Source organism: Ctenocephalides felis, unplaced genomic scaffold, assembly GCF_003426905.1.
Source record: "Ctenocephalides felis isolate EL2017-DRISC unplaced genomic scaffold, ASM342690v1 CF-g0.4_SCAFFOLD_03571, whole genome shotgun sequence".
NCBI lineage: Eukaryota > Metazoa > Arthropoda > Insecta > Siphonaptera > Pulicidae > Ctenocephalides > Ctenocephalides felis.
In genome coordinates, this window is record NW_020539725.1 from 67,975,248 (window position 1) to 68,047,336 (window position 72,089).

The 72,089-nt window shown below is 32.0% G+C and overlaps 5 protein-coding genes across 5 annotated transcripts in view; 3 read left to right on the forward strand and 2 right to left on the reverse strand.

Annotated features, from left to right (window-relative positions):
- LOC113386601 overlaps positions 1-2,841 on the forward strand; it is a 6,939-nt gene extending 4,098 nt beyond the window's left edge. Inside the window, exons 10-11 of the mRNA XM_026624372.1 lie at positions 1,398-1,430; positions 2,585-2,841. Coding sequence (XP_026480157.1) covers positions 1,398-1,430; positions 2,585-2,841 — 290 coding nt within the window. The remainder of the gene's footprint in view (positions 1-1,397; positions 1,431-2,584) is intronic.
- Positions 2,842-21,260: 18,419 nt separating this feature from the next.
- On the forward strand, positions 21,261-30,932 carry LOC113386602 (Fanconi anemia group M protein). Its single transcript, XM_026624373.1, has 14 exons — positions 21,261-21,503; positions 21,571-21,754; positions 21,833-22,095; positions 22,202-22,310; positions 22,412-22,577; positions 22,686-22,798; positions 22,864-22,985; positions 24,210-24,455; positions 24,524-24,733; positions 24,803-25,030; positions 26,352-28,319; positions 28,391-28,590; positions 28,669-28,777; positions 30,402-30,932. Exons 1-14 carry the CDS (start codon positions 21,261-21,263, stop codon positions 30,930-30,932), a joined length of 4,692 nt encoding a protein of 1,563 aa, XP_026480158.1.
- A 2,133-nt stretch (positions 30,933-33,065) lies between these two features.
- LOC113386759 (arrestin domain-containing protein 17-like) lies at positions 33,066-43,194 on the reverse strand. Its single transcript, XM_026624515.1, has 8 exons — positions 43,165-43,194; positions 40,222-40,347; positions 39,583-39,744; positions 37,720-37,931; positions 36,427-36,606; positions 34,694-34,882; positions 34,496-34,631; positions 33,066-33,256 (listed from the first exon to the last, which is right to left on the reverse strand). Exons 2-8 carry the CDS (start codon positions 40,337-40,339, stop codon positions 33,135-33,137), a joined length of 1,119 nt encoding a protein of 372 aa, XP_026480300.1. The 5' UTR covers positions 40,340-40,347; positions 43,165-43,194; the 3' UTR covers positions 33,066-33,134.
- Positions 43,195-53,583: 10,389 nt separating this feature from the next.
- LOC113386603 lies at positions 53,584-68,413 on the forward strand. The gene is made up of 29 exons (XM_026624374.1): positions 53,584-53,610; positions 55,929-56,240; positions 56,298-56,405; positions 56,494-56,610; positions 56,888-57,054; positions 57,134-57,367; positions 57,503-57,599; positions 57,737-57,949; positions 58,012-58,237; positions 58,363-58,532; positions 58,595-58,876; positions 58,956-59,134; positions 59,201-59,305; positions 59,635-59,736; positions 59,797-60,017; positions 61,268-61,403; positions 61,517-61,840; positions 61,900-62,147; positions 62,412-62,523; positions 62,610-62,854; positions 64,666-64,770; positions 64,835-64,954; positions 66,245-66,445; positions 66,513-66,753; positions 66,952-67,102; positions 67,159-67,627; positions 67,686-67,884; positions 68,081-68,197; positions 68,284-68,413. Exons 1-29 carry the CDS (start codon positions 53,584-53,586, stop codon positions 68,411-68,413), a joined length of 5,358 nt encoding a protein of 1,785 aa, XP_026480159.1.
- Positions 68,414-70,994: 2,581 nt separating this feature from the next.
- Positions 70,995-72,089, reverse strand: part of LOC113386858 — a 1,314-nt gene continuing 219 nt past the window's right edge. Inside the window, exons 2-5 of the mRNA XM_026624618.1 lie at positions 71,608-71,683; positions 71,435-71,542; positions 71,227-71,336; positions 70,995-71,164 (exon numbers count right to left, since the gene is read on the reverse strand). Of these exons, the coding sequence (XP_026480403.1) occupies positions 71,039-71,164; positions 71,227-71,336; positions 71,435-71,542; positions 71,608-71,683 (420 nt within the window). The 3' untranslated portion in view covers positions 70,995-71,038. The remainder of the gene's footprint in view (positions 71,165-71,226; positions 71,337-71,434; positions 71,543-71,607; positions 71,684-72,089) is intronic.

The window sequence follows — 72,089 nt, forward strand, 5'->3', positions numbered from 1 at the left end:
TGTTTCAGGTGAATATTATTTAATTATGATTAAATTGTAGTAAGTAGTTATATTTATACACAAAAATGTTATTCAACGGGCCGCAAGTGTTACTAGAAACTCAAAATATCAACTTTTGAAATGTTAATATGAAAATTCAGTTTTTGGCGTTGTAGCATTTTTTTGCAAATCATATTTTTCTCAAACAACTCTGTAAGAACTCATTTGTATAATAATATACTTTTTGGTATTTATAAAACATTTTCTAGATTATATTTTTTTATTTATGAACCGAAATTTGGGATCGAGCGAAGGGACATTTTGTCAAATAACATTTTTCCAGTTATAGTTTCTCCGGAATATATCGAAAAATAGATAATAATATATGAAGGTCCGGGGTTAAAAAGTTTCACCACCGATGTGTCAAAAACCAGTAAAGTCAAGCATTGTTTAACAACAATATTTGAAAGTAGAGACTGATTCTTATGACTTTGCTATCGGGAGATAAATGGTAATCTTTGAAAATCCAAAATAAAAGTGTTTTCTTCCGTTGGTATTTTTATTATATGGCATTAGTTAAAAATGTAATTATTTTGTAAAATACCTTCAAAATTAAAGTAAGACATTTAACCAGTTTGCCACCTGGCCGTTCCAAGTGTCCTCGCCTATAGAGTAAAAAGGTCTAGATAACAAATTTTTGAAAGACGTCAAAAAAGCACATTTCTACAATGATGAAGTAGCTGGCAGTTTTACTGAACGTAGTCAGATAATTGTTCGTTTGAAATGTGTTATTTCTTGTGATATAATTGGTTTGATTTTTATAATATAATTAATATTTGCTCAAAGTCAAATTGGACCTATGTGTCTCGGCCTGCTCTACATATATACTTTTTATTAAATTTACTTCAATTTATGGAATGTTATTTGAAACTTTTCAAAAAGCAGGTCAAAGAAGAAATACTTAATTCATTTTCTATCTGTTCTTGCACAAATTTGAAAAGTTTGTATAAGCTCAGTAGTATTATTTACAATCTGACTGATCACACAAAATCCAGAATCTGAAAGACTTGAGACGTAATCAATAAGTCGCAAGACCAAAAAATACTTGGATTGGATTATATCATGTTTTCTATAGAAAGTGTATAAAAATTCCAGTTTGATTGTATTGACAAATATAGACAAACTAATGGGGTTTATAATACCTCATATAGTTTTCAAACAACACATCCTTATACACTTAAAGTATTGTAATTTTTTTGATTATCTAGAAAATGTTTAGAAATACTTTACTTAGCAAAACAACGTTTGCCGGGTCATCTAGTTTATAATATTATATAAATTCATTGTTTGTCATTATTTATAATATAAAAAAGTGCAACCCTATAATTTCTTACAACTGTAAATTTTGTATGTTCCAGATATTGGTGGACAAAAACAGCAGTTACATCATCGTAAGTTGGAACAAAAAACACTATCTTATAGATAAAATTACTTTTGACCAAAGGACCGTTAAAAGAAGACTCCATATTTTATTTGCCCCTTCTCGTTCACTCTGTTTATACTTTTCATTTCTCAAACTTCTGTTTCCATAAATCCATACCTTGTGCCTTGTCTGCTAAAACCTAAAATTTTACTAATGTTTAACTTCCCGTAGGGTAAGTTATAGTAATCGCAAAAAAATCGAAAATGAAATTTTTTATATATCTTCACGTTTTAGAGGTTTTTGAATATTTTGGCATACCTTAGAAAAAGTGTATGTATGTGTGTGTGTATGTATGTGTGTGTTTGTGCGTGTATGTATGTGTGTGCGGATACAAATTTTCGTCGACGATTTCGGGAACACAGATGAAGCAATTTGAATATTTTAAAAAACATTCGATTCGTATTGATATGGAGACGTGCTGATTAGTTTTTGGCGGAGGTAGGTCTAGCCGTTCCGAAGATATGGGGCAAAAAGTGCCAAAAACGGTACCTCAGCTTTTAAGAGAACGGAGCGTTCGATTTTAATAATTCAAAAAACATTTAACTTGTATTGACAAGATGAAAAATTGACAAAATTTTCATAAGGGCACATCTAACGGTTTCGGAGATCTAACGAAAAAAGTAAAAAAAATGCCATTTGGCCGTCAAAAATGATCATTAGACATATGCACATCAAATTATTAGATATTTTATATAGATTTTAACAATAAGTATAAATTTTGTTTACATTCCTATTGGTTCCGTACCAATGTTTACCCGTTAAACAGCGACGCGGCGCTTACGCGCTTTATATTTTATCTCTGTGCAGTTGAAGCAGAACGATTGCTTTGAAAAAAAGTTCAGATCTTCTAAAATATGTCAAAATAAAGAAAAAAAAAATTTTCAAAAAAAAAATTTAAAAAAAATATTTTTTTTTCAAAAAAAAGTAATTTTTTGTCAAATTTATAGTTCCTCAAAAATTTTATTTTTTCGAAGTTAATTTTTTTTCAAAAATGTTAATCGTTTTTAAAAAAATAATGATTTTTGGTACGGGAAGTTCCAGCAACTTGCCTTAAGACACGATGTGCTAATTGCCTTAAGACAGAATTCCACTTACAGCTAATTCATTTTTCTTTTTCCTAAGCTGCCAAATGTCTGGGTGCCTTCGAGGTCTACAGCCACTGCCTCGGCCATTGCGACCGAACCTGCGACGGAAGTGACAGGATGCCGACACCGTGCAGTGCTGACATCTGTATTGCAGGATGCAACTGCATTTCTGGGTACTCTAGAGACGAGGACGGACATTGCATAGAGACCGGCAAGTGCAAGAAAAATGAAGACAAAGAGGGAAAGGGGCCTACCAAAATTGTTGTGGCTGTTATGAAGAAAGATAGAAGTTGAATGAAATAAATGTAATAAAATAAATAATAAATTTGTTGCAATGGAAAGCAGTAATAGATAGTTGTGTGTCCGAAGGCAGGGTTAAGGTGTGAGAGTACTATAAATCAATGATTTTTTCACCCTCCTTATTATTTATTATTTTTATTACCATTTATGCATTTTTTGTTTACGAGACATTTGCTTCCATGCTTTATGATCCTATGTTTCCATTAGCTGTTTCCTCTATCGATCATCTGTATTCCTTTTCCTTACTAATCATGTAGGTCTTTCTATATCAGTCAAGCCTAATAGAAACTAGTGGTGTATGGCATCGTGCCTTAAGGCAAATTGCTGGAACTTCCAGTACCATAATAAAATATTCGAAAAATTTTATACGTTTTCAAATATATTATTACAAATACTGTAACTTTCATTATTTTTGCTATCTTGTTACATCTGAGCAAATCAAATGTAAATCATAAATCAATTTATCTCCAGAACATTAACAATCGTCATTTCATTTCGAATTCAATTTCAAAAAAATAGTTGTCTAATTTGCACAAAATTGAAAAAGTGCTCAGTCTAAACGCATTTACAAATAATTCTGTGCGACATTTTCACTTATACTGTGCTCAGCTTGGCGGCATTTTCACATTTTTCAATAGTTTTCACAAAATTGGAAAAGTGCTCCAATACATATATACAGTCTAAACGCACTTCGGTAAACATTTGTACCAGAGGGGCGCTTAGACTATGCTTAGCCTGGGCAATTTTTTGAATTTTTAATCCAAAATTACACAAATATTTTATGAAAAATAAAAAAAGATGTAATAATTTTTTGTCATCAAAAGCAATCGTTTTGTCAATACAAGCAGAAAGTTTTTTATAAAATTCAAATCGGACGCTTAGTTCACTCAAAAACTGACATTTTTGGCACATTTAGCTCTGTATCTTTGAAATGGCGGGACCTGCCTTTGCCAAAAACTAATTACCTTTTCTCTCAATCATAACAAATTGAATGTTTTTTAGATCATTCCAATCCGATACTCCGTTCTCTCAAAAACTCGATTTCTATTTTCTGCACTCTTTGCTCCGTATCTCCGTAACGGCTGGGCCTGCCTTTGCCAAAAACCAATCAACACATCTCCCTATCAATAGAGATCGAATGTTTTTTAAACCATTCAAATCGGTTGATCCGTGCGCCTGAAAACGTGGACGAAAAAATGCGGACATACAAAACACACACACATCATTTTTTTCTGAGGTGTGCCAAAATGTTCAGAAACCTTCAAAACGTCGAGAAATGCAAAAAAAAATATTTTTGATTTGTGTCCCATTACTATAACTACCCTACGGGAAGTTAAAAAAAACCCTGATGATAATCCTTAAAGTTTTAGAAATATTTCTTAGATCAAAATTTTTCTTGTTCTGAACTACGAACATATTAACTTTTTAGCAAAGTTCTTAGTTTACAAAATTTTTATGTTATCAAACATCAAAATGTTTTAGAATAATTTAACCAATTAATTGCATCCAAATACACTGCGTCCAAATCAGAATAAAATATAATCGATTTATTTTAAGGAATGTGAACATTAATTAAAGCACCAATTTACAATATATTATTATCACCAATTACAATTTTGCTATAAATCAAAATTATATACTCGATAACAATTTTACGACTTTATCGCCAATATAAATTGGAGGCAATCATCCACTAAGTAGACTTGCAAAGTATATTTGTTAAATACAAAATAAAATATTTTACGATGCAAAAATTATTGGTGGCTTTTGTGTGTTTGCAAATCTTTGGATTTGCAGTTGGACGCCAATTGCAGTTCATGGACCACAATTCGGTGCATGAAGGAGTTTTTGGAAAAGGTAATAAACTAAACTTAATCGAAATTAATAAATAATATTTTAGTAATAAATTTTGTTTCATTTTTCAGGTGATGGTGATAGGTTCCAGAAGGCTTCTCATGATGGAATGGATTTGTCGCAGATTATTAATACAGGTAAATAAAATTGGGCACCAAAGGCAATCTTATCTTATATATAAAAATGAATTGCAAAATGTGTTGGTAAGCGCATAACTCAACAACACCTGGACCAATTTGGCCAATTTTTTTTTTTTAAATATTCGTTGATATCCAAATATCGTTCTTACGGCGAGAAAAATTCGAATAATTTCCGGAAAAACTCTAAAAACAGCCTTTTTCTTTTTCTCTTACAAACGCTGCGCTTTCTAACTAAAACGTAGAATCAATTTGAGCTTTATTGCTATTATATAACGTTCATATTAAATTACAAGCAATCACTGTATACTCCTTCTAAACGATTATGCGGATTTTGATAAATCTTTCTGAAGTTTGTTAATGAAATTTTCTAGAATGCATTTGATTATAAAGTACTAGGATGTATGTGCAATATTGTAGAAATAAATGAAAAAAAAATATAAAAAACGACATGTCATTATTTGCATTGAAAACGAATGAAAACTATCATCTGCTGAAAAATTTCAATTTACTTATGAACCTAGACAATATTAGAATATGTATAATAAATTAATGATTATGAATAAGAAAATGAAAAGTGCCAGAAATTAAAATAATATATAATACAGTATATGTATGGCAGATTGAATGATACACATATGAACAGGATATGACAAATTAATTCACTTGAAATATGAAATTAAGTATTTAATGACCGGTCCGACCTTTAATGCGATGCATGCGAAAAATACGAGCGCACGCCTTAGGGGGCGCCAACAGAAGATTCGGATATTAAATTTTTAATATAGTTTTTTTTCTCAATATATAATTTTTTTGTATCTTTGACTAATCTTTCTACAATATTTTTAAAATTCGTTAAAATTTCACTTTATAACAACAAAGGGGAAAGTAAAGATGAATACATACAATTCGGCCCTCACGATATCGATTAGGAGAAGTTTAAGATGCAATTTTGGATATTTTAAATAATAATAAATTAAATAAATTTAATCCAACATAAAGTACCAGTGTTATGTTATGGTTATGGTTATGTTATATCGTTTAAAAGACTTTAATTTCCAATATAGTGTGGGAATTGAGACTCATCATTTTATTTAAAGCAGCTTTACATTTAACATCACTCATATTATAAATGTGTATGCATTTTGGCGTGAAGAGTAATTTAAAAAACAATAATTATTATTTTTAGGTAAACGATAAATATTAGTATATTATATTAAAAAATTGTAGACACGAGTACAGCACAACTTCTGTCGGGTCATCTATGGTTTATGTATTTTGTGCAACTAATTTGCAAGTTTTTATCTTTTGCAGCCTTATCAGTTATCCAATCTATGAGATCTTCGCCAGATGATGAAGTTCGCCCAACATCTACTCCATCACCACATAAGGGTAAGTGACCATGGTAATAGACATATACCAATCTTCTTTATCTTTATCAATGTATCAAAACTAACTCCAACTACTTGTTGCACTTTGATCACTAATTTTTTTCTCAGACAAAATTTTTAACCTAATTTTATTCTTTTACCAGCTGGAAAATGCAAGGGCCCAAACGAACAATACAGTCATTGTGATGGCCATTGTGACCTAATGTGTGATGGTAGTGAAAAAATGGAAGGATTATCATGTTCTTCCGAATTGACCAACGTCTGCATCCCTGGATGCAACTGCAAACGTGGATTTGCCAGAAATTCACAAGGAGAATGTGTCAAGTTTATGAACTGTAAACAGGATTCTGTGATTGTGATGACCCAGAAAAAGTAGGAGATAAATCAGCAATATAATATTGTTTGATAGAGAATTTCATCTAATTATGTAATGGACTTGTTGATGCATAATTTTGGGGCGACTAGTAGAATATTGAATGAGGGATTTTAACCAAAACTGGGTCAACATATACTTGTGTATTTTTTGCAATGTACAATGAAAATATTTAATAAAATACTTTGATCATCTGTATTCAATTATTATAAGTAGTATCTTTGTCTTTTATTCAGTTGTAATTAGGGTTCATACAAAAATCAACATTTTAAAAAACTGTTTTTCGAATTTTTCACAGGACTGGTATGAACCAGATTTTAATTTTGATGAAAAATATTTTTCTCGAGTATTCTGTAATTTTAACGGAAAATTTTATCAGTAAATTTAGTGATTGAAAGAAGTTTTTGAATAAAATTATTTACTTTTCAATTTTATTGATAGTTAATTTTGAAGCAAATTAGTACAACAAAAGAACTAGTAGTGTATGGCATCGTGCCTTAAGGCAAATTGCTAGAACTTCCTGTACCATAACGAAATGTTCGAGAAATATTAAATGTTTCAAATAGATTGTTATAAATACTGTAACATTGTCTAATATTTATAAGAATTATATAAACTGAATTACAAAGTTAAAATTACTTATTTAAAGTATTTAAGTGAGCTTTAGAACTTTAGCCAGAATTTAAATTAAAATCTGAATTATTTTCGACACACAAAAAAAAATTGAGAAAAAAAATTGAAAAAGATTTTGAAGTAATTTATTTTCCAAAAGCAATTATTTTGTCAAAACAAGCAGAATATTTTTTGAACCATTCAAATCGGATGCTTAAGTCTCTTAAAAACTGCCATATTTTGCACTTTCAGCTCGGTATCTCCGAAACGACTGGACCTGCCTTTGCCAAAATCTAATCACCTTTTCCCCGTCATTACAAATTGAATGTTTTTTAGATAATTCAAATCGGATTCACCGTTCTCTCAAAAACTCGATTTCTATTTTCTGCACTTTTTCTAATCAGCACATCTCCTTATCAATAGGAATCGAATGTTTTTTGAACCATTCAAATCGGTTAATTCGTGCGCCCGAAAATCTTGTAAAGTAAAATTATTGTTGAATTATTAAAATCGGACGCTCCGTTTTCTCAAAAATTGAGTCACAGTTTTTGGCACTTTTTGTTCCGTATCTTCGAAACGGCTACACCTGCCTTTGCCAAAAAGTAATCAGCACGTCTCTTTATCAATGGAAATCGAATTTTTTTGAATCATTGAAATCCGTTAAACTGTGTTCTCGAAATCGTCGACGAAAATTTGTATCCGAACACATACATCCATTTTTTCTAAGGTATGCCTGAAACATCTGAAACGTAAAGATATATAAAAAAAATTATTTTTGATTTTTTTGCGATTACTATAACTTACCCTACGGCAAATTAAAAAAATAAATGAGGTTTAAATAAAATTGACGCACATAATTGGACTATAAAATTTATTTAATGTATAAAACAATAAAGCTTATAGTTATTAATTTGCTTTTGGAATATATCATATCATATCATAAAATTTTATCATACCAATTATTAGACTAATGGCGAGTTAATTATCTTAAAATTAAAATAGATTTTTTAGTATGATTTATTTGAATGTCATAAATTTTATTAATAAATTTGCGTCACGTAATAAAATTTACCAAGTATATAAAGTCCACATCCAAAACCAGTAACATTAGTTTATTTTGCAGGCGGTTGCTAAATTTTTTGAACCAAAAATGTTCAAAATTATTTTCCTGGTTGTGTGTCTGCAACTTGTGATATATGCCAACGGATCTCCTGATCCTTATGGTGAATATATTAGAGAAGATAATATTTATTTCGGACTACTAAATTCTGATCCTTTTGTATTTATTTGCAGGCAAAGGGGAAATTCAAGGAGTCATCATAAAGTTACACCCAAAACCAGTACATAATGGTAAAAAATGCATCTAGTTAATAAGTGACAAAATTGTTTATTTATATATCTTAAATTTATTCAATAATTATAAAAACAATTCAAACAATTTTATTCGGTTGCAACATTTGTATATCGAAAATTATTCAAATTTTAATTTTAATTCAGGCTGAAGATCTAAAGCTCACTTACATACTTTTATTAAATAATTTTAAGTTTGTAATTCGGTTTGTATAATTCTCATAAACTAGCAAACCCGACGAACTCCGTTTCGCCACAAGATGGTTTCGTGAGAAAAATGAAGAAATTTTTTGTTTGTTTTATATTTGAAAAGGAAAAATTTGATTTTATTATACAACAGTAATGAATTTATTTCGATTACAAAAATAAAGTATTTTTAGTTGAACTTCTCTAAGTAAATGAAAGTGAATCCGCAAATTATCCGTTTCATTGAAGTGTTCTTTGGTAAACCACATTTTTTGTTTTTTGGTCTGACGTTAACACAAACAAAGCGGATGGTTTTTCAACTCGTGAACAGGCAACGTATAACTGCCCATGTCAAAAACAATGATTTTCTAAATAATCTATTTGAAATTTATCCCGCAAACACTAAGCGATTGGCCTTGCGACTTGTTATTGGGAATGCAAGGCGAACCGAAAATTACAATCGTTTGAAGTCAAACGGAAGACCAGTCGGAATTATTGGTATATCACCAAATCACCAGCAATTTTTGATTGAATGGTGAAATTCAGTGCGTGTACATTATTATTCTTTGCAGCAAGAATTGCTCGTTGACTTAACCAAGCATAATTCTGATAATTCTCACTAATGTCATTACTCGAATTTTTAATTACGGTGCGTGAAGTTCCAGCAGTTTGCATTAAGGCACGATGCCATGCACAACTAATTTTCTTAGCTATAGACCTTGCGGAGCCCGAGACCTTTCCAACGAATGCGAAATTGTCATTCATCAGGAAGGAAAACCCGACTTATTTTTATATACGAGTATATCGAAGATATTAGACAATGTAACATTATATATAATAATCTAATTGATAACATTTAATATTCCTCGAACATTTCGTTACGCTGCGGGAAGTTCCAGCAATTTGCTTCAAAGCACAATGCCATACACCACTAGTTAGTAAATTTATTTGAAATTCTGCAATCGTCTTGAAGGCATATTCACTGTACTTTTCTATATATTTTCGATGCACTTAAGTCTTACGAGTCTTACCCACTGGTTTCAATCTATTAAAATTTTAAATCTCCACTTTCAGATGGCGCTGTTGGTGGTAATGCAAAAGAGCGCGCTCGTTGTATACCATACTGTGATGATTCTTTTAAAAGCTCAGGTCACGATACAGGTTCTGCTCATCAAGGTGATTTGTTTTGTTGGACGACATAAATATATTCCTAAAATTTTGAAATAATTGATAAAGTAGTTTTTATAATATAAATTCTCAAAATTCACCTTTATTTTGGGCGGTTACACTAGTTGCGCCCCTTAACTACATTAATCAAATTATTAAAATTTCGAACAATTACGTACCATTGATTTCGATCTATTGAAATTTTAAATCTCTAAATGATTCTGGTTTTTAATTATTCGGTTGTTTATCCAGGTGGCTCTCCAGTCAATTCTAAACATGTACTATACCCTGATGGAATTATAGTTCCTGGCCTCTGAACGATTACTAATATAGAAGATAAATTAGTGACAACGAATTAGATCATTATTAGTAAATGTTCCTTGTTACATTTTTGTGCATGCAATAAATAAAATTGGCAATGGCGATGGTTTATGATTTATTTTTGTGCAATATATAGATGAAAAGTCTGCATGAAAATTTATAAATTTATTGCTTTCATTTTTTTTTCAGGATTTAATAACAACCATATTTTTAGTTATCAATATGTTTATCCTAATCAATAGAGCTCAGATTTTTTTAATATGTGTTTTTTAATAAAACACAACATCATAAAAGGGAACAAGCATAAGGAAATTAGGTTTTAACGTCCCATAGGATGAGTTACAGTAATCGCAAAAAAATCGAAAATGAAAATTTTTATATATCTTCACGTTCCAAAAGTTTCTGAACATTTTGGCATACCTTAGAAAAAAATGGATGTATGCATAAGTGTGTGTGTGTGCGTGTGTATGTGTGTGCGGATACAAATTTTCGTCGACGATTTCGGGAACACAGATCAACCGATTTGAATAGCTTAAAAAGCTTTCGATTTGTATTAATAAGGAGACGTGCTGATTACTTTTTGGCGAAGGCAGATCTAGCCGTTCCGAAGATACGGGACAAAAAGTGCCAAAAACGATAACTCAGTTTTCAAGAGAACGGAGCGTTCGATTTTAATAATTCAAAAAACATTTTACTTGTATTGACAAGAAAGAACTGATAAAACTTTTGGGAAGGCAGGTCCAGCGGTTATGGACTCTCAATAAAAATAAGTTAAAAAAATGTCATTTGGCGGTCTAAAATGTTTATTGGACATATGCACATCAAATTATCAGGTATTTTATAGAGATTTTAATAATGTGTACACATTTTGTGTAATTTTTTTCTGGGTTTTGTACCAAGATTTTTAATTACGGTACGGGAAGTTCTAGCAATTTACCTTTAAGGCACTATGCCATGCACCCCTCTATTAACATTTGATTAGTATTAATTTTAATACACTAGTATGTCACTCATTGATTCGATTAAAATTTTTAAATTACTCTCGCAATCATAAAATTTATGATTCCAATTATTAATAAATAAAAATAACTTGAACTAATGACTAATTAAAATAAAATAAAACTAGATTCATTAGTAAAATTTATATACGTGTTATAAAATTTGCGTCACGTAATAAAAATTATCAAGTATATAAAGTATAAATTCAAAACCAGTTTATTTTTAGTTGGTTGCTCAATTTTTCTGACCAAAAATGTTTAAAGTTATATTCCTGGCTGTGTGTTTGCAATTTGTTATATATGCCAACGGATATCCTAGTCCTAATGGTAAATATATTAGAGAAGATAATATTTCTGATCCTTCTATTTTTATTTTCAGGTGAAGCCGAAATTCAAGGAATCATCATAAAGTTGCACCCACATAAAGTACAGAATGGTAATAAATTCAAGATTTTAAAACTTTGTATTAAAAATTTTAATTTTAATTAACCAATTTGAATTATTCAAAAACATTCGATTCCTTTTGATGGGGAGACGTGCTGATTAGTTTTTGGCAAAGGCAGGCCCAGCCGTTTCGGAGACACTTGGCAAAAAAGCAAAAAATTAAAATTCAGTTTTTGTGAAATTAGAATAATTCAGAAAATATTTTACGCGTTGACGAAATGATGAATTGATTACATTTTTGGAACGGCAGGTCTAGAAATTTTAGGAAACGCAATTTCAAGGTCAAAAATGATTTTGACAAATCATTAATATTAATTTATTTATATAAACTAGTGGTGCATGGTGAATTGCTTAAACTTCCCGTACCGGAAATTATTATTTTTTTTTTAAACTTTAAATTTCTTCTAAAAACTTTGAAAAAATCAGATTTGTGAGAATTGTGAAATTGGCGAAAAAAAGTTGGGAAAATTACTTTTTTGATATTTTTTAATTTTTTTTAAATGTTTTGTGAATCATTGAAATTGGTCCAGTCCATCGATCATTTTTGATCAGGTCTCTCAAAAAATGAATTGCCATTTTTGCCACTTGTTGCTCTGTATCTCCGCAACCGATAGACCTGCCCTTGCCAAAATCAATCAGCACGTCTCTCCATCAATAGAAATCGAATGTTTTTTGAATCTTTCAAATAGGTTGATTCGTATTCTTAAAATCGGCGACAAAAAATTGTATCCGCACACATGTACACACACACGCTCACTAACACACACAAACACACACATCAATTTTTTCTTTGAAACGTAAAGTACTATACAATAATTTACCCCACGGAAAATTTTTCAATATTTCACATTTATCCCAAAGAAACGGTCTGGCAGATCTTCAACAAAAACTGATCGACGCAATTCCCGACCGATATATTTCGAATAATTATTTTAATTTTTAAAATCGCTTCCAGATTGTGAGCTAAATCGTAGACAACAAATTTTACATTTTTCTCATAATTGCAAAAAAAACTGCTCGGCTGATCATCTCACAAAATTGACAAACACTAGTCTTTGCATGGAATGGCTTTTACAACTGTTTTTGATACATCGACGACAAAAGGTCAAAAATATTCAAAACTCGGCTCAAAAATCGGTCAAAAAAATTAGCATAATTCGTATCAGAAAGACTTGAAACGACTAGAAAACATAAAATTAGCAAATCGGATTTTTCAGCCAAAATATGGACATAGCCGACGAAAGGTGAATAATCGGCTCACATACAAACACACATATTTTCCCCAAATTTGGCATCCTTCGATTCAGAATGACTTGAAATATCAAGAAAACATAAAATTAGCAAATCGGATTTTTCAGCCCGAACCTAAACTTCACCTTCGGAAAGTTAATAATTATAAATTCTATTCGATCCATTAAAATTCTACTTCCACTTCCAGCTAGCCCTCGTAAACTAGCACGTCGTATATTAGCAGCAAATAACAACAGGCCTCATCACTTCGATAAGGATTCCGATGATCATTTTCGATCACAGGACGAACCACAACTGACCAAGGGCTTTCAACATGATGTGTCATTCGAACCAGATGCAAATTATCATGCTGATCTGAAGGAACACTTTATGAAAGCACTACAAAATAATTACTTTCAATTCGGTGATTATGAGTGAATGTACTTTATTATATTATAATATTTTTTGTGCATGCAATAAATAATATTGACAACTGATGGTGGTGATTTATTTTTGAGCAATCAGTGGATGGAAGACTTGGTTTAAACTTTAATAGCAACATTTTTAACTTCCCGTAGGGTAAGTTATTGTAATGGGTCGAAAATCGGAATTGAAAATTTTTACATTTCTCGACGTTTTGAAGGTTTCTGAACGTTTTGGCATACCTCAGAAAAAATGGATGTGTGTGTGTGTGTGTGTGTATATGTATGTATGGATACAAATTTTCGCCCACGTTTTCGGGCGTAGGGATCAACCGATTTGAATGGTTCAAAGAACATTCGATTCCTATTGATAGGGAAAAGAGCTGATTAGTTTTTGGCAAAGGCAGGTCCAGCCGTTTCGGAGATACGGAGCGAAAAGTGCAGAAAATACAAATCGAGTTTTTGAGAGAACGAAGTATCCGATTTGAATGATCTAAAAAACATTCAATTAGTAATGATTGGGAGAAGTGTTTATTAGTTTTTGGCAAAGGCAGGCCCAGCCATTTTGAAGATACGGAGCTAAATATGTAAAAAATGGCAATTTTTGAGAGAACTAAGCGACCGATTTAAATGATTCAAAGAACTTTCTGCTTGTCTTAACAAAATAATTGATTTTGGAAAAAAAAATTTTGTCCAATTTTTTTTTTTTTTTAGTGTTTTGTATATCGAAAATATTTCAGATTTTATTTTTAATTCTGCCTATAGCTCTAATATACTTTACAAATAATTTCAACTCTGCAATTCAGTTTATATAATATTTATAAATATTAGACAATGTTACAATATTTATAATAATCTATTTGACAACATTCAGTATTCCACGAACATTTCATTACGGTACGGGAAGTTTCAGCAATTTGCCTTAAGGCACGATGCCATAATTGCCTCAAGACAGAATTCCACTTACAGCTAGTTAACTTTCCGTAATGGGCCAAAAAACGAAAATGAAAATTTTTGCATATATTCACGTTTTGAAGATTTCTCAACATTGGCATACCTCAGAAAAAATGGATGTTTGTTTGGTTTGATTGATTTCCTGAAGGACCAACGATTAGTAAAACACTTTAATTATAATATTATATGCTCATTTTAAATTAACTGCAATTGTATTTGTATTTAAAATATTTTCAAAGTTTAATTGTATTGTATTGATTACTTTAATTTTATGTATAAATTTTTTATTATATTTTGTTTTTATATCAATGTGTGTGTATGTGTAGAGACAATTTTTCATCGACAAATTTGGGCGTATGGATGAACCGATTTAAAAAATTAGGGGGATTGGCTGATTAGTTTCTGGCAAAGGCAGGTCCAACCTTTTCGAAGATACGACAAGAATACGAAAGAGTGCTAAAAATGACAGTTTTTAAGAGGGATCAACCGATTTGGATGACCTAAAAAACATTCAATTCGTAATAATAGGGAGAAGTAGCGATTAGTTTTTGGCAAAGGCAGATTCAGCCGTTTCGGAGAACCAGAGCTAAATGTGCAAAAAATTGCAATTTTTGGGAGAGCTAAGCATCCGATTTGAATAATTCAAAAAACTTTCTGCGTGTTGAAAAAACGATTGATTTTGAGTAAAAATTTTTTATTTATTTAATAATTCAGATTTCAAATCTAATTCTAGCGTAATGATGAATATTTAAGATTCATCGAAATAAAATTATTTTCAAATAGGAAAATTATTAGATAAATGTATAAAAGAATAATAATATAAAAAAATGACAAAAAAGGCCCACGTTTTTATAATTATACTTCTAAACGTATGATACATAGTTTTCGAGATATTGTTTGAAACATTTTTTTCACAATTATCAGATACATGAAAAAATATTATCTAAACGTTTTTCCCAAAAATCCTGAACCAATTATGAAATTCTAAATTAAGAAACTAGTCTATTTATATTATTGGAAATCGTACTATAAGTACAATAATGAAACTAGTAAAAAAATTATTTTACTACTATCGTAAAAAATCAAGATTTTTTTTATTGTTATATTTATTTGGCCTATTTTTTACTTTTTCGTTGAGTTGATAATTTGGATATATTATTCGAACCATTTTTTTTACAAATGTAGTCATAAGTCCTTAACAAACAAAGAGATTATAGAAGATATAAGAGTTCTGATTGCCGTTCAAACAATATAAAAAAAGTAAATAAAATATTTTTTTTTACAAATAGCAGATATATAAAACAAAATTATCTAAACGTTTTCGACAAAAATCTTGAACCAATTATGAAAATTAGGAAACTGTTCTATTTATATCAGTTGGAAATTGTACTGGAGAGATAGTAAAAGTAGTAAAACAGATTACTTTACTATGTACTATCATAAATAGTTCAAAATTTTATCATTTTATTTATTTTATCATCATTTCGAAAATTGCTAAACTTAAATTGTTATCGGTTGAGTTGATTATATACACATATCTGGAATGTAATGCAACTTGCCTTAAGGAGTAATGCAACTTACACCCAGTTCGAAAAAAATAAAAATCCATTTTTTAGGAGGTTTAAAAATTTCAAATTACGGTACCGAAAGTTCCAGCAAATATATTATATACTAGCTGGCCCGGCAAACGTTGTTTAGCCATAAAAAATAACTAACTGATTATGATACTAAAAAACAACAAAGTAAAAATAAATAACAAACCAACAAAGTTTGTACGCGGTTTTGAAATCATATCTCATTTTTCTCACAACCTCTGAATTGGCACATATTTTTCAAGACTAAGACAGGCTAAATCGGTTTAGTCGTTTTCGAGTTTTAGCGAATATAATATAATATCGAGCTTTATTTTTATATATAAAAAGGTAGATAATCGAATTTTGGTTTTAGCTGAAAGATTGTATATATAATCTGATTGTTGAAATATACTGTAAATAATGAAAAAAAATGATATAATATTTTATCAAAGTACTTAGCATCGACAGCAGAGTATCAATACTTACTCAGTACCTACTCGATGCTTAATACTTAATACTAAATGTATAGGCACAAAGTAATATTTAATCCTCTTACCTTGATTTACTTCTCAAGCTTGTGTTTTTTGCTTCAGCATTTTATCTTTTCACATAAGTCGTCTATCGTCCAAATAACATTGGAAGTTCCTCTTAACATTGGCACAACCTTTGCTAAATCTTTTGACAAAGACTCTTAAGAAGAGCTTAAAAATAATAATGATAAAACAATAAGAACAACTTCTACCATACTTGTCTGAGTAAAATGAAATTTTGGGTTCTATATCAGATCCAGGAGCAGTTTAGAAAGAAGCATGGGCTCTGGAAGGATTAATCCTAAAACTAATATTGATAAAATATAAAACTGGCCAAAGCCGATTCTTTAGTTAATTTAACAATAGGCTTACCTTAGTATTTCTCTTATTACAGTTGATGCTGTCAAAAATTGTGGAATCTTTAACAAAGCTACTACACCTACTAAAATGGATCACCAAATAAAATCTTATAACGACCATCTAGTCGAGTCTGCGCAATGTTTACAAATCTGTAGACAAAACAAGAAATTGACTAATGGCACAAATTGGATACAATATTAATGAGTATGATTTATTCATATCATAAAAATTATTCACAAATTCTAGTCTAAACAAGTAATAAAAATTGACTAATATATAAAGTGGAACATCCAGGACCAGTGATAATAGTGCATTAGTGCTGCTAAAATTTGTGTAAATATGTTGAAAATTATTTTCCTGGTCATTTGTTTGCAGCTGGCGATGGTTGCCGGCGGTCATCGTAAATATATTAACAAAGATAATAATTTTGTGGATGTTTAGATTTTGATCACTTAATTTTTATTTGCAGGTGAAGACAATGTGCAAGGAGTCATCATAAAGTTTCATCCAAAAGCCGAACAAAATGGTATAATTTATAAAAGAAAATATTGAGTTTACTATTTTTTATTAGTTTGAGTTTAACAAATTACATTTCATTTATTTTTCAAATTAAAAAATATGACTTAAAAGGTCTTTGTTTGCTTTCAGATCGCGATGGACGTGCTTTTATTGGCTTCGGGAAATTCGATAAACCTTGGATGCATAGACGTCTCACACGTGACGATCCAGGTTTCTTTTATTTATTTCAAAAACTGGTTTCTTGTTTTAACTACTTTTTTAAACTAAAATAACAAATCTATTCCCATTATGTATTTCTCAGCACTTTAAATTTTTCCATAAATTTACTATTATTTAATACACCACTAGTTAACTTCCCGTAAGGTAGTTATAGTAATTGACCGAAAATCAAAAATGAAAATTTTTGTATTTCTCGACGTTTTGAAGGTTTCTGAACATTTTGGCATACCTCAGAAAAAATGGATGTGCGTGTGTGTGTGTGTATGTGTGTGTGTATGTGCGTGTGTATGTGCGTGTGTATGTGCGTGTGTGTCCGCATTGTTTCGTCCACGTTTTCGGGCGCACGGGTCAAACGATTTGGATGGTTAAAAAAACATTCGATCCCAATTGATAGGGAAATGTGCTGATTAGTTTTTGGCAAAGGCAGGTATGGCCGTTATGGAGATACGGAGCAAAGAGAGCAGAAAATACAAATCGAGTTTTTGAGAGAACGGAGTATCGGATTTAAATGATCTAAAAAACATTCAATTTGTAATTATTGGGAGAAGAGGTGATTAGTTTTTGGCAAAGACAGGTCCCGCCATTTCGAAGATACAGAGCTAAATGTGCAAAAATAGCAGTTTTTGAGTGAACTAAGCGTCCGATTTGAATGATCTAATAAACTTTCTGCTTGTATTGACAAAACAATTGCTTTTGAGGATAAAAAATTATTATATCTTTTTTTATTTTTCATAAAATATTTTTGTAATTTTGGATTAAAAATTTAAAAAATTAACCAGGCTAAGCACAGTCTAAGCGCCACTCTGGTACAAATGTTTGCCCAAGTGCATTTTTCCAATTTTGTGAAAAACTATTGAAAAATGTGAAGATGCCGCCAAGCTAAGCACAGTATAAGTGAAAATGTCGCACAGAATTGTTTGCAAATTAGACTGTGACTATGCGGGAGCACTTTTTCAATTTTGTGTAAATTAGGCATCTATATATTTTTTTGAAATTGAATTCGAAATGAAATGACGATTGTTAATGTTCTGGAGATAAATTGATTTATGATTTACATTTGATTTAATCAGATATAACAAGATAGCAAAAATAATGAAAGTTAAAGTATTTGTAGTAATATATTTAAAAACGTTTAAAATTTCTCGAATATTTCATTACGGTACGGGAAGTTCCAGCAATTTTCTTTAAGACACGATGCCATACACCACTAGTTTCGATCTGTTGTAAGTCAAAAACTTTATTTTCAGATTACATGGCTGGCGATTATAGGTTTATTGATTGTCCGACCTGTAGAGGAAAACAAGGTCGATTAGAAGAAGACTCAGGTGACTATCCAAATTTATTTAAGTTACAATTATATAATACTATTGTAAGTCTAAAACTTTATTTTCAGATTATATGGCTGGCGATTATAGGTTTATTGATTGTCCTGTCTGTAAGGGCCTGTTAGAAGGAAACTCAGGTGACTATTCAAATTTATTTGGTCCGAACCACTTGGAAGCTAGTTTTAGTTTTAAGATCACAAATTGTTATTAGAATGAGTAGCAATTCATATTCTTCTCTAAACTTATTATTGACATTTGTTTTACTATATTTTTTTTATTTTTTAGTTCCAGGTGGTGATGTCGACAAAAGGCGTTTATGCTCTTTTTGTAAAAAATACCCGGGTACGTCAAACTTGTATTAATTTTTTTATAAACTTTGTAAAACAATTTAGATAAAATCTGATAAGCTAACTGAAAAAGAATGTACGGAATGAAGTTCTCAGCTTAATTAAAAAAATGCAGAAAAATGTCCCGAATACAAATATTTGCTCACGGCAAATCAAACTAATGGTATTTAAAAAAATGTATAAGAAGTTTATATAAAATCGTAGTGAATTGTATATACGATATATACGGTATATCGTATACTTTATGCCTAACTAAAAAAGAGTGCCCAAAACAAAGTTTAGAGTTAATTAAAGAAATGCAGAAAACATTTTTAGTCCACATGTTAAATATTTACTCGCTGGCCAGTAAAACGAAAATTATGTTTAAAATTTTCTTAAAAAAGTGTTTAAGAAGTTTATACGGAATCGAAGTAAATTTGAAATAGTTTTTGCTAAAGTAGCTTTTAAAAAATAAAAGAATTTTTATTACTATAAGATTGAATTCGATTTAATTTAAAATTGAAGCAGTTTCTAAAATTTTTGTTTACTTGTTTATAAATTTAATTTTCAACATCCTAGCCCAGTAAACCACAAAACGTAATTAAAACGTTACTGTTGCGTAACAGATGTTACGGCAAACATAGCGGTTACGTAACCTAGAAGGCACACAAACATTTTTATTTCCGTAACAAATACGTAACGATTTCGTCATTGTTATGTTTTTAAATCACAAAAAAACGTGCAGGTGTTTTTGATGTAACTTAAAAATTTAATAAAATGTCCTGTGAGTGTGGAAATTAATTTTTTAAAATAAATTTTGAATACAAAGTAAAATAAATAAAATATATTGACCAATTTTATAAAGTATGTTCTAAGATTAAAAAATACATTGTTTTTAAGGGTTAACACACATACATATTATAAACCTAACAATAGTAAGAAATTCCCCTTTGGCGTGATAGTAGCAATACATTATTAATTAAACTTATTCAATCCCTATTCCTTGTAATAAATTTACTATTAATATGTGCACTGATATAAATGTATAATGAATTATTTTTAGATATTTGTGCTAAAAAAGGTATGAGATGCAGACACGATATAATAAATCGACCTGATGAAATTTACTTATGACTATGAAGTTGAGGACTATTAACCAGGACAAGATAATTATAATCTATCTGAAGATAATAACTGAAAGGTCAAATATTAATATATTAATAATATATATTATTATTAATTTTATTTGTGCATGCAATAAATAATAATGGGAATTGTGGTGTGTTTATTTATAACAAACTTGTACCTACTCTAATTTTATGAGGAATTAAAATCATTATTTCCTGGTAAAATTTAAAAGACAAAAAGCAAAGTTTTCAAAGAAGTCAATTTTTTTAAAAACTCAAAATTCTCAGAAATCATATGTTCTAACTAAAGCTTTCAAAAATTTTAGATTACAGTACGAAAAGTTCCAGCAATTTGCCTTTGCCGATAAGTTAGATAAAAATTTTAATTTATCAAACAAGTATTTTCCCGCGTTAAATTCAAAATTATCAAAACAGCAACAGCGCCATTATAGTCAAGCGGCTTGCTATGAAAACCTGTTGACATTTAAAAGCTGTCATTCACAGTTAATTTAAAGAATAAAGACGTTGTTTGAAATTTAATTTATTTATTATTATTTAAACAATATAATAGTTGATTTGCTTATTGCTAGATATTTGTAAATATTTTAGATACTAAATTTGTGTGCTATAAGCTTTGTACATCATGTCACATTCATATTCTTTTGTTAGAAATGTTTTTTCATTGAAGGATCGTTTTTTTAATTTGGTGAATATTATATTTTATAAATTAATAAAAAGTCTCTCGATAATAATTGATGAAGTCTCTGTAATTATATTACTTTTTTAATATTAATTATCAATATTAATACTTTTTTTCCCGTTTGTGGAAAATCTACCCAACCTAACCTATATCTTAAGAGTTTTTGTTAATTTTGCAACAATTGAAAACATATCTTCAAATACCTTAATAATTTGAAATTTGATTATTTTACATTGTTTTTTATATTTATTACTGTTTAAATTTCAGTTATTATGATTCGACATATTTTTAACAATGGATGACATAGATTTTGATGTAGAAAGTATATCCCATTTATTAAATGGTGACTTTGTTCCTGAAGACAATAGTTCAAGCAATAATATTGGCAACAATTCGACTACTTCCAAAAATGACAGCTTAAGATCTGAAATCGGATTCAATTCTGCACTCGGAGGTACATGGATTTATCCGACAAACTATCCTCTAAGAGACTACCAGTATAAAATTACCTATGAAGCATTATTAAAAAATACAATGGTAAATAATAAAATCATTTGAATATGGGTCTGGTAATTTTTTATTTAAAATTTATGCTTGTTTTTAGGTCTGTTTACCGACTGGTCTTGGAAAGACTTTCATAGCAGCTGTAGTTATTTATAATTACTACCGATGGTTTCCTCAAGGCAAAATTGTATTTATGGCTCCTACAAAAACGTTGGTGAAACAGCAAATTGCTGCTTGCATGAATATTGCTGCAATACCCACAGATGATACTGCAGAAATTACCGGTATAATAATTATCAATCAATTATCAATTAATAATTTTTTATTAATTTCTTTATTACTAATAATTTTTTTTTCATCAGGTGCAACTCAAGCGAAGAAGAGAGAAAACGTATGGCAAACCAAAAGAGTATTCTTTATAACTCCACAAACTTTACATAATGATTTGAAAATGGGTATTTTTCCAGTAAATATGATCAGGTTAATCGTTGTTGATGAAGCTCATCACACTCGAGGAAAATATTCGTATGTAGAAGTGGTTCAGATGATAAGGGAGAAGCATGAGTTTTTTAGAATTTTGGCATTGAGTGCTACGCCAGGGAAAAATGTTGATGAAGTCATAGAGGTAAGGGATAAATTATTACATGAATTACAGATTTTTATTTCCTTAAAGAGCTCATATAACCCTTGCTTAATCATTTTATTTTTTATTAGAATTTATCAACTTTCAGATTATAAACTGTTTGCGAATAAACCATCTTGAAATAAAAAATGAAGAATCACCAGATGTTGTTCCATATATACATTCAAAAAATATTCATACTATAATAATTAAGTTAGGTATGTTTTAGATCACAATATATTTCAAGTTACTGATTATTAATACCTAATAAATAATATGTATTCTATTATCTTCTAAAATATGCTTCATTTACTTTCAGATCCTGTATTGATGTCTTTTCGAGATAAATATATGAATATTTTAGATACCTATGTTCGAAGATTACTTGAACTTGGTGTTGTAAGTGGCACATTAGGGACACTTCATAAAAACAGAATATTAATGCAGTACAAAGAGTATCAGGCGGAAGCGAACAAAGGAAAAAAGTGAGTGGAAGTAATACTTTATACATATTTCAAACTAGTTCAAGTCTCAGAATAATACTTTTGCATTTATGACATATATTTATATTTATTTACATTTTTTTTTTTCAGGCATCCGCAGCATTCACAAGTCGTTAGTGATTACACAATGTGCATATCGTTATACCACGGACTGGATCTACTACTTAATCATGGATACAGAATATTTTTGAATTTTTTCAAGGGTAAGTATTTTTTTATATATTAATATATTTATGTTCAGTAATAAATATGTATTGTTTTCATTCAGATACTAATAATAAAGGTTGGCTCAATCGTGAACACAGATTGATGCAGCTGAAACAAGAAATTATTAATTGTGTTGGAGATTTTAATTTAGATGTTAAGTGTCCTGACGGAGAAATAATAAAGGTGGGAATTAATTTACACAATATATATATATATATATATATATATATATGTATATGTATATATACTAGCTGACCCAGAAAACGTCGTTTGCAATAAAAAATATTTCTAGTTTAAAATGTTTAGTATAAAAATAACTAACTGATCGCAAATGTGGTAATAAGTAAAAGAGGCAGCCAAAAAACAATATATGAATAGTTTACCCACTGCAAAGCATGCCACATATAAATGTTTCAGAATCATATTCATAATCTTTTTAACAGCCAACCTAATCTGAAATTGATTTCGTTTATATTCAATTAATACATTTGAAGCTTCAAGATTTTGATATATTATTAATGCTTATTATTGTATTATTTACAATGTTATATACTATTCATTAATTTCATAATTACGAAGCAAAATTTGATCATTGAATTGACAAAAATTTAAAAAAAAATTGAGTGAATGAAAAATTATGCAGCTTTACTATTGATTTGTATGGTACCTAGTTTCTATCAAAATTGCTGTATCTTCAGATTTTAATATCCAATCTCTATTGTTTATTTGCAAAAATTGCTTTTTATGCAAACTATTTATAAAGGGGTGCACAACCCTTGATAAAAATTTAGGGTAAAATTAATGCTTTGTCATGAGGTCAGTAAAAAAAACACCCCCTGTCTACTATTGTGGTAAAAAATTATTCGATTACTAAAATGGCTATTATGAAAGCGATTTGTTTAAGTAGGGTGAAAATTTAGAGTTGTGTGCATTATGAAAATTAAAATTAAAACTTAAAAATTAAAAAAAAATGATAAGGGTGGACCACCCTTGATAAAAATAAATTGTTTTTTTAAGTGAAAAGAGTTACGTGTATTTTTCAATTATGTATTACAAATTACAAAAATTTAAATAAATCAATTTGATCCTAAAATTCAAATAAGTATATGGGTTGTACAACGCTTAATGAAAAAAATTGTCATTTAAATTAAGATTTTAGCTTTTTCTTAAAGCTCAAGAATCTGGACTAAAATTATGTCAGAAATATATAACGACTGAACGCGGAATAAAAAATGAATACATTACTTAAATGGCTATAAAAATAAGGGTTGGCGATAAAAAAGTATAAACCTAGTTGTATGTATTTTTTATGCAACATAATAAAAAAATGAAAAGAAAACATTTTGTCCAAAAATAAAAAAATATTAATTATGAACGACCCTTACCATGTTATTTTTATTTTATTAGTCGGATAAACCGATTGTGTATGGTCACCCAAAATTCAAGCACCTGGCCGATGTCGTCAAAAATCATTTCCAAGATGCCGATGACACAAGATGCATCATTTTCTGCGAATTTCGGGACACTGTTGTCTTAGTCAACAGATTATTATTGGACATTGGACCACCAATCAAGCCTAGAATGTTTACTGGATCTGGAACATTGTCCGGCGAAGGCGGTGATAAAAATTTTACTAAGAAACAACAGAATGCGGTAAGAATTTAATTTATAGAAAAATATGGTAAAAAAATTTCTTGCCTTACTATTATCTTTTTTATCAGGTGATGCAACATTTTCGTGCCGGCATCTGCAATGTCCTAGTCTCCACTTGTATTGCTGAAGAAGGTATCGACGTTGGTGAAGTCGATCTAATTATTTGCTTCGACACCAGCACTAAGAACCCAAGAAGATTGGTGCAAAGGATTGGCCGAACCGGCAGGAAAAAAACTGGCAAAGTTGTACTATTGGCCACAGAAGGACGAGAACAAGCGGTAAAAAAATTGAAAAAAAAAGGATAATTTTATTTTCAAATGTCGGTTTACATTTTTGTCCTTTTCTAGGTTGTGATGCAATGCATGGTGGAAAAGAATCACGTGTCAGGGCGCATTGAAAATAGTTTGACTATAAAGAATATGTTGAAATGCATGAATGCACCTAGAATGATACCTGATGATATTGAGTTGAAGTGTCAACAGATGCATTTAGATTATACGCCAACGCCTCCTGAAGACTCGAATAAAGAAAATAATACGAAGAAAAAAAAGGCGAAGGCTACGACTGGGAAAAAGGTAAGCGTTTTTAACTATTTAATTAATAAATTAATTTTTTTTACAATTTTGTCAAACATACTGGGTTTATTTGACTATCAATTATGTTGTTGACGAGAAACAAGTGCAATTGTTACTATAAGTTAAAAACGCAGGAAATAAAAAATTACGAATTTTTTTTTGTATAAATAATATAAGGATATGAAACATATGCGGAATAATTTCATTTATCTTTATTCAATTCGCGAGATCTTTCGTAAAAATTTCATCAACTGATGAAAGTTAAAACTAATTTTCGAAACATGGAAGTTTTGTTTTATAAGAAAGTATACAAATTATCTTATTGAACTAATTTTATATAAAACAGCAAAGCCTCAAAATACTAGTGGTGCACGGCATCGTGCCTTAAGGCAAATTGCTGGAAATTTCTGTACCATAAAACGATTGAAAAATTTTTGTAAATCAGATTTTTGAGAATCATGTTTATTTAATTTTGAACTTTTTTCCAAACAATTGCGCTACGTAGCTAATTTAGAGATGAAATATCGATGCGCGTAAGCTTCGCGTTCCAGTTGTATGGATAAACATAGGTACGGAACCCATAGAAATGTAAACAAAATTTATACCTATTATTAAAATCTCTATAAAATATCTAATAATTTGATGTGCATATGCCTAATGATCATTTCTGAACTAAATACCAATTTTTGAAACTATTTCTTCCGTATCTCCGAAACGGCTGGATCTGCGATTAATATGAATCGAATTAATCAAATCGGTTGATTCGTGTTACTGAATACACAGACACATTTATTTTTTCTACAGTATGCCAAAATGTTCAGAAACTTCTGAAACGTAAGGATATGCAAAAATTTTAGAGATTTTTAGATAAATTTTTTACCTCATCTTCCTGATATTGATCCAAAAATAGTTGTCTATTTTCCACAAAGTATCACCAAGAAGCATTTCTTCCAGCATCAGGCTCAGTCAAGTTCTTCAAAATGATCAAAAATCTTTTTGTTGGACGTCATCGCTCGTCATAAATTCCAAAAAAATGTCCATCATTTTAGAATGATTTACTTTATCCATCGAGGATTCGTGATTTTTCATCGTAATTTTCGGTATTTTCGATTTTTGGATTATTACTGTAACTTACCCTAGCGGAAGTTAAAAAAAATCAGAAAAGATTTAATTAAGCCCTAAATTTTATATTAAATTCTTCTTTTAACACCTCAATTTTATGAAAGGGCTCCTAGTTTTAACGTTCTCTATTTTATAAAGAACTCCTAAATTTTATAAAAAAATCTTTGCTGAATTTTACAAAAAAAAACTCTTTTCCCAGAACGCCGATTTGCGTGATCTTTTTTCCAAACAAAAAGAAAACAACTTAAAGAAAACCATGTCGAGAGATTCAATTCCTGATGATAATGACACCAGTAATTTAGGCCCTAAAATATCCAAAGTCGACGTAACAAATTTATCCAGCGACGATGAATTTTCAGTATATGAAAATATTGTAGAACAAGTTAAAGACAAAGCAAAAGTAAAAAGCAGTTCACAGGAATCAAAATCAGGAAAATCCAAAACCAAGAATAAACCCAAAGCTGCGGGCGGTGGTATTTTACGGTTCCTGCAAGTATCACCGAAGAAAAATACAAGTTTTACAAATTCCCTAAACGATGACAGCACTTCTGAAAATAAAAGTTTAAACAAAGGTTTTAGAGATTCGGATTTATCTGTTGCAGATAAAAACCAGTCATTTTCCTTCCGTGCCAATGAATTGTCAGCCGGTCTGGTCAATTTCATGTCTAAAGTCAATTTGAACGAAATCAAAGCTTTGATGAACGATAGTTGCAATTTTTGTACAACTTTTACGAAATGTTCTTGTGAACATTTGAAAGAAACTGCTGTTGCTGCTGAAGATATTAGTTTTTTGGATGAACCTTTTGAAGAACCTGATTTGAGCTGTTTGAAAGCAGCGTGTGATGCTAAAATTGAAGAATTTAAGAAGTCTCAGGATGAAGAAGAAACTGATTGCAATATTGCTGATCAATTAGAATGTTTGGAAACTTTTAAAGAACCTGATTTGAGTTTCGTAAAAGAAACATGTGATGCTAAAATTGAACAAAATAAAAAGTCTGGGAATGAAGGAAAAAGTGATTCAAAAAATGTTGGTGAAGTGGAAACTAGTTTGTTAGAGGCTAATGTGGATATCATTGATAGTAGCATTTTAGACAACGATTTTGAAGCGTTCAATGTGCCGAATAACAAGAAACCTGCTAAAAAAAAGTCTGCCAACACCTATCAAAATCAAAGTTGTGTTGATATTTTACCAAAGCACGAAATAGATGATGTTTTAAAGTATTTTAATTTAGACAGCGAGTTGGACTTATTTGGTGAAACAAAGTCGTCTAAAAAAACTGCAAAAACAATCAGCACTCTGATTGCTTCACCAAAACCTAAAGTGCCCAAAAAATCCTTGGACGAACTCAAAAACAAAAGTTTTCTTACCATCACCCAGATGTTAGACGTCATCAACGCTTCCGATTTATCTGATCAAAAATCACTACAAAATAGTTCTTTATCTGATCAAAAACCATTACAAAATAGTACTATATCTGATCAAAAACCATTACAAAATAGTACTTTATCGGATCGAAAATCATTACAAAATATTACTTCCTCTGAAAACAACGACAGCACGTTTTGCGAAGAAGCCGAAACCGATTCTCCTGCAAATAAAACAATGAAACCAAAATTGAATTTAAGTCGTCTAAATAGTTTAAAGATTTTAAAACATCAACCGAGTACATCCAGTCATTTGAATCGTTCAAAAAGTGAATCGACAAGTTTAAATACATCAACGTTCTTCAATTCCGTCGATGATGATTTTGATGACCTTTTGGATGAAAGGTTTAAGAATGAGTTGTTTAGTTTAATTGATGACAAGGGTGACTCCTTGCAAGCAAAACCAAATACTACTAGTGATCCCAAAACAAATGTAGTGAGTCCTAAAAAAGATGTGAAAGATTCTTCCTTGATTAGTTATGCGGATTTTCAGTACGACTCCGACATCGATGATGTATTTGAAGAAAAGACTGAAAGCTTACCAAAAACATCCAAATTAGACCTCTCCAATTTTAAGTATAGCGCCAAAACTAGTGCAAAACCTAATAGCAGAATTGATAGTAGATTTGAGAAAAATGTTGATTTATCAGATGTACCTGATTTGGATTTGTCAGAGTTCCAATTCAGTTGCAAAACCTCAAGAGATTCCAAGTCATCTCCAAGTATTTTGCAGAAAGACCAGGTAATTAGGATGTAGATCAATAGCTTTCAGAGAGTTTTTTTTTAAGTTTTCATTCCATTTTTGTTTTATAGACGTCGATGGGCAAATCAAGGAAGAGAAAAGTGAGATCCAAAGCCTTATCATTTTTGGATTTGGAAGCAGCAGTATCAGGCAGTGACGAAGATAATCTTGATGAAGCTACTGAAGAAGATATGACGTTTGTTGACAATAATTTTGAAAATGAGCACGAGGAACAAGTTGATATGACCAAGCAGTATTTACAAAGCATCAGGTAATAATTAGATACCAACGACTAATAGATTTTAATCATTGTTATTATATTATATATATTGTTTTTTTTTTTCTGTAGGAGTCCTTTAAAAGTAGGAGGTTTCAAAATACCACAAATAGCTCCTGTGAAACATAAAGAATGGGATTTTACTCAAGTTGCTATTGCCGCTGATCAAACTAATTATGAAGTGAGTAAATTTTAAGTAATTATTAAAATGCAGAATGTAAGAAAATTAAATGTAAGAAAGATAAGATGCAAAACTCATACTATAAATAGTATAACAAACTAGTGGTGTATGGCATCGTGCCTTAGGGCAAATTGCTGGAACGTCCAGTACCGTAAGGAAATGTTGGAAGAATATTAAACGTTTTCAAATAGATTATTATAAATACTGTAACATTTTCTAATATATAAACTGAATTGCAAAGTTTATTTGAAGTATATAAGTATGCTTTAGAACTTTACCTAAAATTAAAAATTGAATCTGAAGTATTTTTGATATACAAAAAAAAATTTTAAACAAAATAAACTTTTATTTTGAAATTATTATACTGAAGTAATGTACAAATATTTATTTTTTTCTATAAAATTAACCATTTGTTTGCTCAAATTATTTTTGACATACAATTTTAACTTTTGAATATTTTTCAAAATATTTTTAAATAATATTTTTCAAGTGTGTCAACTATTTTAATAAATTAATTTATATATTGTCTTTAATATGTGTCAATTATTTTATTACCGTAATTCAAAATGTAATAAAATAATGTTATGCAAAACCCATAGCAAAATTGGACTTCAAAACTGAAAATGATAAATTTAATGAGATACAAAACGGGATTTAATTGTTTGTTAATCTATTAAATTTTCATTCATTTTTTTTTAAATTTCGCTTTAAACTATTTTTTTCCAAAGTTCTGTAATCAACTTATATATAAAAGTGAAGCTTGATAACATGTTAAGTATGCTAGAACTCTAAAACGGCTAAATGGATTTGGCCAGTTTTAGTCTTGAAATATTTGTGCTAATCCAGAGATTGTGCAAAATGTGAGAAATTATTTCAAAACCGCGTAAAAACTTCATATTTTCAATTTAAAATTTTGTGTAGAAGTGTAATTTAAGATGAAACAATCAACTGTGGCTCATAGTCAATTGTCAAATTGTTTTTACAGATTATGTTCAATTAAAAAAACTACATTTTTTTTGTACATTTATCTCAGTATCTTCGAAATGGCTGGACCTGCCTTTGCCAAAAACTAAACACAACTTCTCCCAGTCAGTACAAATTGAATGTATTTTGAATCATTCAAATCCGATAGTCCGTTTTCTCAAAAACGCGATTTCTATTTTCTGCACTTTTTGCTCCGTGTCTCCGTAGCGGCTAGACCTGCCTTTTCCAAAAACTAATCAGCACATCTCCCTATCAATAGGAATCGAATGTTTTTTAAGCCATTGAAATCGGTTGATCTGTGCACCCGAAAAACGTTGACGAATAAATCGCGGACACACAAAACACACACATCTATTTTTTCTGAGGTATGCCAAAATGTTCAGAAACCCCTGAAACGTGAAAATTAGCAAAAAAATTTATTTTCGATTTTTGGAACATTATTATAACTACGGGAAGTTAAACATGAAACATTTACTATCTAAATTAAATACATAGCTTTTCAGTAACTTTCATTTATTCGGTATGATTTGAATCAGAAGTGAGATCTCTCATATGATTCGATTATAATATTATAACAAAACCAGTAAATAGTAAATGAGTTATTCTTGATAGTATTTGAATTTGTTTTATCCGATTTCAGGATTCTTTCGTACTTTCGCAAGATGACAAAATTGAATACGACCACGATTTGTCAGAACTCGAAATTCTTGAACGCAAACTCCGAAAAAACAGTAAAAAAAGACAAAAATCTTCTAACACTGCATCAAATCGAAAAAATTCCAGCAGTGATGAAGAAACAATTATCATCACTCGAAAACGAAAACAATCCTCAATTAAAAATGAAACCACAAAACCTTCTTCTGATTTAACGCAAATTTTGGATGAAGATGATGTATTTGAAACAAAATCTAGTGGTGAGAAAAAACAGTTCAAAACACCAGAAAAATCGGGTAGAGTTAGAAAAATATTTACGTCACCCGATTTAGATGATTTGGATATAATAGAAAATTCTCAAAGCCCGAAGAAAAAAAATTATGTTAATAATTATGAAACTAAAACGAGCAGTGATGAAGGAAATCAGTCCATTACAGGACGAAGAAAAGCTAATTTTAATAAAAAGACTGTAAAGAAACTTTGTATATTATCGGACACAGAAAGTGATTTAGAGTGATAGATAATAGTATAAATTAATAGAATGTTGTTGTACCTAAGTTATGAACAGATGTTTTAATTGTTTTGTATTTTTATAGTATTTATTTTTATATGAAATATATTATTCAGTTTTAATAGATCTATATTTATCATCTGCCCACAAAACGAGTATTTAATATAGGAATTGGTGTTTCCATTTTTCATAGGCCTATAATATTTTAGGACTAGGGTTTATACAAAAACCGGCATTTCAGAAAACCGGTTTTCGAATTTTAATTTAACTAAAAAACCGGTTTCAATCGGTTTTCGAATTTTATATAGGAAATAAATTTTTGCTCGAACATTATGTAATTTATCCGCAAATTTAGTGAAATTTATAGTAGTATTTGACAGAATTTATTTATTGTTCAATTTTATAAATAGTAGACAAAATTGTTTTAATTTTAATTTAATAATAGTTTATCTTGATCAAATACATTTGAAAATAATTATTCGTTATTCATACATCTTTTTCACATTTAAAAATGAAAATATTTTTATGGTAGTGAAAGGAAAGTTTTCGAATAAATAAAAATAATACATTTCAAAATAAAAAAAAATCATTAAATTAAAAAAAAAAAATAAAAAAAATTTGATTCATTTTGATACATACTTTTTAATATCAATTTCAGGTTTAAAAACAATTAAGCTAAACTCGGGTATTGTCTTTTCCGAATAATTTTAATAAATTCATTTCAAACATTCTAATTGTATTTCTTGTTTAATAAAATACGATTTCAAAAAACTGAGAACGTCTATCGAATTTCTACATAGACGTGTCCTTTGTTTACTCACAAAATTTCCTGAAATAGAAAATACTCTCATACTTGCGACCAAATTATGCTTAATTGTTTTTAAAGACTGATATAATAATTGCAAGTTTTTGTTCTTTAATTTGTAGCTTCTAGGGTTTAAAACTCTTTTGTTTTAAGTTTGAATTAGGAGGAAGTTACTTTTTCAAGAAGAAGTCAGACTGATTTAAATTAATATATACACTGGTATAAAAATCTAAATTAATATATACAATTTCTGGGAATCATTGTAGACTGATAAGATATCAAATGCTATTGAACCGATATGATTTCAAGAATCAAAACGCTTTCATCTATCTTTTATATTTGGCTATATTTGTCATTTTCCATTTATACAGTGCAAACCGACATTTTTCACTGAAAAACCGGTTTTCGAATTCCATAATTTTCGCCAAAAGAAACGGTTTTTAAAATCGGTTTTTGAAAACCGACAAACCCTATTTAGGACGTTTATGCAAACTGACGATTATTTACTAAGATGTCTAAATAAATATTTCTTAAACTTCCCAAATTACAAAATACACTTGTGTTTATATATACAAGTGTGTGTATGCTGGGGTACATTTTTTTTGCTCATAAATTGTATTTGTAAAAAACTGATAAGGGGTCGTCCATTAATCACGTGATCGATTTTTCAAGTATTTTTTGGACTTTTCTGCCCTTTATTGATACGTGGTGATATTCAAAATTACTTCCCTCCCCCGCCAAAAATCACAAAAATGGCAATTAGTTAGAAGAAAAAATTGAAAAATTTTTGGATTTTGTTTGAAAATATTTGGATTTTTTCTTTAAATTCTGGTAAAAAATAAATACACGTGATATTTTACTATTCTTCTTCCTTCCATATGTGATATTTCGTAGATTTTTTTTGTCAACCCTCTTTTTCCCTTAAAAACATCAGCTGATTGGACATCTCCTAAGTTCTTTTCTTTTTTTTTAATTACGATATTTATTACAACTGTTAAATAACTTAACATCAATAACTTAAATAATAATAATAAACAATAACATAAATTTAAATAAACGACCCCTAAGTAGATGCTTATTTGATCAAAGGTGTTATTAAACTTACCAAAAGGTATCCACCGATGATGATGAAAATTGCGACAAACTTATCAAAAATGTAAGTATAAGTTTCTCAACATCAACTATTTTTTTGTTCGAAGATTATAGTGATATTTGTTAATTTTAGGGTAGCCTACAAATTTTGTGCAAATAGAAAAAAATGATGGATAGAACAACAATCAGAAATCATTTGCAAGAATTGTCTGTGAATCAAGTTTAATTCTTCAATCTTCAGGTATGTAATAACAATTTAATTCATTTTATTACAAAATTTTGATTTATATCGTGATGTTAGTAGTACTCCTTCACTTCCCGTCATCTTGCTCGTAGTAACATATAAAACTCGAACTTTTCGACGATGTGTCCTTGCTTACTTTGGTCGTATTTTTATTCCTGTACATTCCTTCACTTTCCTCATAAGTTGGAGCTATCAAAAAAAATTGAAAGGTTTCATAATCTGTTAAATATTTTTAAGGGGGTATTCTAGTGTAGAGCGATGAATTTTAGGTCATTTTTAAAATGTCGTAAAAGAAAGCAATGAATGTTTTTACTATTCATTTTTTTTTACCACTTGTTTATTAATATTATTAAAATACAATACAAAAATTAAAAAAAAAAAGTTGGTAATTGAAGAAACTGGCAGCTGATGAAGTGGGGGGTCTCAAAAAATTGGCACCTCAGTCATGACATGATTTCAGCCCTCTTAGCCATCCGAAATAAAAGAAATAAAAAAAATATTAATCTACAATGATGTCGCAATCGCCCGAACTAGCGATGAGTAAAAAATTTTTTTTTACAAACTGGCGACTGTTTGAATAAAAAAGTGTTTTTACTGTTTTTTGAGTTTTTCGAATTTTTTAAAAATAGAAAAAATTGGAATTTTGGGATAATCCTGGGTCGGGCTATAGATAGGTCTATAAACAAGACTCTCTGAACATTTCAAGTGAATCGGTCGAGTAGAATTCGAGAAATCGTGTCAACAGTACTGAAAAAGTCTGTTTTGAGAAAAACGAAATTAAAGTTTTTTGCTGTCAAAGTCATGAAATGATATGTTATACTTATTTTATTTAATCTGTCCTTCCTGCTTTATGCATCGGATCTTCTTCCACTTCAAAAAAAACTATTTTTTGCATTTATCTCTTCAATTCGAGCAGTTCTAGCCTCTTTTGAAGCATTGTCTCGTCTTATAGCAAATGAATGGGTTTCTATCCCAATTTGCATTACCATAAGGGCCATCATTTTTAAAATCGGAAAAAACCTTCATTGAATATGCAAACAGCAATAAATGTTTGGGAATGAATATGTTTCGGCGCGAATATCCAAATCAGCGAGTTTAGAGATTCATTATTGTTCTGAGTTTCTGAACCTATACATCGAATTAATAATTCATCTGATGATAAACTGTCTTAAATTGGTCTAATGACTTCCCAATGCCTTTTGTCCGATTAGACTCTTGGAGACCGAGTCAGTAAAATGCCTATATCTCCGAAAATAATTCAAATTTTCAAAAACCTTTTTGTACCCATATTCTTAGATAATTAAACTTTGAAGATATGAAAAAAAAAAAATCGATTTTTTTTAATTTCTACACTAGTCAACCCTCTTAAGTCCATCACCGCCAGTTTAAATTTATTTCGTACTATATATATCAACGTACTAAACTTACGTGGTTCCATTTCTGGTGGAGCTGCAGGCATTTCCAGTCTATTAACATCATAAATCCCATCTATTGGTTTGGTTCCAAGTGTTATTGGAAGTGTCAATTTTAAATTTCTGTGAATTGCTGACACTCTGGCTTCCACCTAAAAATCAGGGGAAAAAATTGAATTTCTAAGCTTGATATTACCAAGTTGTTCAGACTTACTTTTACCAAATACTTGATATCAATAATGGAACATGTATCTAATTGCGGAGGATGATCATGTGGCACAATTATATTATGCACCAACTGGGTTCTTTTATAAGCACCAATTCCTGATCCGGTACTTTCTGCTACCACAATCTTTTCTTCCAGACATCTTGTTACAGGAGTGTTTGAATGGTATGTTATTACCTGTTACAAAATATAAATTAGTATGGGAAGTTTATATCTAATTAAATTCCCGTAGAGTAGTTATAGTAATGGGCCGAAAATCGAAAATGAAAATTTTTGCATTTCTCGACGTTTTGCAGGTTTCTGAACATTTTACTGGCATACCTCAGAAAACTAACGGATGTGTGTGTGTGTGCGTGTGTGTTTTGTATGTCCGCATTTTTCGTCCACGTTTTCGGGCGCACGGATCAACCGATTTAAATGGTTTAACTAGCTGTAAGTGGAATTCTGTCTTAAGGCAATTAGGGCATCGTGCCTTAAGGCAAATTGCTGGAACTTCCCGTACCGTAACGAAATATTCGAGGATGCTGAATGTTTTCAAATAGATTATTATAAATATTGTAACATTGTCTAATGTTTATAAGAATTATATAAACTGAATTGCAAAGTTGAAATTATTTGTAAAGTATATTATAACTATAGTCAGAATTAAAAATAAAATCTGAATTATTTTCGATATTCAAAAAAAAAAAAAAAGTTGGAACAAATTTTTTTTTCCAAAATCAATTATTTTGTTAAGACAAGCAGAAAGTTCTTTGAATCATTTAAATCGGACGCTTAGTTCTCTCAAAAACTGCCATTTTTTACATATTTAGCTCCGTATCTTCGAAATGGCTGGGCCTGCCTTTGCCAAAAACTAATAATCACTTCTGCCAATCATTACTAATTGAATGTTTTTTAGATCTTTCAAATCGGATACTCCGTTCTCTCAAAAAGTCGATTTCTATTTTCTGCACTCTTTGCTCCGTATCTCCGAAACGGCTGGACCTGCCTTTGCCAAATACTAATCAGGACATCTCCTTATCAATAGGAATCGAATGTTTTTTGAACCATTCAAATCGGTTGATCCGTGCGCCCGAAAACGTGGACGAAAAATTGTATCCATACATACATACACACACACATCCAATTTTTCTGAGATATGCCAAAATGTTCAGAAACCTTCAAAACGTCGAGAAATGTAAAAATTTTCGATTTCGATTTTCGGCCCATTACTATAACTACCTTACGGGAAGCTAATAAAAAAATCACCCAGGCCAATAAACACAGTCTAAGCGCCACTCTGGTACAAATGCTTACCAAAGTGCGTTTAGACTGTTTATGTACTGGAACACTTTTGCAATTTTCATTGGAAACTATTAAAAAATGTGAAAATGCCGTCAAGCTAAGCACAGTATAAGTGAAAATGTCGCACAGAATTATTTGCAAAGACTGTGACTATACGGGAGCACTTTTTCAATTTTGTGTAAATTAGGCAACTATTTTTTTTGAATTGAATTCTAAATGAAATGACGATTGTTAATGTTCTCGACATAAATTGATTTATGATTTATGATTTACATTTGATTTGCTCAGATATAACAAGATAGCAAAAATAATGAAAGTTACAGTATTTGTAATATATTTGAAAACGTTTAAAATTTCTCGAATATTTCATTACGGTACGGGAAGTTCCAGCAATTTTCCTTGAGGCACGATGCCATACACCACTAGTTTTGGTCTACCTTTTGTAAGTAATAACGCATTCCGATGACATCTACTCCGCTATTGTTGACGATGTGAGTTCTGATCTCTACATGTTCACCAGGAACAAAACCATTTCTCGTGATTTCTGTAGATATTGATAACGGATGACCAGTAAAGCCGCCCCAGAATTTCTTGAAAGCCTCTGATTTAACAGGCACCTGGACAAAAATTGTAATTAGATAGTGATGATGGATGGAACTAGGGAATGCAATACCGATGGAAAATTTCAATACCGGTATTTCGGTAATTTTTCATTTTAAAACCGGAATACCGGAAAATTGCCGGTGTTTTTATTATCTTAAACAAACGTAAACAAAATTGAAAGTCACTAGTACAAATATAAAAAATGTATATACAACTACAACTATATTCAACTAAACAATAAAATAAAACATTAAGTTTATTTTTTTAAATAATAATTTAACAAAAGTATATGCAGTTTAATTAATTCATTATCACTATCGAGTATATTGAGTACTTTTCACCAAAAACAAACTTTATGAGTAAGAAAGACTAAAAACTCATAAAAGATCATATTACATTATTATAATAAACTGTATGGTCTGTATCCGATGTGTTAAATTAGCATAATCTCCGATATTTAAAAAAAATATTTTTCTATACTAATTTAAAATTGGATTCTTTATCGAGATAAATAATAAGTTACTATAATTGTTGAGTATTGTTATTTAAAACAATGTGATGCTTCTATAGTATTTTCAAACTTCGAAACGTTTTCGAAAAATAATATTTTATAATTGTAATAAGAAGCAAAAATATTTAGTAGTTATCATAATTATTATGTATAAAGTTAGAAAAAAATTAAAATTACGCAGGGGTAATCTGTATGATATAAAATATTTTGGCGTAAATATCACTTAAAAAATCGTTACATTTTTACAAAAGATGAATCAAACATCATAATCTATCAGTCTATTTATTGTAGCACGATATGAAGCCCTTTGGAAAGCAGTAAATATTCAGTTTAATGACGAGTTGAGATAATATTTGACATTTGTTTATCGTATAGAATCACTTGAAGATATAGCTGTTTATGCGATTGTGGAATTTAAAGATAAATTTGTTCCGAGAAATTTAAACTTTAGTGTATTATGTATCAAATAGCGTTTATGTAAAAATACCGAAAATACCGGTATTTTTGAAATAAACACCGGTAAAAATACCGCCGAAAAATCGGGCGGTTTACCGGTAATTCGGTATACCGGTATACCGGTATTGCATTCCCTAGTTGGAACTATATTTTCTCTTACCTTATACGTTGGATCTTTGTTAAGATCATGTGCAGACTGTATCCTGAAAATAGTTTTGTATTTCGAATCGACTCCCAAGTGACGCCTAAAAGTGACGACAGCTGTGTAACGAATATTCCCGTGACTTCCTTCAAAACTGCAAGGAAGAGTGATGGGCAAGGCGCAACTGAAGGAATAAGTGTGTTTGCCAGATTTCAGGCAGGTTGCTCGTCCTGGGGAAAAGGATTTATGATATATATTTTTAATACATCCATTTTTTGTTAACTTCCCAAAGGAGAAGTTAATGTCTTCATGAAAAAATCCGATTCGCTCATTTTATGTTTTCTTAAGGAATAAGTGTGCTTGCCAGATTTCAGGCAGGTTGATTGTCCTGGGGAAAATGATTTATGATATATTTTTAATACATCCATTTTTAATTAACTTCCCGAAGGAGAAGTTTATGTTTTCATCAAAAAATCCGATTCGCTAATTTTATGTTTTGTCGACGTTTCAAGCCATTCTGAATCCAATGAGACCAAATTTGGAAAAAGTATGTTTGTGTGTGTATGTGAACAGATTTTTGCCGTAAATCGACGTTTTCTCAAAAACGCCTGAAGCGATTTCAGAAATTTAAAAGCCATTTGATGTATCTCAATGAAGACTATTATTTGTCAGTTTCGTGCAATTTGAAAAAAAAGTGTTAATTTTTTATTCCATATTTCAGCTCATGCAACCGAATCGATTTTCAAAAATCAGAAACTGTTCGAACAATATTTGTTGGGAATGATACTCATTAGTTTTATGTGAAAATCTACCGAGCCGTTTTCTTGTAATTAGCTGTTGAAAAAACAATTTAAGCCGATTTTCATGGAACTTTTTTTGGCGATATATATCATGATCTTATAGAACTTACTGAAATATTACGGCAAGTAATTTAATTTTAAAAATTCATCAAAGCTTGAAAAAATGAGTAGTTCTTTTGACGTTTGTTAAAACTAAAATTAGACGATTAACTTGGTATAACGATAGAGAACTTGGTCTTAATGAACACACTAAACTATTAAAATCCTACGGAAACTGGTCCCATCTAATATCTTTCGATCAGTTTTTTATTTTTTAAAATCGATTCGGTAGTATGAGCTTAAATGTAGACGAAAAGTTTAATACTTTTTTTCAAATTATAAAGAAACGGATTGGCAGATCATCGCACAAACTGACAAACGATAGCCCTCATTGAGATACATCAAATGGTTTTTAAATGTCTGAAATCGGTTCAGGCGATTTTGATCAAACGTCGATGAAAGGTCTAATTTTGACAAATGCCAAAAAAACGTTACTAATTTTTGCAAACTTTGAAGAAATTTTAAAACTAAACGACTTGTCGTAGGGTCGTAATATTTTAGTATGATCTATAAGAATATGGTATTTACCGACAAAAAAAATCATAGAAATCTCCGAAAAACATTTTTTTAACACTTTCTCTTTCGGAAAGTTAAAAAATAATCAGTGCAATTTCCAAACGATATCTTTTAAATTTTCTCAGTTTTCAAAATTGGTTCAGGATTTTTGTCGAAAACTTGGGGAACAATTGTTGCATTTTTCTTCTCTATCTTGCAAATCTGGTCTAGGTTCCTCCTTATTGAGTTTAATCGAATGCTTTCTAAATTTTTCTGAATTCAAATTTTGACTCATCACTTCACGAACAGATATTGTAAAAGACATCAAATGAAACTCGTATTTTTTTTTTATTCAACTTTTTTTTGAGAAAATGTAAAACCTTATTTTCCAAATGAATACCTAAATTCATTAAGTATATTTATCGGGAATTTCATGGATCTTGCTTTAAAACAAAATGCCACTTACAACTAGTTCTTAATATCTGACCGTTATTATTTTTGACGAGATCCGTGACAGTATCGCAATATATTTCTTCGGCGTGGTAGCGAATATTGTTGGTCTGAGGTCGACCTGATTTTAGCTTATCTGTGGCCAATTCTCTTCTCGTCCAGCCGCAGTGGGCTTGGCCCAAAATTCGTAGACTTACACCTGGGAAAAAAAATGAAAACAAATTGTGAAACATTAATTATTTTAATATAATAATGAATATAATAAACAAATCTAGTTGTCTTGCTAGCTAGCTATAGATGATACTTTGACTTGGGAAAAGTTTCGCAATTCCTTGAAATAATTAAGTTGTCCAATTGAGATTTGACACCTGGGTAAGATGAGAGTAAAAGTTTATCGAAGAATAGGCGAATATGCGAATAAGACTTGTTTTAACTATTTACTTGTCGTCAAAACAAATTATTTTGTTTATATTTATATTTTTTTGTATGGTTTTACTATATGAAACAAGTAAGCTAAGAGGAAGGTCTTAGGTCTATTAATCCATTTTCTAGATTTATAGTTTGTACAATTTTCATTCATTTCCATTGCAATTACTATATCAAGTTTATTTTTTTGCCATTTGTTTATAAAAAAGAAAGTATTTCAACAATTTTTATCACTTATTTCTTTACTTACCATCAACCTTTTTATCCTTCATCAAAGTCAATATAACTCTTCCAGTGAGAAACTGTCCGGCTTGGAAGATCCCTAAGGGATTATTGTCGAAGACTATTTCACATGACACAGAACTCATAATTGAACCTTAAATATTATAATATCTATTTTTAATTAATATATTATTCACAATAAAAATTCACGACCATCACTGCTTAAATGAAATCACTACTTAATTATTTGAAAATAAATTCTTTCTAAAATTATTATTAAAAACTTCATTATTATTAACATCCCTTAGAGTGAGTTATAATAATGGCAAAAAAACAATTTTTTTATCTAGAATAAATGGATGTACGTGTGTGTGTGCATATAAGTTTGGATACAATTTTTTGCCGGCGATTTCGAGAGCACGGGTCAACCGATTTGAATGATTCAAAAAGCATTTGTTTCCTATTGTCGAAGAGACGTGTTCTTTAGTTTTTAGCAAAGGCAGGCCTATTCGGTTTAGAGATACGGGAAAAACTTACAAAAAATGGCAATTCAGTTTTTGAGAGTACGGAGCATCCGATTTTAATAATTCATTCATTTTATTTGTATTGACGAAATGAAAAATTTATTAATTTTTTGAGAACGCAGGTCCAGTAGATACAAAAAAAAATATAAAAATGCCACTCTGGACATATAAAACAGTTCAAATTACGGTTCGGTAGGTTCCAGCAATTTGCCTTAGCACGATGCCATTCACCACTAGTTTATTATTGTATCTAATAGTTTGTTTCATTTAACCATTACTACTAAACTCACCTATTTTATTTAATTACGTTATTATTCACAATATAAAACATTAATTTCATTGTTGCATTATGAGAAATAGAGTAGCATTAATATTTGTAAGTGTTTTGCTTTATTACACTCAAAATCGATTTTATAGGTTTGTATTTTTTGACTTCGCTATTATAATATTATTTTAAATAACTTGAATTATTCAATTATATCATTTTTTAATTACTTATTTTTATAATATAAATCATATATTTTTTGATAAGTAATAAAAATAACATCGATATTTAAGTGTTTTATTCCATTCAAAATCGATCTCATAAGTTTGTTTTATGTGACACCACTTACTGTATTGTTTTTTTTATATATAACTTATTACTTCTATTATTTAATTACATTACACATTATTTAAAATATAAATCTCACTAATGTTTAAAATATCTTCACTGTAAAGAAATATTATTTTGATCCAATACTTGACTCGATTATCGATTTTCACAACACTATTAGTGTATATTTAAGTCACTTCTTTTAATTATTTATGTCATTATATTATTTTTAATATTAATTAAATTATATTCGATGTTTTTGTCACCGTATTGCGTATGAAAAGTAGAACACTTGAAGCGATAACACTTTTTATCTTTTTAGTAGATTATATAAATATCTGATAAAATCTTATCGTTCGGAAAAGGGCTTACTTTTAATACGTAAGAGAGAGTTTTTTTTGCAAAAACAATACTTTCTTTTTTGTCGGGTTATGAGAAAAACTTTTTTGCATTACTGTTTTTTTAATTGTAATATAAACTAGTGGTGCATGGCATCGTGCCTTAAGGCAAATTGCAGGAAATTCCTGTATCTTAATGAAATATTGGAGGAATTTGTAATGTTTTCAAGTAGATTAATATAAATAGTGTAACTTGCATTATTCGTATTTTATAGACTAAATATAAGAGTTTATGAATTAGGAGTTCACATAAGAAGTAAATAAGCAAGACTTAATCAAGCGGAGTTAGAATTAAAGGACCTTATCTCATATTTTTAAGAATTATGTAATGAATTGCAAGTTAAAATTATTTATTTTAAGTATATAAGTGAACTTTAAAATTTTAGGTAAAATTAAATTTAAAATCCGAATCATTGTCGACATTTTAGGAAAAAAATATTTTTTGGAAATTAAACATTTTTTAATGAAATTTTGTAAAAAAAATATTGTCTAAAAAAACTAACTATTTCTTCACACTGTCAAGAGAAGCTAAATGTTTCTTGAATCATTCTAATCAGTTGATCCGTTCTCTCAAAAACTGCTATTTTTGCACGTTTTTGCCCAGTATCTCCGAAACGGCTGGACCTACCTTTGCCAAAAACTAATCAGCACGTCTCCCCATCAATACGAATCGATAGCCTTTTTAATTATTCTAATCAAATGCTCTGTTCTCGAAAAAATCGATTTTCTGTACTTTTTGCTCGGTATCTCTAAAACTGCTGGACCTGTCTTTGCAAAAAACTAATCAGCACGTCTCCCCATCAATACCAATCGATTTTATGAATAACTCAAATCGGTTGATCTGTGCTTTCGAAAATGTGGACGAAAAATTGTATCCACACATACATACACACACATCCGTTTTTTTAGGTATGCCAAAATGTTCAGGAGGTTTTGAAACGTAAAGATATGCAAAAAATTCATTTTTGATTTCTAGACGATAACTATAACTTACCCTACTGGAAGTTAAAAATTAAACATTCAAAAATTTATAATTAAAAAATGCAACTAAATTAGTAAGATCTAAATTAGCAATTAGTAAGATATCAAGTGTATTTATTTTTTAATTAAATTTTTTTAAAAAAATCCAAAAATTTTCAAAAAAAATTAAAAAATTCTCCAATTTTTATTCATAATTAAAAATTCACATGATGTTTAAAGGGGGGTGGGGGGGTAAATTTGAATAACACCACGAATCACCAAGGGGGAGGGGGGTCCAAAAATTCTTAAAAAATCCATTACGTAATTAATGGACGCCCCCTAACCGGGTATGAAGTGTAATCCATAAATATCCTTCGCACTATTTTAAAATTTTACTTTACACACATATTTTATTTTAAAAAACATAACCATCCACTCCACATATAGTTTTATAATTCCTTTACCAAATTTTATATTTTTTACAATTTTCTAACCTAACTTTTCCCACTGTGTTTCATCGGCTGAACATTTCTTGAATGAAATGAATTTGCTCTTATCTATTCGCTGTTGATTCGAATTATGGCAACGATCCAATGAATTCGCCACAATTTGCAGTTTATGAAATTCCACATGAGTTGCCTGTTATTAAACTATCATTTGTTTATAACAATAATGTGGAAGGAGATTGTTTTCGCGGAATTAATTAAACTGGTGAACTTGTTTTGGTGATAAAAGTCAGATAATAGATAATTATAAGGTGATGTTTATGTTTAGAAAGTGCGAACTGCTGATATCGTTTTGAAAAAACATCATTGTTTTTGACAAATTATTTGGAATAGATCTATAAGGATTTATCATTTTGGTGAAGATGTGTTGGACAGTTTCTAATCAGACTTAAAAAAATACTAAAAAGTTGCAGATTGGTAAATAGACCAATATTACGCTTTTCATACAAAATAGTACTAAATACTGCCAAAAGGCCATGTAGTTGCTGTATCTTGAGTTGATAAGTTTCTGCAACTCGATTACTAGATATGATGAATTTGGTCTGACTTGCCATAAGGCATAAAGTCATCTTATATATAAGATTGTCAAATATCTCCCTTCCGCCTTTTTGTATTATAAACCAAGAGCAAAAAAGCGGAAGGGAGATATTTGACAATCTAATATAAAAATGGAGCTCTCGATAAAATGATCCCCTAAAACTCGAAAACGGCTAAACCGATTTGGCCAGTCTTAGTCTTGAAAAATTCGTGCTAATCAGTAGGTTGTCGGAAAGGTGAGATATTATTTCAAAATCGCGTAGAAATTGTACATTTTTAATTTGAAATTTTTTGTAGAAGCGTAATTTGAATAAAACAATGGACGGTGGCTTATACGTCAATTGTCAAACGTTTTTGACAGATGATGTTCAATTACGTTTAATAGGATGTTTTACGTGAATATTATTTAATTATGATTAAATTGTAGTAAGTAGTTTTCACAAAAACGTTATTAAACTGATTGCAAGTGTTACTAGAAACTCAAAATATCAACTTTTTGGAAATGTTAATATGAAAATGCATTTTTTGGCGTTGTAGCACTTTGTTTTTTTGCAAATCATATTTTTCTCAAATACGGTGCTCTGAAAGATCTCATTTGTATAATTATATACTCATTGGTATTCATAAAACATTTTCTAGGTTATATTATTTTTTATTTATGTTATTTCAATTCAGAACCTAAATTTGATATCGATCAAAGGGACATTTTGTCGAATAACATTTTCCCAGTTATAATTTCCCAGAATTTATCAAAAATAGATAGTAATATATGAAGTTCCGGCGTTAAAAAGGTTCACCGCCGATGTGTCAAAAACCAGTAAAGTTAAGCATTGTTTAACAAAGATATTTGCAAGTAGAGGGTAAAAGATGTATAACCAGCTATAACCTTGATTCTCATGACTTTGCTATCGGGAGATTAACAGTAATCTTTGAAGACCTATAATGAAAGTATTTTTTTCCGTTGGTAGTTTTTTTAGCATTAGTTAAAGGTGTAATTATTTTGTAAAATACCTTTAAAATTAAAATAAGACATTAAACCTGTTTGCCACCTAGCCGTTCCAAGTTACCATGTCTTTAGGGTATAAAGGACTAGATAAACAAAATTTGAAAGACATCAAAAAACACATTTCTACAATGATGAAGTAGCTGGCAGTTTTACTGAACGTAGTCAAATAATTGTTTCTATCAAATCTGTTATTTGATATGATTTAGTTGGTTTGGTTTTTATAATATAATTCATATTTGCTCAAAGTCAAAATGGACCTTTGTGCCTCGCCCTGCTCTACATATATACTTTTTATTAAATTAACTTTAATTCATCGAATGTTACTTGAAACTTTTCAAAAACCAGGTCAAAGAAAAAATACTTAATTCATTTTCTATCTCTCCTCGCAGAAATTTGAAATTTTTTTATAAGCTCAGTAGTATTATTTACAATTATACACAAAATTCAGAATCCAAAAAGAATTTCAAGAACTTGAAACGTAATCAATTAGTCGAAAGACCAAGAAAAATTTGGATTGGATTATAACATGTTTTCTATAGAAAGTGTATAAAACTTCCAGTTTGATTGTATTGACAAAATATAGATAAACTAATGGGGTTTATTTTTTTGATAATACCTCATTGTATATAGCATTCAAACAACGCATATTATTGATTCTCTAGAAATTGTTTCGAGTATACCTTACTTAGCAAAACAACGTTTGCCGGGTTAGCACGTTAGGCAAAAAAATTCTAAAACCGTCTAGTTTCCAAATCATTTTAATAAATAAAAAACACCAATTCTACACATTGATACACAAAACAACTGTTAAATATTTTTTGCTTCTTTACCCGGTTCTTGGTTTGTTCAAACTGGACAAACTCTTAGATATAAAAGACAATTCTGGGCTTTTCGGATTATTAAAATCAGCCTCGACTTTGTACAAACTTTTACTGCACGTTGGGCAAATCAACCTAATTGAACTTATAGACGTATCCGACTTGATCTTTAGGGCTTCTTCAGATTTCATCAATTTATCACAAGTAGAACAATACTGATAGATATTAGAATTACCTTTGGATTGATCTAAAACCACAGAACTTCTATTAGAGTTACTGGATTTGTTAGAAATTATCAGTAACATTTGTTCTTCGGCGTTTTCCATTCTCACCCTGCAAGAATTGCACTTAGAAGTCACTGTACACTTAGAGCAATGGGATTGTACTTTAGGCACCAGAAGTTTGTAGGGATGCCCTGAATATATTGTGTATTTTGTTGGATCAATCTGGCTTATAGATTGTGGAATCATAGCAGTATGCCTGGTACATGTTGTGGTAGAAGAACACTTTGAACAACTCCGAGAGGTTTGTGGGTGCTTGAAAATATTCGATCTCTCTTTGGACGTCTCCAGGTTCGACTTGGATCTTACATACTTCTGACTTATTAGGCAAGATGAACATATTGTGGTTGTTGTACATTTCGTACAACTTTGTCTGGGTTTACGTGGACTTGTAGATTTAGACAACAAGGCACCTGATGACAACTCTTGTGTCGATAATTTTCTCGAGTTTTGGATGCACGGTTTTAAAACACAAGATTGGCATCTCGCTTTGCTGGTGCAACGTATGCAAAACGGTTTTGATGTTAAAGGATCTTTATTAGATTTTTTATAACACGTGATACATTGTATGGTGCTTGTGCAATTTGGACAAGACGGTTTGGATATAACAGCAATTTTATCAGTGTCATCAGATGATTTGCGTGAGGAACCGATACTGGTGTGCGGTTTGTCTTCTTTTATACGTGCAGCTCTTTCGGTGCATGATGGACATTTGGTTAAAGTCGTGCATTTTGTGCAATTTGGTTTGGACGTTAATAATTTTTTATCAACGATATATCCTGAGACGCTGGTTATGTTGGCAAAATTATCGTAGTGACCAGGTTTACCTTTCAAGTTACTAGACAAAACAGCTTCGATAACTTCTCGACAGGAATCACCTTGTGAAGTGCTAGTGCACGTAGTGCACACATTTTTTGACGTAGATGATGCTTGATCGATTTTCTGATTCACCTTCGGTGAATTATCAGCATGGTTTGGTGTTAGTGATGGTTTTGCCAGTTCTTTGTTATAACATATACAAGAAGTTTTTTTGCAACATTTTGGACAACAAACTCGATAAGAGTATTTTTGTGCTGGTCTCATGGGACTGGTTGCTGCATTGATATGTTTGGTTTGGGTTGAATAATCTGAACCTATGATAATATTTTTGCACTTCAACTTTTTGCATGTACATCTCAAATTATCAGAACACCTAGAGCAACGACTTTCTGAGCTTGTGACAGATGGTTTGTAAGAAGTTTCTGAACCGTTGAAGAATAAGTTATTGGAATTCATTTGTTGATTCAATTTCCTCAAATCACTTGATAAACTTTCCAATTTCGTCAGCAAATTTCTCTTGCAAACGCATTTAGATTTATCCACACACTTGGAACAATTAGACAGGTCTGAATGTTGTTTTCGAATATTAGCAGAACTCTTGGACGAGTCATTTGTTGTTATGGATTCTGTTGGATCTAAAAACACATTCGTTTGTGTTCGTTTGCAGATACATTTTGTAGTCTCCAAGCATATTGTGCATTTTGATTTATTCGAAGGATGAGGCATACTGTTTTCTATAAAGTCCTTCAAGCTTTGAGATAATTTTGATATCGTTGATGACTTGTTGCTACAAATCTCCCGTGTTTGCACTAACATACCTTTTTTCAATATTGGACAACGTGATGGTGATTCAGAAGAAGATTTTGTATTTGAACAAGGAGAAAGTGATGTGCGAGTTGGCATGATATTAGAGATCAATCTGCTTGGTGTGGAAACAGTTGATAAATTCTCACTGACTACACTTCCTTGGTTTGATTTTAGATTTTTACATTGGATGCATGCTGATTTTCGGGAACATTTTGACGTATGTTCTAAAACTTTACTGTATATATCTTGGCAACTGTCAGATCCTTTTAAGCTTGTCGATTTATCACTCATTATTTTGGAATGAAAGGAATGTAGTTTTTTACAAAAAGAGCATTTTGATGATCCTGAACATTGCAAGCAGCCAGATGGTGTGAAAATATGGGAAGTATCTTCCATTATAAATTGTTTGGAGTTGTAAGAACTTAATTCGTCTTTAGGTGACTCCAAAGTATGTTTAAGTTGTTCTGATAACTTTTGTCGACATGAAGAGCATTGAGAAGTCTCAGAACATTTTGAACAATGTGATGTAGTCTGTTTAGAATGTTGGCTTGGCATTGGTACATGTGCATTTGAATCCAAATTTTGGGGTGGTTTATGTTCTTCAATTTGCTCCGACATTTTTTTCTGGCATGAAGAACATTTAGAAGTTTCAGAACATTTTGAACAATGTGATGTAGTCTGTTTAGATGTGGACGTATGTTGATTTGGCACTGGTGACTGTGCTTGAGAATCCATATTCAGAGGTGGTTTATGTTCTATTTGTTCTGAAAATTTTCTTCGACATGAAGAACATTTAGAAGTTTCAGAACATTTTGAACAATGTGATGTAGTCTGTTTAGATGTGGACGTATGTTGATTTAGCACTGGTGAATGTGCTTTAGAATCCATATTCAGGGGTGGTTTATGTTCTATTTGTTCTGACAATTTTCTTCGACATGAAGAACATTTAGAAGTTTCAGAGCATTTTGAGCAATGTGATGTAGTCTGTTTCGATGATGTATGTTGGCTTTGTATTGGTGAATGTGCGTACGAATCCAAAATGAGGGATGGTTTAATTTGTTCCATTTGTTCCGCCAATCTTCGTTTACAAGGTGAACATCTGGAGGTTTCTGAGCATTTAGAACAACGAGAAGGTGGAGAATTTTGATGTTCTTCGTGTGGTTTTGTTGAAGCCTCATTAGGCTTGGGTTTATTTGGTTCTTCAGGAGAATCTCGTAACTTTCTAGCTTCCGACACCGCAGACAATTTATCTTTGTCATTGATCATCACATGTTTTCTGCACTCAGAACACTTAGATTTTCCAGAACATTTCGAACAATGTGATAAATTAGTACGTTGCGATAAATTTTCCACATACAGTTGCTCAGATACACTTGAATGAGACATTTTATCCAACGTCACCGATTTGTTGGATGACATTTCAGAAACCACCGACAATCTTTCTGTGACGTCAATCAAATGTTTATTACAATACGAACATTTGGATTTGTTTACACATCTTAAGCAAGGCGGTTTCTGTATTTGAATATTGTCAGACTTTTTAGAAATATTAGACTTGGTAGCTAAACGTTTTTGGTAATTCTCGAATTTCTGTTTGCACGCTGAGCATCTGGTGCGATTCGAACATTTAGAACATTGTGGAAGAATTGTGTGTTCGAAAAGTTGACGCTCTTTGTCGTCGATTTTGGCTTCATAAATAACATCTTCAGATTCGGAAACAAATTCTTGCGTTTTCTGAAGACATGAGGAGCATTTTGATGTGGATGTGCATTTAGGACACCTCGGAGTTTCTGCGCCTGATGGCGTTGATTCAGCAGATACTTTTGAAGAGTCTGATAATAAATAATTGGACAGCTTGTCTACCGTTTTTGCTAAACATAAAGAACATTTTGAATCATCAGTGCAGTACGGACATCGTCTAAATTTACGATGCGGTTGTGGTTCAGGAAAGTTTGTGATTGGAGTAGGTATTTGATTAGTTGTTTTGGGTGCACAAACGGAACACATTGACTTGTCAGTGCAATTTGGACATTTAAATTTGTGATGATGATCTATATTGGTTTTAGGATTATGTAAATCGGAATGCTCTGAAGTACATATAGAACACTTTTTATCTTTGGTACAATATGGACAACTAGGTGTATCTTCAACGTCATTAGTATGTTTACCATATTTCTGTGCACAAACAGAGCACGGTATATTTTCGGAGCAATATGGGCATGGTAAATACTCCTTGTGTTGGTGTACAGACTTTTGTTGGCTAGATTTACTAGAATGTTTTTTCAAACACGAAGAACACTTAGTAGTTTTAGTACAATATGGACAACTAGGTGTATCTTCAACGTCATCAGTGTGTTTATCATATTTCGGTGCACAAATAGAGCACGGTGTATTTTCACAGCAATATGGACATGGTAAATACTCCTTATATTGGTGTACAGACTTTTGTTGACTAGATTTACTAGAATGTCTTGAATGCTTTCTCAAACACGCACAACACTTTGTATCTTTTGTACAATTTGCACATTGACTTCTTGAATCAAGTTTTGCAATATCAGTATCGCATACCAATTTCAGAAAATTCTCAGAAATTCTTGATCTGTGAGAAGACTTAGATGATTTTGGTAGAACCTCATAATTTTTTTCTTTGCATGCGTTACATTTAGTTTTGCTGGTGCAATTTGGACAACCTCTCTTCTGTTTAGGAGAACTCCGTTTGCTCTTGGACACATCAGAAGTTTTAGATTTATTTGAAAGTCGTTCCTTTTCTTCAAATTTACGTTGACAAGTATAACATCTTGTTTTATCCGTACAATCAGGACATGTGTTTTGAATATATTGGGTTTCAGAATAATTACTACCATCGTATATGATGTTGTTCAAGATTTTGGAAATTTCAGTTCTGTCTGATGTATTTGATACTTTATCAGGACTGTTTTTAGAATTGCGTTTGCACAAGTTGCACATGGAGTCTTTGGGGCAGTTTGGACAACGAGGAGATTTATTTTTACACGAATCACATTTGGTAGTTTTTGTACATTTTGGACAACTTGTAGATGTTTCATCAGGTTTAGGTTTTTTATCACAAATGGTATCTTTTACACCGTGTTTGTGTTTCTTGTTTTGTTTGCAAGAGTCACATTTTGATTGTTCAGTACAGTTTGGACATACTGGTACACGTATTTTACATCTTTCATGTCTTCGTCTCATTTTAGCCAACAGTAACTCTTTCTGCTTATCTGAAATTACTTTGGAACATGCTCTACACTTTAATTTTCCATGGCACTTAAGACATTTCACATGATTCTTTACATCGTCAGTTCTTTTTGATTTACGAGGCAGATAACTATTTTTCAGACAGTTGCAGCTGGGTGTGCAGTTTTTACATATTGATTTTAGGTTTTGTTTAGGGGTTTCCAGTTTGACTTCACTGTTTGATTTTGTTGATGACGTGAAAGAACTTTTTTCACTACTAAGTTTGCTTACAAATACTGGTGAATGTTTTGTTGTACATTTAGAACACGTGCATAAATTACCAGAAAAACTTAAGGCTTGCATATTGCTCGTTTTACTAACATTAGAGTCTTTGGACATTTTGCTTACGCTGGATGGAATTTCTGTTGTAACTTGGGAATCATCTTGCAAAGAGCTTGACGGATTCACAGATACAATTTGTGGTTCAGGTTCTCGTTGTTTAATGCACTTACTACATTTGCAATTGTCACAACAACCAAAACGTTTAGGAGCCTTTATGGTTATAATTTTTTTATCATAAGTCATCATTTTACAATTGTGACAGTTGCATCTTGCAAGACTGTCACAAGGGGTTCCGCCACTTTTAGAACGCTTAAAAGTTATGTCACTGCTTACCACGCTTTCCAAATTATCCAGCATTTTTGTTTTATTTTTGACTTGTTTATTTTTACAAGACGCACATTTAGATTTATTAGTGCATTTCCAGCAATGATCATGAAAATCGTATAAAGGAATATATTCTTGCTGTTGGTTGCCCTCACATACGATGTTTCTGAAATTTTCAGTAATTTTGGACTTGGTATAAGTTCTGAAAGTACCATCGGAAGAATACGGACGTTTGGATTTTGATTTCTTGGATTTTTTGGACTGACAGGACGTGTTTGAATGTGTTGTCTGATTCTTCTTATGGCCACAAGGCTTTCTATGAGGACTTCTGGATTTAATAGAATTCCTAGAGGAATTTCTACTTCTGCTCCTCAGATCTTTGCTCGAGTTTACATTGTAGCACTTCAAAGTTCTTCTATAGGTTGGACAATTCACGTACACACAACATTTGGAATTTTTTGCACAAATAGAACTCATTGATTGAAGCGAACCACATGCAAGGTAACTTCGACGGCAAGTTGGGCATTTTTGATAATTCATTTTCGAACCAGCTGATTTAATTCTTCTAGGTTTTATTGGTGAATTTTTTTGGTACACTTCATACTGTTTGTTATTGGAGGCGATGAATATATTTCTTCCGGAACTTGCCCTACTGGGCATCTCCGATGTGGAATATCCTGATGTTGCTTGAGATTTACCAGAAAGTGGGGAATATAAAGAAGTCTGCTCCTGTTTGTCTCGTCCGTCTTGGAAACTTATTCTAGATCTTTTGGGGGTGTTATTAAAAGATATAGCAGCGAGCTGTTTTTCATGAGAATAGCTTTTTCGGGGAGATTTTACGTTGAAGATTGGTTCGGAACCGCTGGTGTAGGCGTTGGAGGTATTGCATGTCGCTGAGATTTTTTCCAACTTATCATCGCATTGATGATGTTCTAGACTTTGACATCTTTTGCAGGGATGACCTTTTAGTTCACCGCATCTAAAATAATTTAGAATCATTGTATATTAAACAAAGAATAGACTGCTGAAGCTTTGCATCAACCAGGTTACAGAAGAAATAGTATACATTAACATAAAATATTTCTACCTTGTGATTTTAACAAGTTTCAATGGTTTTCCACTTTTTGTTCCATAGCTTGACGATAATTTGTGTAAAACTGTTATTCCACAGATGACACGTCCGAAAGCCACAGATCGTCCATCCAACTCCGGCATGGCCTTCAGGGTTATCAGAAATTGGGAATCGGCCCTGCCTTCCATCGTCACTATGCCTAAAATATAATAGATCGAATAATATAATATTGTGGAATATATTTTGGTTAAAAGTTTATTTATTATAATTTTACCCCCTGAATCGTGACACATGAGATAGTTTTCAGCATCGTTGAAGATGACTTTATTTCTATCATATCCTGGTAACGTCGCTTTGGTGATTCCTCCTTCTATGCAAACGCCCTGTTTTATCCTTAAAAAACAGCCAAAATTGATAAATCACATGTATTATTTTTTATACATTATTTTTACCTATGAATGGCCGTTCCTTCGTAAGATAATCCACATGCATGAGTTTTGTTACAAATTCGCAAAAAGTTCAAAACCGTGTGCGGACATATTTTTGCGTATAACTCCAAAATCAATCTCCCTATATGGGTTCCATCTGTCAGGCATAAATCCAGGAAACATCTAAAGGAGGAAATAAAATTATGAAGATTCTGCTGAATAAAAATTTGATTTTTTTCTAATTACCTTGGAAATGGATTGTGTTTCAATGCAACCAAATCTGTGCAGTACGGAATTGTGCTTTTGGTTGGCCCTTTGTTTATTCTTCGCCACCACGAATTTATTATACGATGGTCGTCTGTAGGATGAGGTCTCTGGGAAATAAAGTTAAATGATTAATTTTCAGGACGCGAACTCAGGAAAATTCTTTTTGTTTCTTGAAAGAAATTGTTTATTATTTTTTATAATTTTACCGCCCATAGTATCTTGTCTCTCAATATGATGTTGTTTGCCTGCAGGGTGAAAGCAGATTCGCATGTTCCAATATTATTTAAACGGTTGTAATTTGGGTGGCATTTTGGAGATTTTTTCATCTGAAATCAGAAACTATAATTTTTAGGAATCATCTAACCACTCCCTTCTTCCTCCTAAATTCACTAAAAATTTAACAACTGTGTATTAACTATCTTCCATTACAAATTTTGTATATTTTATCGTATTTTAACTGAAAATTTTCAACTTTTGACATCCATCATCCGAAAATCGCGGTCAGCCGAAAATGACAAATGAAAATGTGACGTCGTCTGTCAGATCGTTGTAAAAATTACACACAAGAAAAATTAAAAATTTTCAGTGAAATTTAAAAAAATTAAATGGACAAATTTAATTGATATTTTATTGTGATTGTTGTTTCAGAAATATGTGGAATTATGAAAATTATTTTTGATTGTGCTTCGATAGTTATTAAGGGAAAGAAAAAGATTTTGTTCCGGAGAAGGTGGATACAGGTGGCATAGATGCTTTTACGATATGGTGGGTAAAAAATACGATTTATTATAATTGGATATCTTTCAACTCATTATTACCTAAAGGTAGAAAGGTATTTTTATGCTTTTACTCTTTTATTTTTGGAATTAAGAAATGTTTCATTGCCTGCTGGAATAAAGTTAACAAATAACTAGTGGTGTATGGCATCGTGCCTTTAGGCATATTGCTGGAACTTCCCGCACCGTAATGAAATATTCGAGAAATGTTAAACGTTTTCAAATATATTATTAAAAATACTGTAACTTTCATTATTTTTGCTATCTTGTTATATCTGAGCAAATCAAATGTAAATCATATATCAATTTATCTCCAGAACATTAACAATCGTCATTTCATTTCGAATTCAATTTCAAAAAAAAATAGTTGCCTAATTTTTACACAAAATTGAAAAAGTGAAAAAGTATAGTCACAGTCTAAACGCATTTGCAAATAATTCTGTGCGACATTTTCACTTATACTGTGCTTAGCTTAGCGGTATTTTCACATTTTTCAATAGTTTTCACAAAATTAAATAAATAAACAGTCTATACGCACTTGGGTAAACATTTGTATCAGACTGTGCTCAGCCTGGGTATTTTTTTGAATTTTTATACCAAAATTACAAAAATATTTTATGAAAAATAAAAGAAGATGTAATATTTTTTTATCTTCAAAAGCAATTGTTTTTTCAATACAAGCAGAAAGTTCTTTAGATCATTCGAAACGGACGCTTAGTTCACTCAAAAACTGCAATTTTTTGCACATTCAGCTCTGTATCTTCGAAATTGTGGGACCTGTCTTTGCGAAAAATTAATCACCTCTTTTCCCAATCATTACAAATTGAATGTTTTTTAGATCATTCAAATTAGATACTGCGTTCTCTCAAAAACTCGATATGTATTTTCTGCACTCTTTGCTCCGTATCTCCGTAACGGCTGGACCTGCTTTTGCCAAAAACTAATCAGCACATCTCCCTATCAATAGGGATCGAATGTTTTTTTAACCATTCAAATCGGTTGATCGGTGCGTCCGAAAACGAAAATTTCGTGGACACACGAAACATACACACACACACCATTTTTTCTGAGGTATGCCAAAATGTTCAGAAACCTTCAAATCGTCGAGAAATGCAAAAATTTTCATTTTCGATTTTCCGTCTATTACTAAAACTACCCAACGGGAAGTTAACAACAATAATTGGCTGAAGGAAAACCACTGAAATTGGCACAAAGAAAACTTTCAGTAAATTCGATAATAAATAATTTTTCGTGCAAAATTGTTATTATTAACTTCCCGTAGGGTGTTATTGTAATGGGCCAAAAATCGGAATTGAAAATTTTTACATTTCTCGACGTTTTGAAGGTTTCTGAACATTTTGGCATACCTCAGAAAAAATGGATGTGTGTGTGTATGTATGTATGGATACAAATTTCCAGTCACGTTTTCGGGCGCACGGATCAACCGATTTGAATGGTTCAAAAAACATTCGATTCCTATTCATAAGGAAAAGAGCTGATTAGTTTTTGGCAAAGGCAGGTCCAGCCGTTACGGAGATACGGAGCAAAGACCGGAGAAAATAGAAATCGAGTTTTTGAGAGAACGGAGCATCCGATTTGAATGATCTAAAAACATTTAATTAGTTTAAATTTAAGTTTTTCTTATATATCGAATTAGTTAAAAATTTAAGTTTTTCTTATATATCGAAAGTAATTCAGATTTTATTTTTATTCTGACTAAAGTTCTAATATAACTTAAACAAATAATTTCAACTCTGCAATTCAGTTTATATAATTCTTATAAATATTAGACAATGTTACAATATTTATAATAATCTATTTGAAAACATTCAGTATTCTTCGAACATTTCGTTACGGTACGGGAAGTTCCAGCAATTTGCCTTAAGGCACGATGCCACCCACCCCACTAGTTTCTAGTTTATTTTATATTTCTAGTTAAAACTAAATCCGGACCGGAGCGAAAGTTCCGTACGATCGTCTTCCAACACTTCTTTGCCATCAAGTAGATCGCCAAGGGTGAGTAGAACATTTATTTATTTTTTGGCAAAATTTTATATATTTTGAATCTATTTTTACCCAGCACCGACGATGTTCCTCCACCGGCCTAATACCACGTTCCCACATTCCGTCCCTCGACCTTTCGCACTCCGTGTCGAACACTTCAGCCAGCTTTTGTGGTGCTTCGCCATCCAGAGAGCAGCAACGCCATCGACAGCAGGCAGTCGTCGTCTCCGATTACAGGCTGCAGCAGCAGAGCAGACAGCGCCAACTGCAGATGGAGATGCAAAGACAACAGCAACAGCAGTTTGAGATGGAGAGAGAGCTGGAGCAGCAAAGGCTGCTGAGGCAACAGCAACTGGAGACTGAGATAGCTGAACGAGATAGGCTGATGGTAATTGATAGATAGAATAGGTGGTAATATGATTTTTGTTATTGTTATTGGTTTTAGAGGGATCAGCAGTTGGAGCAACGTTTGGTTCCAAGGTTGCCATCTCAGCATAATTTGCCGCTCGAAGTGGAAGCACTGCAGTTTGATTTGAGAGATGTACAAAGACAGGTGAGCATTTATATAAAAATATGGATATAAATACCAAACAAAATAAAAATTTTGCGTGTTCTAAATGATATTGAATTCTTTTATCCAGGTGACTGAAAGGGACGAGCGCGTATCTCTGCTGCTGCAGCAGCTGACAGCATTGGAGCAAGACTGTGCTCGTGATATTGATATCTCGGTTGCAAAACACGAGCGCTCCAAACGGCAGGTGAAGCGCCTCAAGCGACTCTGCAGCAAGGTGCTTGATGGCACACTTGTATTATCATTAATACTATCATAATCATTAGAATAATAGGAGCTCTCTAAAAGTTCACGACTAACGAGATTTTTTTAAAATATTTACTTTGAATGTATTTAATAATTGAGTTCGAAATCAGGCGACTGGTTTATTCTGGTTTATTGACAATATTTCAGTTTTCTTATTGGTACATGTGTAGTTGTTCCTTAATTTAATATTTATCATTAATTATTGCATATATTTCTAGTACGAGCAGGCCCTAGGCGTTGCCAAAAAAACCAGTTCGTTGTCATCTCAATCCGATTCGAATCCAAGCAGAAGTGACGTCGTGGTCAATGATGTCAACATCCAACAGCCGCCTAATGTGGTTTCTGATAAGGAACTGAAGCAGGAGACTGAACGATGGAAGCAGCAGTAAGTTAGATCGAAAATAATAACTAGGTGTAAGGTAAAAAGGATAAACATAAGGATCTCTATCCCATTATCTTACCAGGTTTGAAGAAGTTTGCACACGCATGTTCAGCATGGAGCAAGAGACGGAGGAACTGCGCAAGGCGCTCAAACTCGGAGGCGTCCCTTTACCTCCAGCAAATTCTTTAGTAATGGGGTCAGATATTAAACAACCGACTGAGATATCTCCTCCAGTTTGCTCCGAACCCAGTTGCTGTCTTTACTGCAGTGAAGGCGATGCTGGAGGAGAGGGTTGCACGTGCGGGATGGCGCTAAAGTAAGTGTAAAGTTTGGATTATTATTAATTTTTTTAACTTAATTTTTTTGGTTAATCGTACAGGGTTGATATCTCTCAATTTTTATTATTTTGAATCGGTTTCCATGTTTTAAAAATATACATATTATGCAGCAGGATGAGTGTCCATCAGCTTAGTGCAGAAGAACCTCCAAGACCTTCCGTTTTCCTGCAGAAGAGCAAGCTAAACCTGAATTCGAATGATTTAGATCAGGTAAGTACGAATCATTTTTATCCAATACCTGCATTAGGATTTAATCATCTCGGTTTAAACGAAATATAACCTTGTTGTTTGTGTTATAAGATAAAAAAAATGATTAAATTTTTTCTGTATCTTCTTGCTTCTTCAAGCCTTCGTCATCAATTCTTTCCTCGACTGCACCCATGCACAGCCTGCAGCAGAAATCCTCCTGCGACAGCAACGTCACAACAGTGCCAGAAGACACTTTGGCAAAACGTTTGATGAAAGCTTCAAATGTGCTCAACAACGAAGTCAAACCGGGATTGGAAAGTTGCTACACTTTGCAAACCGATATTGACGAGGACGATGATAGTGAATTTCAGGTATTAATACATAGTTTATAATCGATATAAATATTTTTACTACTGCTTTTTATCGTGTCCAGTTGAAATTATCAGAAGTTATGGACAACGACCTGAACCGCCACATGCGCAATACTGTCGAAAATATGATTGAGCAGGCAGTGCGAGGATCAGAGCAGGAAGTGGCAGCAACTGATCTTGCTGCAGGTCAAGGGAAGCAGCAAGCATTGTGCACCACTGAGCAATTGCTGCAGGAGGCTGTTAATGTCGTCAATTCTGCTGAACGGTGGCGTTTGAACAATGTTAATAGTAAGTAATTGATAAGATCTGGCTTTCTTATCTAATTTCTAGCTTAACGTAAGATGAAGTAATGATAACAAAAGATGTCCAATGTTTCATTTTTTCCTTACTGATGTACTCTTTTTGTGTTTTAGATGCTAGTAACCTCGATATTCTAAAATGCCAATTGCAAAATGCCAAAAGTGAAGCTTCCAATACTCAAACTCAGCTCAAGCACAAAATCCGAGAACTCGAAGACGATGTGAAGCGATACAGGAACTTGAGTCCTGCCAATAGTGGCACTGTCGCCGTCTGCACTGGACAAGTAAAACAAACCACATTTTGTAATTCTATCGTTTTGGTATATTTTTTCATTTTATTGTCCAGGAGTTGTGTCTATGGGATCCCCAACAACTGTTCATGCTTTCGAAGCCTTCAGCAGGCGACTGCTCTGCAACTCTCCTCGAACAAATCGAGGACGAAGAAGAAGACCTGGAAGTGCAGGTTATTGATCCTGAACTTCGCAGTGAAGTGGCGCAGGCTAACGAGGAATTGAGGGACAGGATGAGGGATTTGGAGCAGATGCTCCTACGCTTTGGGTCGCAGCAGCAACTGTTGAGCAGTGGAGGCAGTACTGCGTGCTCGTTACTACTGGAGATGTTGGGACAGGTCAATTAGAACTACGAGTACTTTCTACTTGTTCACTAGATTTTTTTCCTATTGATGTTTAGTATTATAATTTTATTAGGAAGTCAGTCAATTGAAGCAGGCAGCAAGTCGCGCATCCATGTCCTCCGGTACTACTGCACTGCGTTTGCAAGCAGCATTGCTTCATGAAAGGCGAATCTCGAAGGCGCGCAAGGATGCACTCGGAGCTAAAGACAAGGAAGTGGAAGCTTGCCATGGTGAATTGCAAGATCTTACAAAGTAATATTCAATTATCATATAAATCTATCGTTTGCGGGAAATATAATGAATTTTTAATCGTTGCAGACATATGGCAAGTCTATCTCATGATCTGAGCAAGTTGTCTGGAAGAATGAAGATGCAGAAGACGGAATCGATGATGCATAAAGAAAATGCTGACGAACTGCAGAGGTAAATAGTAAAGGACTGAAATACAACTAAAAAATAAACTAAATAAACAGTTTATCAGTATCAGTTGGATTTTACTTGTTTTTAAACATAAATTACATTTGGTAAATTTCTGATAATTTGTTAATTTCATGAACTGAATCAATGTTTATTTCCAAGAATTGCGGTAATCAATTTTTGGAAAATGTCGACAATTTTCAAACATTCAGGAAGGTGTCCATTGGTATAGATCTGCCTGATTATTACTAGTTATTTGGGAGAATTTCGTTTTTTTTTTGCCGGTGTATCCAAATCTTCCCCAAAAATTAAAACATGAATATATATTTTTTCAGAGCTTTACGTCACAAGACAAACGCAATGGAGCACAAAGACGATGAAATCAGAATTTTGCGCGAAAAGTTGGACGATGCAACTGTGACGAATGCGAAAACCAGGTGAATAAGCAGTTTGAGTTGTTACATGAAAAAAAATCGAAAACATTTTTTTTTCTCTAGGTCTGAGTTGCTCCGCCTGCAGCAAGAGACTGACGGCTGGGATCTGCGTCGAAATGAGTTGGAACGCGATTTGGAGGCGACCAGAAATGAACTAAGCGAAGAACGTTCGTTGCGCAGGAGGGAGCAGGAGTTTCGGGAATCGGCAAGAACGGAAACTGCCGAATTGGAATACGAAAGAGATCGTTTGGTTGATGAGTTGCAGAGTGCGCGGTTGAAAATCGGTAAGGAAATAGAAAATTAGAAGTAACAAATCAATGGTTAAGGGGGTATTCTAGTTTTAAGTCATTTTTAAAGTGTAGTAAAAGAAAGCAATCAATTTTTATACTATCCATTTTTTCACCACTTGTTTATTATTATTATTAAAATACAACATAAAAATTTAAAAAGAAAAAATTGAAAATTGAAGAAACTGGCAGTTGATGAAGTGGGGGGTCTCAAAAAATTGGCACCTCAGTTTTGACATGATTTCAGCCCTCTTAGCCATCCGAAATAAAAGAAATAAAAAGATTGTTAATCTACAATGATGTCGCAATCGTCCGAACTAGCGATGAGTAAAAAAATTTTTTTTACAAATTGGTGACTGTTTGAAAAAAGTGTCTTTTTTACTGTTTTATTGAGTATCTCGAGTTTTTTAAATATAGTAACAATTGAAATTTGCGATGATGCTAGTTTGAGCTACAGATAGGTCTATAAACAAGACTCTCTGAACATTTCAAATGCATCGGTCGAGTAGAACTTGAGAAATCGTGTCTACAGTACTGAAAAAGTCTGTTCTGAGAAAAACGCATTTAAAGTTTTGCGTGAAGTTTTTTGCTGTTAAAGTCAGAAAATGATATGTTATACTTTTTTTTATTTAATGAGCCATTCCTGCTTTATACATATGACCTTTTTCTACAACAAAAAAAACTATTTTATGCATTTCTCTCTTCCAATGGAGCAGTTCTAGCCTCCTTTGAAGCGTTGGATGTACGTATTTCAGATCGTTCAATTCGGGCGATGTCTCATCTTACAGCAAATGAATGAGTTTGTGGCCCAATTAGAATTGCCATAATGGTCATCGTTTTTAAAATCAGAAAGAAACCTTCATTGAATATGCAAACAGCAATAAATATTGCTATTTCAATTACCCGAGATCGGGAATGAATATATTTCGGCGCGAAAATCCATATCAACGAGTTGAGTGATTCATTATTGTTCTTAGTTTCTGAACTTATACATCGAATTAATAATTCATCTGACGATAAACTGTCATAAATTGGTCTAATGAATTCCTAATGCTTTTTGTCCGATTAGACCCTGCCAAACCAGATTGGAGACCGAGTCAGTAAAATGCCTATATCTCCGAAAATAATTCAAATTTTCAAAACCTTCTCGTATTCTTAGATAGTTAAACTTTGAATATATGAAACAAAAAAATATATTTTTTTAATTTCTACACCAGAATACCTCCTTAATATTTTTTCGTTTCAAGGCGAATTGTCTGAGGAATCGCATAAACTCAGGGAACTTTTGCGTAGTAATGAAGCTGCTTTCACGGAGCAGAATTATGAACTTCAGGATTTGAAAAGACGGGAAGCCGAGGCCAGCAGAGAAGCCCATTCGCTCAGGTAATTTTGTATATGATAATATACAAATTCCTCTTTCCCTTCTCTAGTTTCTCACAAATCATATTAATTATAATTTTCAATATTTAAATATTAACGCATATATTATTTCCTAGGTGCGATCTCCGTGCAGCAGAAACCGACGCCTGCGCCAAAAGTGCCGAAGTGGACGAGCTACTTGGTCAGCGCGAACGTTTGGAGGCGGTCTGCGCCAAACAGCGCGACCGTATGCGTCAACTTGCTGGTGAATTGGCTGCTGCTTACGATAGAAGTGGACATGGGGTTTCTGGAAGTGTTGGTGGTCATGGGGTTTCTGGAGGTGTTGGTGGAAATGGAGCAGGATTACAAACTGGTGGTGGACCAGCGATGGCGTTATTGGGAAATAATACAAGTGGCGGTGGTGTTGAAGGCGGGGATGCTAATAGTGCTGAATGCGAAAGGTATGTGGAAATATGAGGGCGTTTAAGCATTGTTAGGAACAAATAATTGTTTTTATCAGGTGCGCCATTCAGCAGTCGCGCACAGCCGAAATATCAAAGCTCCTGGATAAATTGACCTACGAGAATGCAGAGTTAAGGCGGATGCTTGATTCACTAGCGCGGGAAATGGCGGACAATATCTTGCCTAAAATCACTGCAAGCGGCCTTGTTCATCAGCAGTTCCAGCAGCAAGATATTGTTTGTGGTGCTATGAATGTAACATCTGTCCCGTCGCCACCTGCGCCACCGCCTCCGGTTTCGAAATCCAGTGAGTGGTAGAATAGATAAAAAAATTATATTAAACTTCCTGAAGGAAAAATATCATAGGCCTAGAAAAATGGATAAATTATTATAAAATTAATTATAAAAAATCATGAAAGTTTGACATAATGGGTCGATAAATTACCTAAGCAGCTAAATCTCAAATTTTATTAAGTCATCTACCAGTGTTTATTCAACTTTCCTTAAGGCAAAATGTCACTTGCAAGTAGTTTTAAAGTGAAATATTAGCAATATAATAGTTATTATTTAGTGTTGTCTGGAAGCCGCATATTCGATCTTCGATCAAAAATCGAGCGATTTCTTCTATCTGCAAACTCTTCAGAGGATACCATCATTCAGCCACCAGAAAACATCTGCAAAAAGTAAGACATTATTTTTTTTATATTAACGAATGAAAAGAGTAAAGCTCAAAATTAGCATTATATAATATATCTTTTATCTTTTTTAGAACTGTGACGAAAGATGAAGTCGAACGCAGCATGGATCACATCCGCCAAGCACTAGCAGAAACGTCACAGTTGCAGCAGCAGCAAAAGTTGGAGCAGCTCGAGCAGCAGCACCAGCAGATGCTGAAGCAACAGAAATTGGAAGAGCAGCAGCAGCAGCCGCAGCATCAGCAGCTGATGCCACAGCTGGTGCAGCACCAGCGGCAGCCTCACTCCTGGGACGGAGTGCTGAGCAGCAAACAATCCGGTACAGCCGCGTAAGTTAGTTATTTAAGGGGATGGGGCAATAGAATTTTTTTGGAAATTGATACGTTTTGAGGTCCTTAGATCATTTTGAATACTTAGTAAAATATATATGTATGTATGTATGTCTAAATATTTTTTTCAGTACGCTCGAAAATCTTGGGTTAAAATTTCTAGAAGTTTGAAACCAAACGTTACATATGTGTAGTTCGAAAAGACAAATATGTATTTTCAGTTTTTTAACTTCCCGTAGGGTAAGTTATTGTAATGGGCCGAAAATCAGAATTGAAAATTTTTACATTTCTCGACGTTTTGAAGGTTTCTGAACATTTTGGCATACTTCAGAAAAAATGGATGTGTGTGTGTATGTATGTATGGATACAAATTTTCGCCCACGTTTTTGGGCGTACGGATCAACCGATTTGAATGGTTTAAAAAACATTCGATTCCTATTGATAAAGAGATGTGCTGATTAGTTTTTGGTAGAGGCAGGTCCAGCAGGTACGGAGATAACGAGCAAAGAGTGCATGAAATAAAATAGAAGTTTTTGAGAGAACGGAGCTTCCGATTTGAATGATCTAAACAACATTCAATTAGTAATGATTGGGAGAAGGGGTTATTAGTTTTTCGCAAAGGTAGACCCAGCCATTTCGGAGATACAGAGCTAAATGTACAAAAAATGGCAGTTTTTGAGAGAACTAAGCGTCAGATTCAATTGATTCAAAGAACTTTCTGCTTGTTTTCTGCCTGCTTTCTGCAAAATAATTGATTTTGGAAAAAAAAATGTTTCAATTTTTTTTTTTTTTTTAATTTTTTGTATATCGAAAATAATAATTCAGATTTTATTTTTAATTCTGACTATAGTTCTAATATACTTTAAACAAATAATTTCAACTCTGCAATTCAGTTTATATAATTCTTATAAATATTAGACAATGTTACAATATTTATAATGATCTATTTGAAAACATTCATTATTCCTCGAACATTTCGTTACGGTACGGGAAGTTCCAGCAATTTGCCTTAAGGCACGATGCCACCCACCCCACTAGTTTAGTTTTTTTAGTTTGTAAATATTTTAGCAAAATATACATACATACATATGTACATTTTTTGAGATATCAAAAATCTTCAAAAAAAATCAACCCAAAATTTAAGAAATAAAATCCGCAATTTTTTTTAACCATGCTCAAATATTGCACTTTTCAAAAACAATAGTATTTTTTTTAAATTTGATATCGGAAAATATAGTTTTAAGATGATTTTCGATAGAAATGCATCTCTGTCGATAAAATGCAAATCCAAAAAATAATGTATATATATGCGGTGCAAATTTTGAGCATAAAAATACTTATAAATATGTAAACATGTTCTGAAAAAAGTTTTTAAATTGTGATTCGATGATCTTAAGAGAGACAGAGATGAATTTCGACTGAATTAAAAATACAGATGATAGCTTGGACAAATTGGCATACACAGATTTTTATGTTGGAATATATTCTTGATTTCATCAGAATAGCAGATCTTGAATACTGCAGTATAAATATTTTTTCATCAAGAACTCATTTATCTGTGTATGCCAATAGCACCAATTCCACAATTTATCTCTTATCCATTATCTTTTTTTCCTCTCTCGTCATCTCACCAGATCATCGAATTTCGATTTCAAAATACCCCAAAACGAACATGCGGCGGACCTGGCAATGAACGAGGCGGTCGGTGACGTATTAATTTTTTTTACAAAATTTTTCAATTTGAATTAAGTCATTCAAATCGTGTCCGTTTAGTGTGCATTTCGTAATTGTCCGGTTTCAGGTACAGGATCCAGACAAGCTGATGTTCCGACTGGTCGCTTCGATGGTGGTCAGGTACAAGAACAGTTCCAAGAGACTATGAGGGAAAAGAATCAACACTATAATGGTAAATAAGATGAAATAAATAGATGCGACTTGCATGTTTAATGATTTTATCAATTTTTGCTTAGATGGTATATATGCAGGTCTGCAGAACGAGGCAGAATTTGAGATTGAGAATATGTACAGCGTTTCAGGGACTTCCGTCACATTCATCGTACCGCCAAGTCCTTTACGATTTATCACATCCGGTATGATAATTATATTAATTAATATAATTTAAAGAACAACATTGTTTTTTCCAATGCTTTAGAGCACTGCGATGGAAATGGCAAATCTCTAACACTTTCATGATTAGACTTGAAATTTAACTCAATTTTTCTTGAACAGAATCATTTTTGTCCTTATTAACTTCCCGTAGGGTAGTATAGTAATGGGTCGAAAATTGAAAACAAAAATTTTTACATTTCCCGACGTTCTGATGGTTTCTGAACATTTTGGCATACCTCGGAAAAAATGAGTGTGTATGTATGTGTGTGTGTGTGTGTTTGGTATGTCCGCATTTTTTTGTCCACGTTTTCGGGCGCACGGATCAACCGATTTGAATGGTTTAAAAAACATTCGATCCCTATTGATAGGGAGATGTGCAGATTAGTTTTTGGAAAAGGCAGGTCCAGCCGTTACGGAGATACGGAGCAAAGAGTGCAGAAAATACAAATCGAGTTTTTGAGAAAACGGAGTATCGGATCTGAATGATCTAAAAAGCATTCAATTTGTAATGATTTGGAGAAGAGGTGATTAGTTTTTAGCAAAGGCAGGTCCCGCCATTTCGAAGATACATAGCTAAATGTGCAAAAAATGATAGTTTTTGAGTGAACTAAGCGTCCGATTCGAATGATCTAAAAAACTTTCTGCTTGTATTGACAAAACAATTGCTTTTGAGAATGAAAAAATATTACTTTTTTTTATTTGACATAAAATATTTTTGTTTAAATTGATCAAAAATTCAAAAAATAGCACAGTCTAAACGCCACACTGGTACAAATGTTCACCAAATTGCGTTTAGACGATGTACTGAGCATTTTTCAAATTTTGTGAAAACTGTTAAAAATATGAAAATGCCGCCAAGCTAAGCATAAGTGAAAATGTCGCACATAATTATTTGCAAATGCGTTTAGACTGTGACTATACAGAAGCACTTTTTCAATTTTGTGTAAATTAGGCAACTATTTTTTTTTGTTTTGAAATTGAATTCAAAGTGAAATGACGATTGTTAATGTTCTGGAGATAAATTGATTTATGATTTACATTTGATTTGCTCAGATACAACAACATAGCAAAAATAATGAAAGTTACAGTATTTGTAACTTAATAATTAATAATAATAATATATTTGAAAACGTTTAACATTTCTCAAATATTTCATTACGGTACGGGAAGTTCTAGCAATTTGCCTTAAGGCACGATGCTATACACCACTAGTCTTCTTTATTTGATAACTTTCTTCAGTAATTTATTTAATTCCAACATCGTCTTCCCAGATGAGATAAGCACAAAGATGTCAACTGATACATTATTAAATGACCAAACAACATTTGCCAGAGCCTTAAGGGAGAGGAGCGAATCTCCTCGTAACAATGATTCTAGAAGATATCCTGATAACAACCTGCTGCTGGGAAATACAAGACAAGACGAGGATATTCTGATGGGCGATTTGAAAAATGAACAAGTAGTTGGAAAAGGTAAGAAGTCATTTAGATTTCTATGGATCTATAGATCTTAAATTCCCTTTTTTATCTTTTTTTTCAGGTTTGGACGTATTGAACAAATACTTTGATTTAGATGCTTCACAAGTAGACAGAAAGTATTGTTTCGACAATGCCAACAATAAACAACTAGTAGTACACGACGACTTCACAAAAAATAATTGGAATGATGAAAGAAAATCACCAGAACGAATCTCTTTTGATGAAGCCGCTCCTCATACTGGCGAAGTGGATTATTGCAATGATGTCAAGATTATTTATACAAATCAGAAAAGCATTTTTAGGTCAGTTAATGGAAAAAAGATTCACAAAGAATAATCTAAATACGAATTATCAGTATTTCTTTGAAGTAATAGCACACAAGCTAACGAACGTCATTTTATTATTGTGTTGTGTTGTATCAAATCAAGACTTGTAACTTACTCTAGGTCAATTTTTTTTTTAACTTATCCAATTTTATTTTTATTGCTTTTTTTCTGTAGGAGTGAAGATGATTGCAGCAGCAAGCGTTGTCGTTCACCTGAAAAACATTTAGAAAGCCAACAGAAGGAGCAGCAAACAAAACATGCATCACAGCAGCAGGAGCAGCAGGACAAGGACCGAGATGCAAAGGCGGATTATCGAGCCACAGGGGTAAACATTTAATTATTCGTATCTAGTTCCGATGATTTTATATTTATTACTTTCAGGACTATGAACAGCGCAACGAAAACAACCCCTCTTCCAACAATCCAAACAACAATCAATCCAAAAAATCATCCTTCACCAAAAGAGAAAACAATGCAACAGACATCCGACTTGTCTCGGACACCTCTAAACCAGAATTAATGGATCGGCAGAAAAAGCATCGACCATCTACCCGCGCTAAAGTCAAAGAAAAACAACAGTTCTGCGAAGATCCTTTCGACAGAAGACGTGTCCTCCAGCAGCAAGAGAACGCTCAATCCCAGCCGCAACATCATAGACATTTGCAGCAGGTGGCCAGACAGTTGAGGACGGTTCTTAAATGTGGAGTTGCCCAGAATTATGCTCAGTTGAGGGAGCAACACCTGCAGCAGAAGGAAGTGAAGTTGAAGAGTCGAGATGGATCGCCGACTCCGAGCGATGTTACGTGTTCTTCTAAGAATTCTTCGAGGCGACCAGAGACCAGACTTAGAGGTAGAAGATAGTTATTCGTATAGCAGATTAGTTACTGATTTTATGTTTTATTTTTTAGTAAATGAAGGTGCAATTGCAAAACGTCGTTTGCCGGCCAAGTCCAATCAGCAACCCTCTACTCCTCCGATTCCATTGACCATGTTGCGTCCTCCTGTTGCAGAAACAGCATCGTCTGTTGAAAGACAGGGCACTGGCAAAGTGAAAAAACTGCGCAAGCAGATCATAAGGATGCAGAAGGAATTGGATAACGAGCGCAGGTTAGTTAGGTAAATTAGAAAAATATTTATTAACATTCTGAAGAAAACGTTTTTTGGTTTGTTAGTTAGAAAAAATGTGTCAAATTTGATTTTGCATTGACATTTTATCAAAAACGACTGCACGGATTTTAATAATTCACAAGCGGTTCGAAAAAGCTTGATAAGAAAAAAACAATCAATACTTATATTTTATTAGATACAACGAAATTTTGATGCGCGAGTACGACAGAGAAAGTGCAATGTTGCGTCGTCTGCGGAAGAATGGTGCTGTGAAGAACTTGACAAAGAAATGCAAAATTGGTGCACCAGGAGGGTAATTTAAATACATCAACTTAATGACAATAATTATTATCAGTTGCATCCAAGGGTATTCAACAAAATTTATTTGTATTTGTACAGATTGGCCACGGAGCTGCAAGCTTCTTCTGCTTTGCAAAATCAGCAGAATAAAGTAACAGCGCTTGAGAATTCAGTCAACTTTCTTCAGAAGCGTTTGGAGAAACACACACATCGCTCCAGATCCATGTAAGTAATATCAAATTACTCAAATATAGAAATGGATCAAAAAACCAAAATGAAATTTTTTGCACATCTTCACGTTTTTGAGGTTTCTAAAGAACGTTTTGCCATACCTCAGAAAAAATGTATGTGTGTTTGTGTGCAGATATTTTTTGTCGACGATTTCGGGCGTATGGATAAACCGATTTGAAAATTTTAAAAAGCAAACGATTCATATTGATAGGGAGATGTGCTGATTAGTTTTTGGCAAAGGCAGGTCTAGCGGCTTCGGAGAAATGGAGCAAAAAGTGCTAAAAATGTCAGTTTTTAAAAGAACATATCAACCGATTTGAATGATCCAAAAATATTCGATTCGTAATGATGGGTAGAAGTGGTGATTAGTTTTTGGCAAAGGCAAGTCCAGCCGTTTCGGTGATAGGAGCTAAATGTGCAAAAAATAGCAGTTTTTAAGAGAACTAAGCATCCGATTTAAATGATCTAAAAAACCTTCTGCTTGTATTAACAAAACAATTGCTTTAGAGGATAAAAAATTATTACATCTTTTTTTATTTTCCATAAAATATTTTTGTAATTTTGGATTAAAAATTCAAAAAATTGCCCAGGCTAAGCACTGTCTAAGCGCCACTCGAAAATTTTCGAATATTTCATTACGGTACGGGAAGTTCTATCAATTTGCCTTAAGGCACGATGCCATACACCGCTAGTTTTTTTTTTGTTGTTCTTTGTTAACCATTCTTGTTGATAGAAAAAATCGTGACAATTTTGATCACCTTGATAACTTTAAATTGTATCTCACAATTTATAAGGTGTTATAAACTTTTTCAGGTCACCAGGCAAGCCTGGTAAAAGGAGAAGTGCTGAAGGCAATGTCACTTCTCATAGTTCACCGACTAGGCAGTCTAGAAAAAGGACTTCAGGTAAGTCACTGGTTGTAATTGGTATAAAAATATCAAGCAATTTTGAAATCAGTTTAATCATCTGATTATTATCCTGCAGCTGCAAGAAACTCAAGCTCCAAATCTCCCAAATCAGTAATAACTGCTAAATCCAACAAAATACCAAAACATTATTTCCAAGAAGTAGAAGAAGAGGAAGATGAAGATTGTGAACAGCAATTATTTTCTCAAGAAAGCGAAAGAAGCATTGTGCAACAAGACGCCTATATGAAACACTTGATTCATCAGGATGATGACAGAAACAAGAGTAAGTATAAAATACCAATTACCAGACTTCACCTTATCTTAATTATCAATTACCAACAAGTCGGTGTTTTATCATTTTCCTCCAGGAAGAGGCGATACCTTCGGGTTACGAAATGAGGAGGCTCTGGTGTACCAGATGCATTTGCCGAATCCGCAAATGCGGCTGCAGAATCGCAGCGAGGAGTTTGATGAATACGAAGCTTATCATTTGAAGCAGGAGCAGGAAAGGCAACTTCTTCGCAACGAGATGATGAGGGAGGAGTGCTGGCAGCAGCAGCAGAGGATGCAGGAGCACATGGACAGTCTACGGTTTGGCAAAGAGTATCAACACGATGCAGGTGAGGAGAGAATGAAAGTCTGCTCGAACTGAATCTTAAGCTCATGATTTTATTATGTAATATTTTTACAAAAAAAAATTTATGAGAGGTTACTTGTTCTTTCAGGTAAGATGCAGCAGGAAACGATAATGTACGATAGTAGGAATACTGGACAGAGGCATCAGGATGAAGAAAACGTTACTCGTAGAGAAAAGTGGTTAAATCAGGATGGATATCTGATGCAGCAGGAGCGTGATTCAATTGAAGATGTTCGCCAGGATATGTCTGGCTATTGCAGCGAAGATGACGATCGGGGTGCAGTTGTGGGTGAGTAGAAATTAGACAAAATTTTTAGTTAAAATGATGAATGAATGAATTAGTTATAACCGCATCAACGACACGATTATTGGTTTGCACTTGCCACGTCAAACGTTTTCCGAATATATTTTTAGATACCAAACGGAATTACGAAAATCCCTTACCAAGTCTAATGACATCGATGGCATTGACTGCAATGTCGACAAGTCTTGTATTAAAAATGAAACCTGGTCAAACAGACACAAGTTATAAGGAACAGCAATGTTAGTTTCAATAGAAGTGCTGAAGAATATTCTCACTAAACGTTCTTACCATTATTATTACCCTCTTGGCAACTGATTCTTTTTTAACTGATCATCATTTTGAAGAGATCACCGGATTTGTTTTTGATTTAAATTTACCGGATGTGAATGAAACTGTTATTTCTTCTGTACATATATTTGATCACGTTTATTTAACAATATTGTGTGTATGTTAAAATGCATTTATGATAAATATATATGGTGTTTGGTTGTTTTTATTGACAAGGAATTATTGTTAACGAAGTATCATCTTTCATTATCCATATATATATAATATATATATATATATAATTTTAAAATAAATTAATTAATCTCCATACGCTTTTCCAAGTTACAATTTTACTTTCCACAAAATAAAAAAAATACAAATATATCATATAGTGCAATTATATACAAAGTAAACATTTATTTTTTAAACAAACACTTCTGTTATAAATTTATAAAATCTCATCAAATTATTAACAAAGAGTATACATTTTCAAACAATTAACAATTTTCATTCTTTCGGAATGTGTATATCTGGAATAAAATTACAATCCAATACATCATGCAGTCGTGTATGCAAATGCCTTAAATTTTCTTCTACCGAATGCAAATAACCTGAAGCAGACTGCAAAATTATCTGAAATAAATGTAACTTTTAATATTGATTTAAAAGATTATATTCAAGGTTTTGTTGAGTACTTGAGACTGCAATAAATTTCTATCGGCTGTGCTCAACTGCTTTATTGCTTTCGATGTTGTACTTGTGTACACATCTGCAATGCTTTTTCTCAGTTTTTGATTACTTTCACCTGTAAAAGATAACATACTTAAGATATATTTGAATATATACATATATACATACACACACATATATATATATATATATATATATATATTTCGTTCTTACATAATTTTTTATGCAACAGTGTATTATATCGTTTTTCATTCTCATCCAAGTTTTTCACAATTTTGTCTCCTGAAGGAGGTATTTGAAATACAGTCGGGGCCTGGTCATCTATAAAAGATTAAAAATTCTTAAATACTTAGCTAGGGCTTTTTTAAAGATTTATTTATTAATACCGTCAGATTCTGGAGCTTCTCCACTTACTATCGAAAGTTCTGAATATTCTAGTCTGCCTTTCTCATAACTGAAAATCTAAATTTATAAACAATTTAGTTAAGTAACTAAATTAAGTTAATGAGCATTGGTGATAATTTTAAATAATAATTTGGAATAGTCATGGATAGAATGCTTCTTTTTCAACTGAAGCGACATGCTTTATTGAAACACAATATTTGATTTAAAATTTTCTGTATACGATGCATGGATGGCATAATAATATAGCATTGAATTACCAATGTATATTAATATCGATGTTTCGGATTTCTTTTACAATAAGCAAAACATTTGTTTTCTATTTTTTTTAACACTATAGCATAACCTATAAGTCGCAATACAGTCGTACATTTATGTATCAATAAACACATAAAGAAAAACAATAATTTTAATATAATACATTATTTTTAATTTTATTTAAGATGCTAGTAGCATTTAGATATAT

Bases quoted from the DNA above. Each gene is read 5' to 3' on its own strand.
- LOC113386603 (XM_026624374.1), top strand. From the start codon at position 53,584: ATGACAAATGAAAATGTGACGTCGTCT. The intron at 61,841-61,899 runs GTATGTGGAAAT...TGTTTTTATCAG, and splicing joins AATAGTGCTGAATGCGAAAG to GTGCGCCATTCAGCAGTCGC. The intron at 67,103-67,158 runs GTAAACATTTAA...TATTACTTTCAG, and splicing joins CGGATTATCGAGCCACAGGG to GACTATGAACAGCGCAACGA.
- LOC113386602 (XM_026624373.1), top strand. From the start codon at position 21,261: ATGGATGACATAGATTTTGATGTAGAAAGTATATCCCATTTATTAAAT. The intron at 21,755-21,832 runs GTATAATAATTA...TTTTTTCATCAG, and splicing joins TGATACTGCAGAAATTACCG to GTGCAACTCAAGCGAAGAAG. The intron at 22,096-22,201 runs GTAAGGGATAAA...ATCAACTTTCAG, and splicing joins ATGTTGATGAAGTCATAGAG to ATTATAAACTGTTTGCGAAT.
- LOC113386759 (XM_026624515.1), bottom strand. From the start codon at position 40,339: ATGAGTTCTGTGTCATGTGAAATAGTCTTCGACAATAATCCCTTAGGG. The intron at 36,607-37,719 runs GTAAGAGAAAAT...ATTTTTGTCCAG, and splicing joins ACAAAGATCCAACGTATAAG to GTGCCTGTTAAATCAGAGGC. The intron at 33,257-34,495 runs GTAAGTTTAGTA...TTTTTTTGATAG, and splicing joins TCCACCAGAAATGGAACCAC to CTCCAACTTATGAGGAAAGT.